The 72089-nt window shown below is 33.8% G+C and overlaps 1 protein-coding gene and 1 pseudogene across 4 annotated transcripts in view; both read right to left on the bottom strand.

Moving 5' to 3' along the window:
• Positions 1-11911: 11911 nt before the first annotated feature.
• Positions 11912-37870, bottom strand: LOC112417930 (probable disease resistance protein At4g27220; annotated as a pseudogene).
• Positions 37871-66500: 28630 nt separating this feature from the next.
• LOC25488322 (uncharacterized) overlaps positions 66501-72089 on the bottom strand; it is a 19697-nt gene continuing 14108 nt past the window's right edge. For 3 of the 4 annotated variants that reach the window (XM_039827693.1, XM_039827696.1, XM_039827695.1), the window contains 19 exons: positions 72009-72089; positions 71722-71885; positions 71521-71619; positions 71244-71402; positions 71004-71135; positions 70830-70910; positions 70594-70651; positions 70350-70505; positions 70094-70275; positions 69903-69998; positions 69332-69409; positions 69172-69244; positions 68942-69091; positions 68611-68774; positions 68375-68443; positions 68145-68246; positions 67980-68048; positions 67526-67628; positions 66501-67400 (listed from right to left, as the gene is read on the bottom strand). The exon at positions 72009-72089 is cut by the window's right edge and continues 148 nt beyond it. In XM_039827693.1, coding sequence (XP_039683627.1) covers positions 66910-67400; positions 67526-67628; positions 67980-68048; positions 68145-68246; positions 68375-68443; positions 68611-68774; positions 68942-69091; positions 69172-69244; positions 69332-69409; positions 69903-69998; positions 70094-70275; positions 70350-70505; positions 70594-70651; positions 70830-70910; positions 71004-71135; positions 71244-71402; positions 71521-71619; positions 71722-71885; positions 72009-72089 — 2507 coding nt within the window. In that variant the 3' untranslated portion in view covers positions 66501-66909. The remainder of the gene's footprint in view (positions 67401-67525; positions 67629-67979; positions 68049-68144; positions 68247-68374; positions 68444-68610; positions 68775-68941; positions 69092-69171; positions 69245-69331; positions 69410-69902; positions 69999-70093; positions 70276-70349; positions 70506-70593; positions 70652-70829; positions 70911-71003; positions 71136-71243; positions 71403-71520; positions 71620-71721; positions 71886-72008) is intronic. The other variant, XM_039827694.1, reaches the window with a different exon arrangement.

Genomic DNA, 72089 nt, shown 5'->3' with positions numbered 1-72089 from the left:
CAGAGGTACTTGCTATATTAATAATACTCCTTTAGTTGCTATTATTGATACTGGTGCTACGCATTGTTTTATTGCTTTCGATTGTGTTTCTGCTTTGGGTCTTGATTTGTCTGATATGAATGGAGAGATGGTTGTCGAAACTCCAGCTAAGGGTTCGGTGACTACTTCTCTCGTATGTTTGAAATGTCCTTTGTCTATGTTTGGTCGTGATTTCGAAATGGATTTAGTTTGTCTACCTTTGAGCGGTATGGATGTGATTTTGGGTATGAACTGGTTAGAGTACAACCACGTTCTTATTAATTGTTTTAGCAAGTCAGTGCATTTCTCTTCCGTCGAAGAGGAAAGTGGTGCAGAATTTTTATCTACTAAGCAGCTGAAGCAACTGGAACGCGACGGTATCTTGATGTTTTCGTTAATGGCTACCTTATCTATTGAGAATCAAGCAGTGATTGACAGGTTACCGGTGGTGTGTGAATTTCCTGAAGTTTTTCCAGATGAGATTCCTGATGTGCCTCCAGAGAGAGAAGTTGAGTTTTCTATTGATCTTGTTCCTGGAACGAAGCCGGTCTCGATGGCACCTTATCGTATGTCTGCTTCTGAGTTATCTGAGTTGAAGAAACAGTTGGAAGACTTGCTTGAGAAGAAGTTTGTTAGACCAAGTGTTTCACCTTGGGGAGCGCCGGTTTTGCTAGTAAAGAAGAAAGATGGTAGTATGCGGTTGTGTATTGATTATCGACAGTTGAACAAGGTAACTATCAAGAATAGGTATCCACTTCCGAGAATTGATGATTTGATGGATCAGCTAGTGGGTGCACGAGTTTTCAGCAAGATTGATTTGAGATCAGGTTATCACCAGATTAAAGTAAAGGATGAAGATATGCAGAAGACGGCTTTCAGAACGCGTTATGGTCACTATGAATATAAAGTTATGCCTTTTGGAGTTACCAATGCACCTGGAGTGTTTATGGAGTATATGAATCGCATCTTCCATGCATTTTTGGATCGGTTCGTAGTTGTGTTCATCGACGATATTTTGATTTACTCCAAGACTGAAGAAGAACATTCTGAGCATCTGAAGATTGTTTTGCAAGTGTTGAAAGAGAAGAAGCTTTATGCTAAATTGTCTAAGTGTGAATTCTGGTTGAAAGAAGTGAGTTTTCTAGGCCATGTTATTTCTGGTGATGGTATTGCAGTGGATCCGTCTAAAGTTGAAGCGGTATCACAGTGGGAGACTCCTAAGTCAGTTACTGAGATTAGAAGTTTCTTGGGTTTAGCTGGTTACTATAGAAGGTTTATTGAAGGATTTTCTAAGTTAGCTCTTCCGCTAACGCAGTTGACTTGTAAAGGTAAAACTTTTGTGTGGGACGTCCATTGTGAGAAAAGTTTCGGTGAATTGAAGAAGCGTTTGACAACTGCTCCAGTGTTAATTTTGCCGAAGTCGGATGAACCTTTTGTGGTATATTGTGATGCGTCCAAGTTGGGTTTAGGAGGTGTACTTATGCAAGAAGGTAAAGTGGTAGCTTATGCTTCAAGACAGTTGAGAGTTCATGAGAAGAATTATCCTACGCATGATCTCAAGTTGGCGGCTGTAGTCTTTGTATTGAAGATATGGAGACATTATTTGTATGGTTCGAGGTTTGAAGTGTTTAGTGATCACAAGAGTTTGAAGTATTTGTTCGATCAGAAGGAATTGAATATGAGGCAGCGAAGATGGCTCGAATTGTTGAAGGATTATGACTTTGGTTTGAATTATCATCCAGGTAAAGCTAATGTTGTTGCAGATGCCTTGAGTAGGAAGACATTGCATATGTCCGCCATGATGGTCAGAGAGTTCGAATTGCTAGAACAGTTTAGAGATATGAGTTTGGTTTGCGAATGGTCACCTCAGAGTGTGAAACTGGGTATGCTGAAGATTGATAGTGAATTTCTGAAAAGTATCAAGGAAGCACAGAAAGTTGATGTAAAGTTTGTGGACTTGTTGGTTGCTAGAGATCAGACTGAAGACAGTGATTTTAAAATCGATGATCAAGGTGGGTTGAGATTCCGAGGAAGAATTTGTATCCCAGACAATGAAGAGATTAAGAAGATGATTCTAGAAGAGAGTCATAGAAGTAGCTTGAGTATTCATCCGGGAGCTACGAAGATGTATCATGATCTAAAGAAGATTTTCTGGTGGTCTGGTTTGAAACGAGATGTGGCACAGTTTGTGTATTCCTGTTTAGTTTGTCAGAAGTCGAAGGTCGAGCATCAGAAACCCGCTGGGATGATGGTACCTTTGGATGTGCCGGAATGGAAATGGGATAGTATATCGATGGATTTTGTGACGAGTTTGCCGAATACTCCGAGAGGGAGCGACGCAATTTGGGTTATTGTTGATAGGTTGACGAAGTCAGCTCATTTCCTACCTATTAATATTAGTTTCCCTGTTGCCCAGTTGGCAGAGATTTACATCAAAGAGATTGTGAAGTTGCATGGTGTTCCTTCGAGCATTGTATCAGATAGAGATCCAAGATTTACTTCTAGATTTTGGAAAAGTTTGCAAGAGGCTTTGGGTTCGAAGTTGAGATTGAGTTCGGCGTATCATCCACAGACAGATGGTCAGTCGGAGAGAACAATTCAGTCGCTAGAGGATTTGTTGAGAATTTGTGTTCTTGAACAAGGAGGAACTTGGGATAGTCATCTTCCGTTGATCGAGTTCACTTATAATAATAGTTATCATTCTAGTATTGGAATGGCACCGTTCGAGGCTTTGTATGGTCGGAGATGCAGAACTCCGTTGTGTTGGTTTGAATCAGGAGAAAGAGTGGTCTTAGGACCAGAAATTGTTCAGCAAACTACTGAGAAAGTTCAGATGATCCAAGAGAAAATGAAGGCGTCGCAGAGTCGACAAAAGAGTTATCATGATAAGCGTAGAAAAGATCTTGAATTTCAGGAAGGAGACCACGTGTTTTTGAGAGTCACTCCTATGACTGGTGTAGGACGTGCTTTGAAGTCAAAGAAGTTGACCCCGAAGTTCATTGGTCCGTATCAGATATTGGAAAGAGTTGGAACGGTGGCTTACCGAGTGGGTTTACCGCCGCATCTTTCGAATTTGCACAACGTTTTCCATGTGTCGCAACTTCGAAAGTATGTTCCGGATCCATCTCATGTAATCCAAAGCGACGATGTGCAAGTTAGAGACAACCTTACGGTAGAAACTTTACCGTTGAGGATTGACGATCGTAAAGTGAAGACGTTGAGAGGCAAGGAGATACCTCTCGTGAGAGTCGTTTGGTCGGGAGCGACTGGTGAAAGCTTGACGTGGGAGCTTGAGAGTAAGATGCTGGAGTCTTATCCAGAGTTGTTTGCTTGAGGTAAATTTTCGAGGACGAAAATCTTTTAAGTGGGGGAGAGTTGTAACGCCCACTTTCGTTTAATCGTTATTTAATCGAGTTTAGGCAACTATATTATAATTATATAATATATACATGATTTTGATATATTTTGATGATTTGTGGTGATTTGGATGATTTGATCGATGACGTGTTAAGTTATGAGTTTTGGAGAATTTGACAAGATTAGAGAATTTATTTTATTGTTAAATAAAATAAAGATTTGAAAATAATATAAAATATTTAGTTGAGGGCTGTTTTGATATTTTAGATAGTTTTGGGGGAGAAATTGAGATAAGATAAGTAATTAGGAAGAGATATAAATAGAGAAGACCTAATTGTTAGAAAAACTGATTGTACGTGAAAACTTTTGGAAAAGGGAGAAAAAGCTTAGAGAGGAGCAAGAGACCAAGAGGGCTGCGATTTTCTTCATAACCAGGTAAGGGTGGGACTAATAACTCAGTAGCATTAACCTCTGTAATTCTGATGATTAGTTGACAAAGTTAGGATTGATTTAGAAAAGTTTTGGAATTAGGTTAAAACCCTAAAAATTGATGATCAAACGGTAAAACTTGTTTAGATTGATGAAAGAACCGTCCTTTAACCTTAGAATATGTTTAGGATGAATTCTGGAACCAAAACCAAGCTTTGAAACATGTTGTAGGATGGATTTTCGAGAAAAACCCCAGTCTGCCCGTGCTTCTGTTCATCGCTCGCCACAGCGAGTGATGATCCTCGCCACACGAGTGATGATCTTCATCGCTCGCCACGCGAGCCCCTTTCCTTCGCCTCGCGAGTTGTTTGGTCCAACTCGCCATGGCGAGCAACCCTTTCTCGCCTCGCGAGCTTAGGCAGAGTGCATGTCATATTTTGTATTTTTGACTTTTTAGTTGGACCTTGAGTGCCTTTAAGTGCCTAAACATACCTAGAGATGATTAGGAATGATTTTAGGACAGGACTGAACCCAGAACAACATTAGTTGGGAGTTTGAGTGGTACTCGCCATGGCGAGTAAGGACTCTCGCCTCGCGAGCAAGTCCAGAATGTAGTTTTTGTGTGTTTGTGCGATCTGTGTCGCACCTTTCGATCAAGAGTGAACCCCTAGTTGGTAATGAAACTTAAAGATAACGTTTAATGCAGTTTGTAAAGCTAATAAGATATATTGATGTTAATTGAGCATGATTAAAGTATTATGCAATATGTAAGATATAATGAAACGATTATGACTCTATTGAATTAATGTTGATATGATAATATCCCCTGCTGTTATGTGACTTGATTATGCTGCTGCTGTTATTTAACTGAGTATGCAATGTTTATTTTTGAATATAAAGAAATGATGACGTTTCGCTTCAAGTTATTGAATGCATATGATTACGATGAATACGATGTTTTGTTATTAAGAGTCCATGCATAGCATATCATTGAGCTTAGTCCTCACCACGAAATATTAGGAGCTTTGTCCTCCGCACGTTTTATAGGAGCTTTGTCCTCCGCACGATTAAAGTATATTAATACTTATGATGACGATTGGTACCACATGCATATATGGAGTCTAGGAGCATTGTCACATTGTCATGATTAAGATGCCTTGTTGATAATGATTGAATATGTGATTACGTGATACGTGCTTATTGATTATGTTATGTTACTCCTAATTAATGGATATACGATTACGTGTTAAAAGTTTAGCAATTATGCAAATTTAATTAATGAAATGACCATGTTGTTAACTTATGATTCTTAATTGCATTGTTTAATGTTAATCTGTTATGAAATCTCACCCCTTCTGTTTGAATGTTACCTCGACCGTGGGTAACGTGCAGGTGATCGTGCTTAGTGTGCAGTTGCCGTCGTGAGTGGCCTTGCCTTCACTGTGTCGTCTAGGTCGCTCTGATACGTAACGGGATGGGGTTTAATGCTATAACATGCTTCATTCTTTTACGTGAACTGCTTATGTTTTGATAAACTCTTTTGAGATACTTGTTGGGCCTGCGTGCCAAAACGTTTATGATTTATGTTTATGATTTTCCGCTGCTATGTTAAGGATATTTGTGAAGGTTAAATTATCATTTAACTGTTTTTGGATTACGTTTCTATGTGATATCCCGTTTATGGTTTTACTCTGATAATTGTTTATGAAATTTGTATATTGGGAAAACGGGGTGTTACACTGGTGGTGATGGAACCAGGATGCTTGAGACTTTCCTGAGGAATCATCCACCAACTTTCAAGGGTAGGTATGACCCTGACGGTGCTCAGAAGTGGCTGAAGGAGATTGAAAGGATATTCAGGGTCATGCAGTGTTCCGAGGTTCAGAAGGTGCGGTTTGGGACGCACATGCTAGCTGAAGAGGCTGATGATTGGTGGATTAGCTTGTTGCCTGTGTTGGAACAGGATGATGCTGTGGTTACCTGGGCCATGTTCAGGAAGGAGTTTCTGGGCAGGTATTTCCCAGAGGATGTCAGAGGTAAGAAAGAGATTGAATTTCTAGAATTGAAACAGGGTGACATGTCTGTCACAGAGTATGCTGCAAAGTTTGTGGAGCTTGCCACATTCTACCCTCATTACAGTGCGGAGACGGCTGAGTTCTCCAAGTGTATCAAATTTGAGAATGGGCTGAGGGCTGACATCAAGAGAGCCATTGGGTATCAACAGATCAGAGTTTTTTCTGAGTTGGTTAACAGGTGCAGAATTTATGAGGAAGACACCAAAGCTCATTATAAGATTATGAGTGAGAGGAGGGGTAAAGGACAACAGAATCGTCCTAAGCCTTACAGTGCTCCTGCTGACAAGGGAAAGCAGAAGATGGGTGATGACAGGAGGCCCAAGAGGAGAGATGCTCCAGCTGAGATTGTTTGCTACAAGTGTGGTGAGAAAGGCCACAAGAGTAATGTTTGTGGGAGAGATGATAGGAAGTGCTTCAGGTGTGGTCAGAAGGGTCACAGTTTAGCTGAATGCAAGCGTGGGGACATTGTCTGTTACAACTGCAATGGGGAAGGTCATATCAGTTCACAGTGTCCTGAGCCGAAGAAGACTAGAATTGGTGGAAAGGTGTTTGCCTTGACTGGTACGCAGACTCCTAATGACGACCGACTTATCAGAGGTACTTGTTTCTTTAATAGTACTCCTTTAATTGCTATTATTGATACTGGTGCTACTCATTGTTTTATTGCTATTGAATGTGCTTATAAGTTGGGTTTGGATATATCTGATATGAAAGGGGAAATGGTTGTTGAAACTCCAGCTAAGGGTTCAGTAACCACTTCTCTTGTTTGTTTGCGGTGTCCCATATCTACGTTTGGTAGAGATTTTGTGATTGATTTGGTTTGTCTGCCGTTGACGGGTATGGATGTTATCTTTGGTATGAATTGGTTAGAGTATAATCGAGTTCATATCAACTGCTTTAGTAAGACGGTACATTTCTCTTCTGCTGAAGAAGAAGGTGAGGTTGAGCTTCTGTCTACGAAACAGTTTGAACGTGATGGTATCCTGATGTATTCTCTAATGGCACAATTGTCGTTAGAAAATCAAGCTGTGATTGATGGTTTACCGGTAGTGAATGAATTCCCAGAAGTATTCCCTGATGAGATTCCTGATGTGCCACCAGAGAGGGAGGTTGAATTTTCAATTGATCTTGTTCCAGGAACTAAGCCGGTGTCGATGGCACCGTATCGTATGTCAGCTTCTGAGTTGGCTGAGTTGAAGAAACAGTTGGAGGACCTGTTAGATAAGAAGTTTGTAAGACCCAGTGTTTCACCTTGGGGAGCACCGGTGTTGTTGGTAAAGAAGAATGATGGTAGTATGAGACTTTGTATAGATTACCGCCAGTTGAACAAAGTTACGATCAAGAACAGGTATCCGCTTCCTAGAATTGACGACTTGATGGATCAGTTGGTTGGTGCCAAGATTTTTAGTAAGATTGATTTGAGGTCTGGTTATCATCAGATAAAAGTGAAGGATGAGGATATGCAGAAGACAGCCTTTAGGACACGTTATGGTCATTACGAGTACAAAGTGATGCCTTTCGGTGTTACTAATGCGCCTGGTGTTTTTATGGAGTACATGAACCGAATTTTCCATGCTTTTCTGGATAAGTTTGTTATGGTATTTATTGATGATATTCTAATTTATTCCAAGAATGAGGAGGAGCATGCAGAACATTTGAGAATAGTGTTGCAAGTGTTGAAGGAAAAGAGGTTGTATGCTAAGTTATCAAAATGTGAGTTCTGGTTAAATGAAGTAAGTTTTCTGGGTCACATTATTTCTGGTAGTGGTATTGCAGTGGATCCTTCAAAGGTTGATGCGGTATCACAATGGGAGACTCCGAAGTCGGTAACTGAGATCAGAAGTTTTCTGGCTTTGGCTGGTTATTACCGCAGGTTCATAGAAGGGTTTTCGAAGTTGGCTCTTCCGTTGACACAGTTGACCTGTAAGGGTAAATCTTTTGTGTGGGATGCTCAGTGTGAGAGTAATTTCAATGAGTTGAAGCGAAGATTGACAACTGCTCCTGTTTTGATTTTGCCTAAACCAGAAGAACTGTTTGTTGTGTACTGTGATGCATCTAAGCTGGGCTTAGGTGGTGTTTTGATGCAAGATGGTAAGGTGGTAGCGTATGCTTCGAGGCAGTTACGTGTTCATGAAAAGAATTATCCTACACATGACCTGGAGTTAGCTGCGGTGGTTTTTGTTTTGAAAATTTGGAGGCATTATTTGTACGGATCCAGATTTGAGGTGTTCAGTGATCATAAAAGTTTGAAGTATTTATTTGACAAGAAGGAACTGAACATGAGGCAGAGGAGGTGGTTAGAGTTACTGAAGGATTTTGATTTTGGTTTGAATTACCATCCTGGTAAAGCTAATGTGGTTGCTGATGCTTTGAGTAGGAAAACTTTGCACATGTCTGCTTTGATGGTGAAGGAGTTTGAGCTGCTAGAACAGTTCAGAGACATGAGTCTTGTCTGTGAATTGTCACCCCAGAGTATACAGTTGGGAATGTTGAAAATTGATAGTAACTTCTTGAACAGTATCCGAGAAGCTCAGAAAGAGGATTTGAAATTTGTTGATTTGATGACTTCTGGTAATGACACTGAGGATAGTGATTTCAAAGTTGATGATCTAGGTGTTTTGAGATTCAGACGTAGAGTTTGCATTCCTGACAATGAAGAGTTGAAGAAGTTAATTCTTGAGGAGAGTCACAAGAGTAGGTTGAGTATTCACCCAGGAGCTACAAAAATGTATCATGATTTGAAGAAACTGTTTTGGTGGTCCGGTTTGAAAAGAGATGTTGCTCAGTTTGTTTATGCCTGTTTGATTTGTCAGAAGTCCAAGGTTGAGCATCAGAAGCCTGCAGGGTTGTTGACACCGTTAGATGTACCGGAGTGGAAGTGGGACAGTATCTCCATGGATTTTGTAACGAGTTTACCGAACACTTCGAGAGGACATGACGCCATCTGGGTAGTTGTCGACCGGTTGACGAAGTCGGCACATTTCATTCCTATTAACATCAGTTATCCGGTAGCGCAGTTAGCAGAGATTTATATTCACAGTGTGGTGAAGCTTCATGGTGTTCCGTCTAGCATTGTGTCAGATAGAGATCCGAGGTTCACTTCTAGGTTCTGGAAGAGTTTACAGGACGCCTTGGGTTCGAAGTTGAAGTTGAGTTCGACTTATCATCCTCAAACAGATGGTCAGTCGGAGAGGACGATTCAATCATTGGAAGATTTGTTGAGAGTGTGTGTGCTTGAACAAGGTGGAGCTTGGGATAGTCACTTGCCTTTGATTGAGTTTACTTATAACAACAGCTATCACTCGAGTATTGGTATGGCACCGTTCGAAGCCTTGTATGGTCGGAGGTGTAGGACTCCTTTGTGTTGGTTTGAGTCGGGTGAAAGTGTTGTGTTGGGACCGGATTTGGTGCATGAGACTACTGAGAAAGTCAGGTTGATAAGAGAAAAGATGAAAGCTTCGCAGAGTCGACAGAAGAGTTACCATGACAAGCGAAGAAAGGATCTTGAGTTTCAGGAGGGTGATCATGTTTTTCTGAGGATCACTCCTTTGACGGGTGTTGGACGTGCCTTGAAGTCGAGGAAGTTGACTCCTAAGTTTATCGGTCCGTATCAGATTTCAGAGAGAGTTGGTACTGTGGCATATAGAGTTGGTTTGCCACCACATCTTTCGAACTTGCACGATGTGTTTCATGTTTCTCAGCTTCGGAAGTATGTTGCGGATCCTTCTCATGTGATTCCGAGGGATGATGATGTGCAGGTTAGGGACAACCTGACAGTTGAGACTATGCCATTGAGGATTGATGACAGGAAGGTGAAGTCCTTGAGAGGTAAAGAGATACCTCTTGTGAGAGTCGTTTGGGGTGGAGCGACTGGTGAAAGTTTGACTTGGGAGCTGGAGAGTAAGATGCGGGAGTCGTATCCGGAGTTGTTCGCTTGAGGTAAGATTTCGAGGACGAAATTCTGTAATTTGGGGAGAGTTGTAACGCCCTAGTTATTTATTTAATTAATTTTAAACTATGTGGAGTATATATATATTTATATATGATGGTTGGTGATTTATGTGGAGTATATGCATATGTTTATATTTATATGTGTGATTTTGGGTGATTATGTGGTGTATTATTTTATTATATGATTTATTTAATAATAATTAGAATAAGTATGAAATATTAGTTATTTTGGAGTTAGGGGAGTTATTTAATATTTATTATAATTAAAGGGGGTTAAATGAAAATAGAAGGGAGTTACATTAAGTGGGAAGTTATACAGAGAAGTTAGAAAACCAGTTTCACGTAGAACCAGTTTTGGGAGAAAGGAGGGAAGAGCAAGAGAGAACCAAGAGCTGATCATTGCTGTGCATTTCTTCTTCAATTTCTAAGGTAAGGGTGAGGTTTACTTCAATAGTGTAGATTTTAAAGTCTAATTTGAGTTTAACAGGTTTTTGGAGTGAAATTGAGGAATTGGGTTTTAATTGAATTTATGGTTTTTGGAGTAGATATTGCTGTTCTGATGTTAGAATTTGGTTTTGGTTGCATAGAAACATTCATTTCTCATCTGTAAACTGATTTGGGGAGTGATTGGAAGGAAAATGGGATTTTTGGGAAAAACAGTTTTCTGTACGTACAGAAGTTCATCGCTCGCCTCGCGAGTAGCTGTGCTCGCCATGGCGAGTGAGCAACTTCATCACTCGCCTCGCGAGCAGTCCAACTCGCCATGGCGAGTAAGCCCAGATAAAACTTGATTTTTGAAAAATTGTTATAAGATGTTTTGGGGATTGTTTAAGGTACCTAGACGATAATAAAGATGAATGGTGGAAGTTTTAGGTTAAAAAGATGAATAGGGAGCTTAGAATTGGAGTTTGAGTGAGAAAAATTGCATTTTTCCCGAGAGCACCTAATTTTCACTCGCCTCGAGTTCGCCTTGAACTCGCCATGGCGAGCTAGTGTTTTTGTGAACTCGCCATGGCGAGCAGATGTGCTCGCGAGGCGAGCTACTCAGTTCCTGAATGTTGAATTTCGTGCTTGAATGGTAGTACCTTAATGTTGTTGTGTTGAGCATAGTTTCATGTAATTATGCATTATTGTGGTTGTTTTGATTGCTGGATTGATGATTGCTGATGATGAATGAAATGTATGCAAAGTATTGAATCATACATGTTGTTTAAGTTGAGTCACATGGAGTTGCATTGCATGGTCAGTTGTATGTAGATATACACAAGTAGGTCCATTGCATATGCATAAAACAGCGGTGAGGGCTTCGGTCTTGGAGTACTAGTTGCTCAACAGCGGTGAGGGCTTCGGTCCTGATGAATGCTTTAACCATTCAAAAGCGGTGAGGGCCTCGGTCCTGATTGGTACCACATGCATTATTGCATTTCATTTAAGAAGTCTAAGATGGTGTCTTAGCAGTGGTCATGTCATTTGCATGAGTCTTAGTGGTTATACAGTTGTTATCTGATAAGATGATTTTGGGTGTTGAATATGTGATATATATATATACATTATACTCAATGTGATTATGGTGTGTTGTTGATGTTGTTGATACTTGTGGCTTATACCTATATATGTTCACAAGATAATGTGCTGTTGATTAGGGTGTTAGATTCAATTGATGATTTTAATATCTATATTTATTGTTGTGAATCTCACCCCTTCTGCTTGAAAATGTTGCCCTTCCTATGGGTAACTTGCAGATGATCCTGAGTAGTCGGTGGTGGCTCATCGTCGTGTCTAGGGCTCTGATACGTGGGATGGGATTATTGATTATCTTTGTTGTTGTTGCTTTTCCTTTCCATGTATCAAATTTTGGAACTTGTTGATGTGCCCTTTTCATTGGCTAACTTATTGTTGTTTAGGCTTAATGCCAAGTTGTTGTTGGAGATTAAAACATTGTTGTTATTGAAATGCAAACTTTCCGCTGCATGATTTTGAAATTATGACTGATGTTGAACTAAATAGCCTTATTTTCTATTTAGGAATTTTGTAATTGCAATGTAGCATACCTGTTTGGTGAAATACTCTGATGATTGTTGTTATTTATTTACTTTTGGGTAACGGGGTGTTACAAATTTCACAAACATTAATGGAATAAATGGAAAGATCAGGTGGGTACCTTAATGGAATAATTAGGAACGATGAAATCACCGATAGATGTAACATCAACCTTGGAGCATTCTACTAGTTCAACTTTCGTCAATGGTGGCAACGTTGTGCAATAGTGTTTGGTACACATGCCGATTAAACTTGGGAGATTATCAAGCCTGAGACGTTCCAAAGATAGAAGATGAAGGTGGGTCACCTCATTATTGTGGTTTTTGTGATGATCAGTAGCATCAATGTGCCCAAATATGTATTCCAATTTCTCACAATCATCAACTTTGAGCTTTTTTAATTTTGGGAAGACATTGTTTCCCCGATTGTTTCCACCACTGCCATCTTCAATGTCTACTATTATGTGCTCCAATTCATCACAATTTTCAATAGTCAAGGACTCCAATGACAGTTTTGATGCAATAGACATTACAAACACTGATTTTCTCTTTGCAAGATCAGCCAGTGTCATCTTTTTAATATTGCATAGCATATGTGATAGCCTCGAAGTTGAAAAACATTGAGCACGTTCCCATATGTAAGGATAATGTGAGCTCGATTCCTGCAATATAATCAGAACTTTAATCAAACGAAACGATCACTTATTGTGCATTTATAATTTATATATAAAGAAAATAAATCATTTCAACTCTTTTGGGATGATTTTCTCTTTTTATAAATACTCTCAATTTTCAATACAAATAACACATATAACAAATAGATATGAATAATTTAAATATTAAAAATATATAACAAACACAATATGAATATATATGCATGATGTATCTGATTTTTTTCTTTTATCTGATATTTATACTTACTTTTTTATTAGTTTGTTGCTGGTGTCATTAAAACAAAATTATGTTTTTTTGTTATATTGTTGATCTAATTAAAATAGATAATCATAATTAGTTTTGTTTGTTATAACTTGAAAGCAACAATCATTCATAACTTGAAATAGATAATCATGGTTTTCAAGCGTTAAAACAATAAAAAGAGCAGAAAGATGTGCACGTGAATGCTTGTCTTTTCGCTAGTAAAAATAAAGGGAATGCTAGCATTTAACTTTTATTATATACTACAATAGTAGCTTCAAAAGAGGCACGTTTTCATTATTCTTTTATCGTTAAAAATGATAGAAGTTTCAATTATATTAAAATAATTTTTTTTTTAGAGAATAAAATTAAAAAGATAAAATGTTACACAAGAGTTTGAGCTGGATTTTTCATTTTTTATTTAACTCTTCATTTAAATTATTTAACCCCCTCCATTATTTTTTAAGTGTCATTTGAAAATGGTAATACCAATTTAAGGATGTGGATTTTTGCACTTTTTTCCTCTTATACCCTCATTTAACCCATCAATAAATTTCTATTTTTTTAATAAAATTTCTCTCCAATGTGTTATTTTTCTTTCATATAACAAACAATTGTAAATTATTCTCTCTTTCTGCAACAAATAATTTTTTTAAAGAACAAATTTTTATTTTTTTTACACACTTTATCTCTCTCCCCCATAACAAACAATTATATTATAAAAAAATAATTATCAATAATCTAAATATTATACACATATTTTTTAATAATTGTAAAGCAAATTAGAAATTATTTTAACTTCACATTAATTAAAAATTAAGAAAATTTTAACTTTCTCTCAACTTCTTTAATCAAAATTAAGGCTTCAACTATGTTTTCAACCAAAAATATATTCACACTATGTAATATATATTTGAATATTGAAGATAACAAAAAAATAAACTTTGTTTTAAAAAAATAAACTTTGTTTAAAAAAATAAACTTTTGTTTTCAAAATACATTAACGTTTTAAAATTAAAAGCTTTGTTTTTTTACCAGAAAAACAAACTTTGTTTAAAAATATAAATTAGTTTTATTGAAAAAGTTAAGAGCAATTGAAATATATATAATTGGCAATCATACTCTTAAAATAGCAAAATAACAGTTAAATATGAACGCTAAATTCGTAGTCAAATGACATTTAAAAATGAACGGAGGGAGTATCATTTTGTAATATTATCTAGATTATTAATTAAAATAACTATATTCTGTGAACTTAGATTAGTTGACAAGGATATTGCATATTAATGCAGGGACGGGGGTTCGAACCCTGAACACTTCGCTTCTTCACATTTAAAATGTGTGACCTCTAACCACTAGGTTACTTGACAGAAAAAATTAAAATATGAACTACCCCACTACAATATGAACAAAACTCTTTAAAAAAAAAAAAAATAGGATGTATCAAAAATAAAAATAGGAACAAAATAGGATGGATCAAAAGTTTACTTTAATCTTTTTTAAGCAACTTTTATAATCTATTTGTCAAACATATTTTATCATATAACTCCCTCCGTTCCTTTTTAAATGTTGTTTCGGAACAGTAACGTCAAATTTAAGAACTGTGTCCTCGTGAGCATAGCTCAGTTGGTAAGGACAAGACATAATATATGCAAGGTTCGGGGTTCAAACCTCGGCCACTGCCAAAAAAAATTAAAGAAATGTATTTTTACACTTTTTTTTCTATTATACCCTCATTTAAATCAATCAGTAAATTAATTTTTTTTTTTTTTGGATAAACTTTCTCTTTTCAATAAACTAGTGTGGTGAATAATAGTTAATATGAATTATGAGACTCGTAACCATTTTTTATGTTAGATTTTCTAAAGTATAAAACCAACTATAAAAATAAAAAAAATATAATGTACAAAGATATATGTAGTGCCTGTTTGGATACGAGGTAGAGCACCAGAAACGCACGTTTGGGACGGTCAAAAGCGGTTTGACCGAAAATTTTCATGTTTGGCTTGCATTCACCTGAATTGCTTCCATCCCCAAAATTGCGGTGGATCGGAAGCTACAATTTGGAGCTTCTGCGTTAGGCAGAATCGATTCTGAGTTTCAATTTAGTTTTCCAAGACCAACTTCCCTTATTACCCTTCCTTTATAAAATGTTTGCCTGGGCTAAAAAATAATAATTGTTGTTCAAGATGAAGAAACCGAACAAGAGAACATGCTGAGATACAGTGAATTGAAAATTAATTGTTTTTTTGAGAAATCTTGGCTCTTCTAGGGAAGAAATTGATACATCTCTTCTGGTTTGTATATTTTGCAGCGGTAACTCAATTCAATTTCCACACAAGTGGGTGAGTCACTCACCGAGTTGGATTAGCTTCTATCTTTTTCTTACAGTATTTTAATAAATTTATCCTCTTTTTTTTAATGATATATTTTTTGATGAATTTTTTTTACAAAATATAAACCTATTCTATGATGTACTAAAAATAACTCTTATAAATTTGTATTACTTTTAAATGAATTTGTGAACCAATAATTATATTTGTCTAATTTTAACTTTAATTAAAAGGATAATTTGGTCATTACATATCCAAAATCAATTTTGATTCAAACTATCTAAACAACGTCAACTTGTAAAAACCACTTTTAAACAAGTGTGTCCAAACATAAATCAATTCACCTCAAACTCACTTTTAACCAAAATCAATTATGTCAAACTCAATTCTGTCAAAATCAATTTTCGCCACCGCCATACCAAACAGACACGTAATGTTTTTCTGTATAAAAAAATTAAACATCAAACTATGTTTTAGCCAAAATTTATTAGGTTATATAGTCCAATTAATGTTTATACTTAATTGTTTATTTAGTGTAGGTCAAATTTAAACATTATTTATCGCTGGAAGAGGATAATGATAAATAATGAAAATTTCTTCTCTCTATATCAAGTGAGAGAGAGGGAGGTATACATATACATATATGAAAGATGTATACGAGAATGAATAATTTATATGAGAATGGTGATAATGATCATCAACCATTAAATTAAAAATAAATGGTTGAGATTAAAAACACACATATGCACCTCACCTTATTATATCAATTCTCATAAACTCATTTCCTTTTTTATCTTCTTCTCTCCACAATTAGAATTTATAGTTTTCAGGCTTCGTATTCTGGTTCTTTCCATCTTTTTTTTTTTTTAGACTTTCTTCTTCATCGTTCTCTACCCATCAGATTTAAGGATTTTCATTTGAATTTTTTTTCGATTTCAATCTAATTTGTTCTGTAAATTGTCTTCTAATTTCAATCTTCCGATATAGGTATTTTGTGTTTAAATTTTTTAATTCACTCTCGGCAATTTTTTTCTCTCGATATATAAGTGAATTTGTGAGTTTTGCTGACCTATAGTCTTTCCAATCAGATTCATAACTCATAAGCAACCATTCACAAGTGGAAAGAGAAATTTTTGCTTTGTGTTTGCAGAATAACAAAGAAATACATCGTAATAAATCAGTTCAAGTAAATCACATACGCAAACTAATAAACCCGCGTACGGGCTCAAAATTCAGTTAAAAAAAAAGGATAAAAAGTGAACATTGCATAGAACATGCCAACAAAACCACTCAGTCTTTAACTACTCCCTCCGTCCCAAATTGTATGTCGCTTTAGGGAAAAAAATTTGTCCCAAATTATATGTCGCTTCACAATATCAATGCAACATTAATATTACTTTTCCTATTATAACCTTAACTATTTATTACTATCTCTTCTTTCAATTCTTTCATTTATATTTCCCATATTATTTATTAAGGACAATTTTGTAAAACAACTCATAATATCTTTTTTCGACACAATATTAATTGCATTTCTTAATATGTGTGAAATGTCCAAAATGTCATACAATTTAAGACGGAGGGAGTAGATGTCCGTTACATTATTCAGACTAAGTGGGTCACTGATCACTAAATTGTCCTAAATTAAGAGGGAAATTAAATGTATAAGGTGATACCACATATGAATTGTCCTAATAAGAATAACCTTACTTTAATATTTTTCTTTCATGAGAAACAATCGTTAGTTACTCTTTTTTCTTCAACAAATTCTTACTCCCTTCGTTTCAAAATGAATGTCGTTTTAGCAAAAAAATTGTTTCACAATGAATGTCACTTTCAGTTTCCACTGGAATAATAATTTTTTCTTTTCAATTGTACCCTTTAATTAATATTATATACACTAATTCCAAAGACTTGTTTTTTCTTTAATGAAAAACATATCAATAGTTGATTAAGATAATTTGGTAAAATAACATCTCTTTTTTATTAATAAATGTATTTCTTAACATATGTGTAAAAATCTTAAACGACATTCATTTTGAAATGGAGATAATACTTTTTTCACACACTGTATCTCTCTTCCTTGTTTTTTTTTTGAAGGATTCTTCACACTATAGCTCTCTTCCTTAACAAACAATTATCAATAATCTTTATATCCTAGACATATTTTTTAACAATTGTAAAATTTATTCATAAGTTAACTTAACATTAATCAAAAGTTAAGAAAAATTTAACTTTCGCCCAAACTCCTTTAATGAAAGCTAAAGCTTCAACTATAATTTCAGCCATCCTTAAAATAAAATAAAAACTATGGTTTCATTAAATACTAGATTCACATTATGTGACATAGATTTAAATTTTGAAGATATATATATAAAAAAAAAAACTTTGTGTCATAAAAAAAACTTTGTTTAAAAAAAACAAACTTTAGTTATCTAAATATATCGCATTATTGGTTTTAATGAAAAATATAGGAGTAATTGATAAAGGGTGTAGGTTAACAAATTGGATCCTTAAATTATCAAAATGACAGTTAAGTAAGAATATTAAATCCACAGTTAAACGTCATTTAAAAAGGAACGGAGGAAGTATATGTTAAAATTTGTATCTCTTTTTATTACAATTAAGTGTGTACAATAGAAGTGACAAATAGACATGTGCATGTACAAAGAAAGTACACGAATTTGAGCTGGTTTTTTTCCCTTCCAACGTTTTTTAAATAGAGTGCCCATCTGAACACTAGTGTGTATTTAAAATATTTTGATTCTTTTATTAAATAAACCAGTATTAAATTATGTAAAAAAAATATCAAATAGTTTATATAAATGGCAAAATAGAAAATAAAAAAGCAACATCACATTTTTGTATCCCCTTTATATATACTAGCATCAATCTTTCCGTTTTTCTATTACGTTTAACCTATTCTTATTTTATCGTATCTGGTTATTAATTTTTTTTTATAATATATCGCAATATACTAAAAAGATTTAACTTATATTGGGTGTATTGTAATAGAAATGTAGAATTGTTCTTATTACTCCCTCATATCCTTTTTAAGTATCTTTTTAAAAAATTAACACCAGAATAGCAATGTGTATTTTTGTACATTTTCTTCCTATTATGCTCTCATTTTAATCACCAATAAATTTTTATTTTTTGACACACACTATATCTTTTCAATAAATTTAATATGTTATCTTTCTCTCTTAACAAACAATTGTCACTTATTATCTTTTTCTCCAACAAATTCAATTTTTTTTGCGCGCTCTCTCTCATAACAAACAATTGTCAATTTTCTAAATATTGTGCACATCTTTTTAATTATTTTCACTCAATATAAAAATTATTCCAACTTCACATTATTCAAAAGTTAGGAAAAAATTAACTTTCTTCCAACTCCATTAATTAAAGTTAAGGCTTCAACTATTACTTCAACCAATGCTAGAATCACACTTTAAATTTTTAACAATTGCTACTCATCTTAAAAAAAAACAAACTTTAATTTTCCAACTAGATAGCATCAATTAGTTTCATTGAAAAAGATAAAAGTAATTGAGAAAAGGTATAATTGACAAATCGTACCTTTAAAATATCAAAAAGGAAGTTAAATAGGAACGAAAAATCACCCTAAAAAGACACTTAAAAAAGAATGGAGGGAGTATAATAAAATTTAACAGAATTTTTTAATTGAATAAAAAAATTAATTAAAGATTTAATTAATATTATACAAAAGTTAAAAGTGTAATTGGAACGGTTTAAAAGGTATAATTGGAAGATAAAAAGATAGCTCAAAATCATGTCTTTTTTTTTTTTTTTTTTGGTGGTCGGGGTTCAAGCGTCAGACCTTACATATATTATACACTGTCCTTATCAACTGAGCTAAGCTCACGAGGACATATCTCTCTTTAGGTAAAGATATATATAAATATTACATATGCTTACAATTTGCAGTAAACACGATCTCCATTCCATTTTATATGTTGACTTAAAATTATTGATACATATAAAGAAAATAATTGGGTGAATTTTAATGTTGTAATAGATTTTAAAATAAATTAAAAAAAATATTTGTATTTATTTTTCAAGATTTTAAAATATCTGTATTTCAATCTCATTTGTTATAAGTTAAAGGACAAATTGTGGCAATCACCGACTAAAGTATTGATTGTTAGAGATTTTAAATAATAAAATTTTTATGAAAATCCATTTGAAATGACTTCTTACTTTAGATATTTTTTGAAATTTTATCATAAAGAAAATTATCACGAAATGATGAAATACTTAGAATTATATCATTTTAAGAGAAACTGTAACGCCCTCTTTGAATTATTTATTTTATTTGATTATTGTTAATGAGTTTAGAATATATTTAAATGATTATGTGATTTATTAAGTGGCTTATTTTAGTATTTAATAGAATAAGATTTGAAATTAAAATAAATATTGCGATGTGGGGCTGTTTTGGAATTTAGAGGAGTTTAGTGGAAATAGAGGAAATAAGAAAAATAGAATGAGGAGAGATATAAGAAGAAAACTAGGTTTAGAAACCTTTTTACGTGAAACTGCTTTTTGGAGAAAAAAGGGAGAAAACAAGAGGAGAAGAAGAGAACCAAGAGAGAGAGAAGCCGCCGATCATTCATTCTAAGGTAAGGGTGAGACTAGCATTCAATTCTATTAATCTATATAATTCTGATGATTTTATTTAACAAGTGTAGGATTGGTTTTAGAGAATTTGAAAAAGGGTTGAACCTTGTAGTTGTTAATAGGTTTTGATGTTAAAGTGATTAGGGTTATATTGAATTTAATTGTTGAAAGTGTAGGTAAATCATTGAATTAACGTAAGTGGGGAGTTTTATTCACCGTAAGTGGGTAGTGAAGGGTTTTTAATTTTTGTGTTCCTTATTGTTTTGATTAATCTCGTTATATTGTGTTCTTTTGAGTTGTGATTATACGTTTAATTATCGTTTGTGAATTGTGATTTTTCATGTTCATTTCATAATTAAAATATAGTTATGTTATGCTTAATTGATGCCATGATGAGATGAATGTGTCCATATATGTTTGTCCATTATAGTTGTTGATCTTCGGTTCTGATTCAGTATTGGATAGTCGATGAATTTTAATTAATTTAGCATGATAAGTTTATGTTATTTGATTGTTCCATAATTAATTAACAAGTTTGTATCAAATTGTTAAAAAGTCGATATCTGAGAGAAAAGGAGAGGAAACCGAAAACTGTCTCTTAATTGATTATCGTTTTTTTTCTCTTTATAATTTTATGAGTTTAGTGGACTTCATATTTATAAATTATATATGGTATATTTACTCAGTCATAGTCAGTAACTAGCCAACAGTGTTTGTTGTGTTGTAATCCTTTCTGTTCTTATTTTGAATACATGGATAATTAGTTGTTGGATATATATTTTTATTTGAATACAAGGATAATCACACTTCTCTATATTCCGTGCTAGTTAATTAGTTGTTGGATTATAAAATTGTATTGAAATTCATGAGTAACTTTCGTAACAGTGATAGAAATTTTACTTTATAAAGATACTTGAAATAATTAGAAAACTAAAACTGATAGTCATTATAATTCCAAAGGGTTTAAATGGTTTTACTTGAATTTGATATCAATTTATTTTATTAGTTTTGGAATACAAATCTGATAAAATAAGGAATTATGTGAAGATGTGTAATTCATGTGTTATTTGACGAAACATAATTGATGATTATTATTGATGGTGATTTGATGCATATGTTTAAATGGTGTTGTCTTGCTGTTATGATGAATCAATACTATTAAGATGTCTAAGTTGTTAAGTTTTAAGATGAAGTTCCAAATTATTGGATTATATAAGAGGTTGCCGATTTAAGATGTTTAAGAGGTCGAGTCCATGCATTAGCATTCAGTGATTGGGGCTTGATGCTCCGGAAGTATAATAATACTCAAATAGCGATTGGGGCTTGATGCTCTGGAAGTATAATAATACTCAAATAGCGATAGGGCCTTGATGCTCCGTATTGGTACCACATGCATACAAGAGGTCTAAGTTGCATAATCGAGTTGTTTATGTTGATAAGCTGTGAAGTTGTAATTGTTTATACAAACTATGAATGAAGTGTTAAATGATATATTATTATCTATAATGAATGTTAAGATGATTTGATGTTGATTAAATATAATTGTTGAATTATATGTTTAATATTATTGTTTTGTGAAATCTCACCCCTTCTGCTTGGAAATGTTGCTCTTCGTATGAGTAACTTGCAGGTGATCGTTAGTAGGTTGCTGCTGTTGCTGTCGTGAGTGATTTATTCCTCACTGAGTCTTAGGATGCTCTGATACGTAACGGGATGAGATCTTTTGTGGCTATTTTCTATTCCTTTACGTATTGTTTATGCTTTTAGTAAGGCCTGCGTGCCAAAGACTAATCTCTGTTAATGAATTCAATCCGCTGCAAAGTTTGAATGAATATGTTGATGATTTTTGGAAAGATAGTTAGTTAATTATCTCATTTATTATTTTTAAGAAGTGTATCATTCCGTTATGTGCTGAATATTCTGATAATTATTATGAAATTTTTATGTTGGGAAAACGGGGTGTTACAGAAACTATTCAAAGAAAGTTTTATTTGATACTTTCTTCACAAAAAAAAAAAATTATAGAAAAAAAAATAAAAAAATAAAAAAATAATAGAAAGCAATGTGATTGAGCAGTCTGGCCAATATATATCTATTGAAATGAAAAATTAACATAGACTAACTAAAAACAGAAACTATAAATGAAAATATGAGATGGTGTTACCAGGGTGATTGAGCAGTCTTTCGGTTGATTGTTAGAAACCAATGGCATTTTAGTACTTGTCCTGCCTCTCGATTTGTATCCATAACAACATATTTGACTCCAAGAGAATGTTTTAGATTTGACTGGCTCCAATTCTGATTGTGGCTTGGAAATGGAATTAGATGACCCTTTAATGGACAAAGCCTCTGGAAATATGTCGATGAAATTTGGCACATCATTATGCTTCAATATTTTTAGTGAAACGAGTTTGACATCTTGGTGTTGGCCAAATATGTACTCCAGCTTATGACAATTTTCTATCTTGATATATTCTAGTAACAAAAAGTCTCCAGCAGAGTGACATGGAAGTATAAATTGTAATTTGTGACATTTTTCAATACAGAGAAATTTCAGATTTGGAAACATTGAGTTGCAACTATTTTATTATCATTATCACAATCAGTTGTAATTATGTTTTCCAATTTCTCGCAATCAATTATTTTCAATTTCTCCAATAGCAGCAGTCCTCTAGCAGTTGACAGATCAAAAACAGAAACCAACATAGAACATGAAATTAAAGTCACCTTCTTTAGATTGGAGAAGACACTTGGTACTTCAGAATTTATATGTTTAGTGTCTAAAAGGCACTGTACTTGATGACATGTTTCCAAAGAAAGTTCAATTAGATCATTCATACCATTATCTATAGGAATAATCCCAGGCATGAGATTTCTCCATCCCTTGTCGGTTCCTTCCAAATGAAGATGCTCTGCAGTTTTCATCACATACTTCAATGTGGCTTCTGAGAAATAATCCCATCTCAAAGACACACCTCTTGATATTGTATCATTCACCCTATAACGATAACCGGCGACATTGCTGAGATGATACCTTTGCAATGTTGGTAAGGTTATTTCCTTACAAAAATCATTGAAACTATTCAAGAAGTACAATTCTTCAAGTGATGGGCATCTTTGGATAACTTCAAATGGGTTATTATTTCTAATTTCACAATTTTTCAACTCCAACAATCTAAAATTCTCCAGTTTTTCAATTTCGGGAGGAAGTTCGTTAATTGCACAATAGTTCAACTCAAGAGTCTCAAGACTTTGCAGGCTTCCAAAAACAGAAATGTCACCCAAATCAACATTTCCAAATGATAGAGAACGAATATTCAACAATGGCTTCATTGATTGTGGTAATGATAGAGGATGATAAGAATTATGGCATGATAAATTCAAAACACGAAGCCTTGGAATATTTTCAAAGAATGAAATGGGGATGTGCAGAATGTCCTCCATATGCATGTCGCCAATTAGAATCTCAAGTTCAGAACCATCAAACTTAGATGCAAATAAATCCTTAAGATTTCCTTCGCATATCAAATATTTCATTTTCTTATCGCTTTCAACTAGTGACTTTTGACTTTTGTTGGAAAAATTTACTATCTTAATCTGATTCTTTGCTATCAATTGTGCTACTTCACGAACCAAGTCATGCATTTTCACATCTCCTTCCTCTGTCTCCAACAATAAACATGAATCTAGGAGTTTATTTTTTGATGCAACTGCTTGAATTCGAGGATCTTCGTAACTACCATAATCATCCCCAAAAAGGCCAACTCCTATGCCAAGCCTGGTTAGAACTTCGGTTGAAATTTCTGCATCTTCTGGGAATGTAGAACATAAGAGGAAAAGTCCCTCGGCTTTTTTATCCTTTAGAAAGTCATAGCTAAACTTCAAACATTTATAAATATCAACCAAATCATCACCAACACTGCCCACGGACACAGGCTTCTGTAAGGTCTTTAATGAAATGTCCCACTCTTCGCGGCGTTTTTGTCCCTTCAAACTGCTAGCAACAGTAGCAATTGCAACTGGTAGTCTTTTGCATTCAGTTGCAATTTTACGTCCCTTCTTGAGGATAATTTGGGAGGAATTATCAGTTAGATTGGCATGCAATTTGAACATACTCCATGCCTCTTCTTCATTCAAAAGATCTAGTTGAATTGTCTTTTCACATACCATTTGGTTGCAAACCTTCAGATTGCGTGTGGTTACAAGTACTTTGCATCCTTTGTGATTATCACTCTTTGGAATCCCTATGTCATCAAAATTGAGATTTCCCCACACATCATCCATTATCAGCAGAATTTTCTCACCATCGGTCAATCTGCTCCACAACTTTTTAGGTCGGTCTGATTCACTGATGCCCTCCAATTTCAATCCTAAGGGTCCAGCAATGTCATCTTGAATCTTTTTTATATCAGGATTAAATGACACTGTGGTATCGATAACATGATTGAATTGCTCTGATGTCTTAAGTTGTTTACCCACTTCTTTTGCCAATGTAGTTTTTCCTGTGCCCCCCATTCCTTGCAATCCAATAATATAATTGATTTCATCTCTTAGTGCATCCAAAAGCTCTTCGTATTTCAACTTTCTGCTTTCAAAAGAAATGTAATATTGAGAAGAATAACGCTCAACACCTGGAAGATGACGATCAAGTTCAACATTTTCAAATTTCTCTTCCATTAGTTTTCTTATTTCCTTTGTCTTTATTGCCAACTCTTCTCCCCTTTTATATCTCCAAATACAATCAGGGCAAAATCCAAAAAAACAACTCTTTTTTGTCTCGGTGTTCTCTTGAATATGCTTACCAGCATGTTCTTCCCAAAATCGAGCATCAGCTTTGATACCATTTCCTTTGTTGATAGCCACTTGAAACTGTTCCCTCAAAGTTGCCATTCCTGCTTCCAACTTATCCTTTTCTTCATTGAATTCTTTAACAATGCATGTGAAGCAAAATATATTGCGTGATTTTTCTATTGCCTTGTTTAGCACTTTCTCCGTAAGTGTCTTCCCCAACTCTGTCAGGAAACACTCCATCTAAATCAATGTCAACATAATAAAGTTAGCAATACAAAAACTATATTTGGCTTATAAGAAATACAAAATGTATAGTAATTTATAAATACACATTATAAAGTTTTTATTCGAATTAAGTTCAATGTAACAAATATATCCTAAATTTATAATTAAAGGCACGAAGACCAGACTAAATAAAGGTAAATACCTACCTAATTTTTTTTACATAAGAACAATTTTGGAGGTTTTTTTGTCACATTTTTAAGGTGTTTTTATCGCACAAAATACTTTTTTTAACCTTATTTAATTTGTGTTGTTTTAATATTAGTGGTGTCCTTAAGGCTTTACAATTTTCCATGAGGATAAATCTGTAGAAATATCCATAAAAGTTGAAACAATCAATGGTTGCATTGATTTTGATGTTTTTCTTGTTTTTTAAGAGAAATTAAACAATAAAACTTGTTTACGAAAAAATATCATTTTTCAAATATCAATATATCAAATTTAGTTTTAATATCAATTTGTAGTTTTATTTATCAGCTACTAGTATTTCCTTTCTCAACTTAGTATTATGTTTTTACTTTTTCTTTTTTTTAAACCCTTTAGATTCTAGGGGAAATGGGCACTAATAATTCAATATTTAATTGGAAGGTAAGTAAAGTCTGATCAAGAATTGTTTTCATCAGGAATCAAACTCGGGTTCTTTCGAACAATATATCAAAAAAAAAATTCAACCTCAAAATATAAACATTAATATAGTGTTTCTATTGAAAAAAAATCCTTTTTTATTCAGAAGTGAAGTCTTAGCTCAACTGGCAAAATGCCGAAATTGTTAGGCCGGATGCCATGACTGGGGTTCGAACCCTTGTACCTCCACTTGTGTGTGTGAGTTTATAATGACTTTGCCATTTCGTCTATCTATAAAAAAAAAAAAATAATTTTTATATGAAAATTAGTGAGTTTAAGAGATTAAATGAGATGAGAATAATATGTTTTCCATTTCGTCTATCTATAAAAAAAAAATCATTTTTATATGAAAATTAGTGAGATTAAATGAGATGAGAATAATTTGCTTTCCAATATTTATGGCATAAGAGGGGAGAATGAACTGTGTTCATATATTTATGTCATAATACGTTGTTTTTTCTTATTATATATTGGCGAATTGACTATGAAGACCACTAAATTAGTAAGATTAGTTTAACCGATAACATTCTAGACAATTTGATGGACATTAACTTTATTATATTAAGTGATAGATATTTTGAATTATGTGTAGATACCATTGTTTATGTAGCAGAGATGAGGAGGGAAGGTTTGGGAGTCGAGGGTCAAGGTTAGAGATGCAACTTTTATGGACAATTTGTAATTCTAGACAATTTGTAAACCAAGCCTTGAACAATGTAATACTCCTCCTAAATCTTGCTTGATGATAATAATGTATTGGAATGTTATTTGGACGATTGTTCAATGAATATCTTCTTATTCTCATGATAGGTTAGATGCTGGCCTTGTATGGTCTGCTACCTTCCATAGCAAGTATTGCACGAGTCTTGTTCGTGCAAACTATTTTAAAGTAGAGGTGTCAATTTCGACTATTACATTTTCTATCCTATAAGCTTCTTGCATGCCTTATTTTTTTCTCTTCAAAATTACCCTTTATTTCTTCCGATTATGAAATTCGAACATGGGTTTGGATTATAAATCGATTGAATGTTATATATAACGCAAAAATACTTCCCCATTTAGACATTTAGAAACAATTGCCCTAACTTCTTCTCTCTCCCATCCCAAAATCCGAAAACCACACATATGGTGAATCAAGGAGGCTATCTGCTAAAAATCATCACATTTCAAGCTTCATCAAACTCAAGATAAGGTCTCATTACCTTGATTTGTCACTGTTGGGTTAGAATTTTTGTTTTCTGAACCACTAAAATCGTTTAACTTATAAAATCGGAACAAGGTTGTTGATTGTTTCGGATTTTATTTTTTGGCCACTTTCAAGGATTTTTGTTAATTTTATGTATATGTGATTTTGCATATTTCATATATGGATCACATAAGAAATTAAAGACAATTCATGCATGCTTCTGTTAGGCAAAAGTGGATGGAGAGTAATGAAGTAGAGGGGAGAGTGCATAGGGGCAGGAGACGTCGTGCTGATGGCGAGGGAACACTCAAGTGAATGATCCTGACCCACAGTACGAGCCCCATCCAGAGCAACACCATATGAAGGAGGAGGAGGAGGAGGAGGAGGAGGAGGAGGAGGTGGTGGAGGAGGAGTTGTTGGATGAGGAGGTGGAGGTGGATCTAAAGCTGCTGGATGACTATCCTGATAGCCGACATGATTTTACTATTCTGATCATGTACCATGTTCATGTGGCCGGAAGAATGTCTGATGAAATGGAAAGATTCTAAAACTTTTATTTTGTGTGTTGTATTTTTAATGTCAATTGAATTCATATATTGTTTTTTTAATTAATGTAAATTGATGTTAATTTTTGCATGTTTTATTCTAATTTTTGTTAAACTGATGTTATTTTTTTTTTTTGTTTTTAATTTTTCCAGTGGTGTGGTAATTTAAAGTGCATAAAAAACGGGTAAAAGTTATTGGCTATACATGATGATGAAAATAAGGCACAGATGCATGCGTGATGGTTCAGAGATTCCCTAAGAGCTACCGATTTTCAATGGCTACACGATGTCAGTTATAGTATTCTTAACCACGGGCTGATTTCCTCTTTCGTTTGAGAGATTGCACAAGAAGACCTCTAGCTTCCATATTCCGATGGGGGAGATGTGAGTGACACTTGATGATGTGTCTTATCTGTTGCATCTCCCCATCGAGGGAACACTCCTGGACCACGATGGTTCACCTGCTAGGCCTGTTTATGACATTATATCATCTATATTTTGTCAATCATTTTTATGCATTTTTCAGTTGAATTCATTGTAATTATGGGGAGTTAGAGGCTAGAAAGTACATAAATCAAGGAAGCACAAGAAGTCTAAATCGGGCCACGATTTCAAGCCTAATATCACCAATTTGGTTCGACAATCTTCGGGCGCCGATTTTGCAGGAGCGAGCAATGAACATTTGATATATGATCATTTCGAGCCACAATTTTAACAGATCAGGGACCGATTTTTAATATGTCTATATAAGGCAAACACATTTTCTGAAGAGGGGTTCAAAATTTTGGAGAGAAAATGCATATTTTGGAGTTGAGAAACTGGACATCCGGTGGCAGACCATAAAAACTTATTGTCAGTCCTCCGATACATGTAATGAATCTTTATTTTTACTAGGTCAAGAAATTGAGTAGAACCATTTTGTGTGAATATATGCCTTGACAGGAATACTTTGGTTTTGATGATGGACAAAAGAAGTCCTAGACGAGCAACGATGCAAAAAGCGGAAAAGAAATTCAAGCTATCAAGTCTTGTGTCTTGAGTTTTTTGTTTATATTAGAACTTTATTGTAAGTGGTTAAAAAGCTCTCAAAAAAATAAATCACACACTCACAATGGTTTTCATTTAAATGTGATTTTGCATAAAAATATTTTTACATAAAAAGTCAGAATTTATTTTACAAATTGCATAATTGGTTTTGACATTAAAAATTTATTTGTGCATGATTTGAATTATTCAAATTACCATGGCTTTAACTTTTGCATATAATATTTTCATTACATGATTGATTACGTGGTTCTCAAACTGTCCTGGTATATCTTTGCAACGACTAGTAATCAATTATTTGTTTCAACGGCTAATTCTTGAAATGGCATATTGGATCATAATTATAGCAGCTCCATATGTCTACTGGTTTTACATAATGCATATAATTTGATCATGGCCAAATTTATTACAGTGTGATAACTGCATATTTGTTTTGATTCTTCACTTTAAAGGAGCAGCATTATGCAACGACTCTTTTTCTCTTAAATTGCAAGTTGACCACAATGAATATTTTTGTGCAACGGCTATTTTTTTTATTGCTCCTGATTGCCATTTGCACTATAAATATGAGCTTTGTGGTGGCTATTTTACACAACTAATATTTACACTAAACATTGTCAGAAATACTTTTTCATCACTCTCATAATTATTTTTACACTTGCTAATTTATTATCGTGAGAGCTATTTTATACTACATAGTTGAGTTGTAGTAATTGTACGTCAATTTGTTATATCTACACATTTGGTGTATTACTTTATTATTGTAACTCTATCTTGTATTGGGTGTGATCTCAAGGTTTCAAGAGATGTGATATCTCTTGGGTTTAGAAGCTCTTCTACAAAGGATTGTTTTGTTTGAAGAGTGCTTGTTTATTTGTAAAGGTTACTGGCTTATCCCGTTTAAAAGCTAGGTTAATGAAAATCTCAAGGGGCTTTTCCTTGGGGACTAGACGTAGGCCTTGGTGTTTTAGGCCGAACTAGGATAAACTTCTTGTGTCATTTTCTCTCATCCCTTTATCTCTTCTATTTTACTTGTTATTTATTTTAGCACAATTTTTCTAGTTTTTCATCTTTATTATAAACTTTTATATGCACTTTATTTCTTTTGGTTAAAATATTTTTTAAGTGCTTATTTTAAATCGTTTTCTAAAGAACACAATTCACCCCCCTCTTATGTGTTTGAAGTCACTTGTTCAACATTTTGTTAATCTGTTGTTAAACTAGGTCGACATTGATTGGAAAAGGGTACAAATTATCATATAGAGACATTAGAGGATTCGAACGTCTTAACCATTATTCTCATAAATTTCTAAATCCTATTTTAATCATCTTTTCAACAATTTATGTTGCAAAAAAGAACCCAACTGCTTAGGGTAATCCTGAATTTAATACATCATTTATCTTAATTAAATTGCTGAGTAGAAGTTAACAACGGTCCTCGTGGATACAAATTTTATTACTTCGATAGAATTGGTACACTTGCCAAAATCCTATCACCTGTTGCAGTTGATTTGATGGTGCAGTTATTGGAGGATGATGTGGTTGCAGTTGAGGACCAGATGAGAAAGACGAATGGTGCTCATGAACATTTTGGATGGTTGATAACTATTTTCAAGGAGCATCTTCAAGAAGCAGCTACGGCTAAGCAGCTAGTGACATACCTGAGATACAGAAGAAGCGTGACCAGGTTGTCCACATCTATTTGCCCGACTTGGTGGCTATCACGCTCTTCACTAACAAGAGCGCAAACTATGTAGACGTGACATACCTGAGGTACTTTAGAGACCAGAAGCCTATATCTGATTATGCATGGGGAGTAGTTGTAGTTACACACTTGTACATGGAGCTTAATAATGGATCCCATCATAAGACCAAACACCCGGTCGAATGCTTGAATTTTTTTTAGGTATAAATAATAATGGATTGCTTGTTTATTCACATGTATGTTGATTTTTCGTATACTCATACTTATATGTTGTTGACTTTGCATACTTAGGTATTTTATCACTTCAAGGGAACCGAGGTCACGGATTACTGGGGTGGATACATGGATAACTTACATCCATGTGTCATGATTTATGAACTTCTGAAGGGTGTGTCTAAACTAGATCCTACTTGAGCGCATCTAGATCAGCTGGATCTTAGGGGTGTTTACTTGAACTCATACCATGATCACCGTGAGATATGTTCGTTCGAGAGAATCAATATTTTTTCTTGATGGCTTATATATAAACCTCGTAGGGTGTGATATCTGCCAGAGCGAGTGTTGTGCCAGTTTAGTTATGTCCACAATGTCCCCAAGTATCCACATGATAATTTAAGTCCCCATACGACCTTAGAGGAGATTAATCGCCGCTACGTGTAGTATCTTGATCATATGTTGACATATCAGGACTTTGGGCTCCGTGTTGTGACTGGTATTGAGGCGGAACATGGTTACATAAGATGGTTTTATTCCATTTCACATCCACACATCATAGCTCCGTCAGAGGCTGTTCATATCTTGAGGCCACTTAAGCAGAAGACCCTTGATGAGATTGCTCCAGAGCAGGAGGGAGACCATTAACATCTAGACATGGTGGGACGATTGAGGTGTATCAGAGACCATATCTTATTTGTCATGGGCACTAATGCACTGGTTAGGGGGACTGTTGAATGGGAGAGTTTAGAAGCAATTATACAATGGTTTGTCTATCGCCCTAGGCGTGTTAGGGGTGGTAGAGTCCTAGGACTACTTTGTTATTTTGTGTTATTGTTGTAACTTTTGAACAAATGATGTTTTTAATCTTCTGTTTGAATATTTGAATATAACCTATGGATAATTTGTGTTTAATTTGTACAATCTATGTTAAATTTGTATTATTTCTTATTGTTTCCATTATAATATTTTCTTATAATTTTCATGAATGCATGTTTACATCGTTCCAATTTGTGAAAACATATCTATCAGACAAAAACCATTATTTCTATCTCTATGCTAATAAGTTTCAGATTATATAATTCAGATTGTTTATTAACAGTTCAGGTTATATAATATGAAATGTGTGTTTATGTACACTATACATCTAGTTAACCAAGCACTTTATGGTAGGTGGTTATGAATGATCATCCTTTGTGGTTGCATGTTGTGGAGAGAGATATAATATTGGTTCTAGGAACGGGGAAAACTTATGTTTGTCCTACCTCGGGGGTTGTCCAGAAAGGTTGAGGTTTTTATCTTCTTGGTGGAATAGTATCTTTCCACCTTTATGGATTCTTCTAGAGACTGGTTTTCTAAGGGAGTGATTAGGGTGTCTGAAAACGTTCTTTCCACCTCTATGGAATTACCCTTTGGTGGGGCCAATTCCTCTAAAGATTTTGTTAATGATGCTCTTTAAGGTTTCTCAGCAGTAGAGATTTCTGGTGGGGAATATGGGGTCTTCGGTGGGTGAGGGAGTTGAGATATGGTGGTGCAGAAGTTCACAGAGTTGGGGGCCTTCACACCCTCCATGGTGATTATATTTCGCGTGAAAATATGATGCGAGTGAGGTTTTAGATGGCAGTTGACGCGGACGAAGGTTGACCCTCGAGGAGTTTGTGAAGATGTGGATGAGTTGGACGCCATCTCCAAGATTGTTGTCTTCTCTTTGCAATTATTTCAGGGCAGGGTTCTAATCAAACAATAAACATTTTAAGTGTAAGATTATACTGCCTTGAGCGGTACCATGTGTGTGTTATATAACGATCAAGTGAAGTCTTCCAACCATCTTTTTTTTTCCGCATGATTTAGCCACCGAGTTTGGTATGGTCTAATTAAGTGGTTAGGATGAGAGTTGGTGTTTCCCCAAGACATTTGCTGTTTTAGGGAATCTAAGGGTTGGTCTAGGACGAGGATAGGTTTATCATTGGTCTGGCATTGCGTCATGCGGTCCATCTGGACTTCGCGTAATGATCTCATTTAACGAGTGGCTGGTGGAACTTATTCTATGTTGGACTTACGTGATATTTGTGTTAAGAGTCCCACATCAGATAAGAGATAGTCTGACAATGTGTTTATAAGTGGGGGCAATCCTCACCTCACAAGCCGATTTTGTGGGGTTGTGTTAGGCCCAACCACGATTTCTTAGAGTTTGTGTGGCATACATGGCTGGTTCTTTTTGCGGTTGTGTTAGGCCCAACCACGATTTCTAAGAGTTTGTGTGGCAGACATGGCTGGTTCTTTTTGGTGCGCAGTTTATGAGACAGGCTTCCTTGTGCTGCTACTCTTAGTAGTGGGGTATTCTTGGTTCTGTTTTTCTTGATTTTGGTTGTGTTTTGTTTTGTTGATTTGCTTACTAGTTACACTTGAGGATGAATCAAATTACACCCAAAGAATTACACCAATAGTTACACTTATTTTCATCCAATGATTGTAATCTAATCCAACAGTCACGACTTATTCACTTTAATGAGGTCACGATACATGCAAAAATTCTTTCTCCCTTTTCCATCTCCAAAATCTTGTTTTCGAAACCTGCTCATCAATTAGTCAACACTCAATAATTCTTTTCCACGCATCCAAATTAATTTATTTTAGGGAACCAAATTAATTTTCTTCAATTGATCAAAGCAAAGGAAAGAATGTCCTTGGATTGCAGATTTAATTGAAAGGGTTGAAATATAAAACAAGTGTGACTGTTGTAAAAAGTAAAAACTATATAGGTATAAATAATTAGAATGAAGAATTATTTGAGAACATGACTACATAAGGTTTCGTGAATATGTTATATGAACATCAATGTAGGATTACAAATATGGCGATAGAGAGATGGTGCAAGTAATAGGAGGAAATAAACACTTTGGAGAATGGATGACAATTTTAGTTTACGTGATTTACTTAAGATGCAAATTATAACCGTTAGATCTAACTAACTTTGACCGCTAAAAAACCCAATATTATTTGGTTTGATTTTATTTAGGATTAAATATGTTTTTGATCCTTGTAAATATACTAACATTTTGTTTTAGACCTTCTAAAATTTTCCTTAAACTTTTAAAGTAAACTCATACGTAGAATTCATATTTTTGAATAAAATTTTGCAGAAAAATTCATAATATTATAAGAATATCTTTAAAAAAAATTAGAATTTTTTAACAAAACATGAATTTAATATGAATTTTTATATTTTTTACAGTAAAAAATTCATATTTTAAATTTATGTTTTATTAAAAAATTCTAATTTTTTTGGTCAATTTTTTTACAATATTCTACACATTTCTACATAAATTCATTAAAAAATAAAAAGAAATTAACTTAAAAATAGGGACCAGAATTAGTAATTAAATTTTTTATTGGGACTAAAAGTTGAAGGAAAATTTTAAAGGGACCAAAACGAAAAGTTAGTATATTTATAGCATCAAAAACATATTTAACCCTTTTATTTATCACAGTTTAACCGATTTTGTACGAACCGGTTACGCTCCTAATGCTGCATCTAATTTTATGTTTTCCCTGGGCTCATTTTGTGATAATCTGCACCATATTAACCCTCCAACAGAATAAAGGAAGTTTGATTATTTTTTTTGGGTTAATGACAAAATATATATTTAATAGTATTCATAAAAAAGTAAATCTTATAAAAGTATGATTGCTTGATTATACCTCGGAGGTAGCTATATGATTGTTTGATAAACTTGTTCAGCTAGCGACCAGCAAAATTTGAATCATAATGTATATATGTGATACACCATGGAAAAGTGATATATAGGAATGAAATGCAATTGCAAACTATATAGAAAAAGCAACCCATTAAATTTCTGTCTACACTCCACAGACTTGGTTTGGTAGTAGTTGGTTTTATTTTTGGTGCATTTGTGTTTGGAGAGGTCATAGACTTGGTTGTGTTTATTAGAAAGGGTTTATACTTTTGAGGTGTGTTTTTTTATTTTAGCTTTTCTGTTGTACGTTTGTTGATCTTTGGATTTTGTGATTAAATCAATTTTTACTTGTTCGAAATAAATATTATTTAATTATCACAATAGCTGGCCATTCATTTTAAAAATCAATTCTTCAAAAAAAAAATATTAAAAATCAATTAGTACTGATCATGTCGTACCATCAATCAATTTAATAATGCAACTATGTCTGAAAAAATAAAATAGTACCACTAAGTCTTTGTTTATATATTGAGTCAAGAAAGTCTTCATTTATATACAGAACTCATTTCAATTCAACGCCTCAAAAAAGTCTTTGATTATATGAAAGTATTTTTTATACTACATCTGTCTTTATATCACGTTAGACAATTTCATAAGACTCTATTTACATTACAAAATACCTTAATTAATTTTCACAAATATGCTCACAAAAAGAATAAAATAATGAAGAGACTTAAATATTATCTTTCCAAAATTCTACAGAATTCAAACGTTTACATAAAAAATAAAAATAAAACAGAATTGCAAATAAAGCAACCTTAAATTCAATTTTCATCCTTTATTTTTCCCAAAATAAATTTCTTTTCATTTCTAAAACAGATTTTTTTATCCCCTATATTAAGCAACTTTTGGGATTTTTTTTTGTGGTTCCGCCAATGTTGATGACGCGGTACGGGATTTTTTTGTGGTTCCGCCATTGTTGATGACGCGGTATTATTTTTTTTTTGTTACAAAGCTGATCAAAACAACAAGAAGGAAAGACAAAAACAATGAACAATCTCATGGTGACTTAAGTATTTTCGACTACTCGTTAAGAATCATCTTCTATATCATATGGTTTTGTGAACTTCAGATCAAATGAATTCCTTATTTTATAGTCTTGGGGTTATGATCGTTGCAATTAAACTACTAGCCGTTTAAAGAATGTCTATATTTCCAAGTTGTATTGTACTACCAAAGGATAAAGAGAATTCCTTTTGTGTCCTGATGGTTCTTCTAAATTTAATATTCAAGCTTGTACCAGAAGAATTTATTTACTAATTAGGGATGTAGTTCAAGATAATTTAAGATATTGAATATTAGATGTTGTAGAAGTGACTCAAAATTAGAGTTTAGAGAGAAATATGGCTTGTTTTAATAGAGTGAGAGTGATAGAAAGTGGATTCCTCCTCATTTTGTTGAGAAATCACAAGTTTGTAATGAATCCTTCTCTTTCAATTCATTCTTGCAAGGCTTCCATGACAATGAGTAGCTAAATCTCCTTTGTTGTGATTAGAGGTACTTATGATCTTAGCTTAACATGTAATCTTTTGATCTATAAATATATGGTTCTAGCATTTGATTTGATATTGATGTCATTCTTGCACTTTAATGCTTATGTTTGATTTAATTGTGATTGAGAAATACTTTTGAATCTAGGTTTAGAATAATCATCTATCAAAACATAAGTTCTAGACATGGAATTCATGTTTTGATAATCATCTTGTGTATCCAAACTTAAAGCTTTCTTATCAATCAATAGATTGAGAAATCATCGATTGAACGGTAAGACCGACTCTTGAATCATTCAATAGTTTGAGACATCGACGATTGAATGATACAATTGATTTCACAATATTGTTTGGACACGAATGATGTTGTCGAGGGATACGTGATAATATCAAAGAAAAGCTAGAATCCATGTATGGTAATTAGGTTACGTGTGATGCTTGATCAAGGAACTCTAATCCTAACAAGTTTCACGCCTTATTAATCTCAACTTTTACTCTTGCAACTTAGTTACTAAAACAAACAACAAATCATCTTTAACTTAGAATGATATTTAGTGTCGAATGGTCCGTGATATCGCACTAATCTCTGAGGAGACGATATAACTACTTGCTATTGTTTGATGCAAAAATACTACATCAATATCTTCACCAAAGGCCTACCTCGAGTTCTTTTTGATGATATTTGGACCAGTATAAGCGTTCGTGAACCTCCCTCTTCGACTCCGGGGTGTGATAGAATAGAATATTCTTGTAATTATTCTCATTCATATTTGTCATTATTTCCATAGGTTTGACTAACACATTATATCATTGTATATATACCCTTTACTATGATGAATGAAATCAAGAAATTACATTCCTATATTTTTATATTTCTCGTAGCTCATTTTGTGATAATTTGCACCATAATTACCCTCCACAAGAATAAAGGAAATTTGATACCTAATGATTAGTATTCAAATTGTTAATAGTTTGTAGTTTTTCCTTCAATTTTTAGTTTTTATTTTTTCTGTATTAATCCTCTGGTTCTTAAGGGAAAGGGGTATTGATAATTGAGAATTTGGTCAAAAGTAGGCAAGTAAATAATCTAGAAAAAATTATTCCATGAAAATCCTTCAATTTTCTTAAACTGTTGGAACTCGCAATTACTCACTCGTATGACTATTTGATTTTGAAATTGTCGATGTATGTATTGTTACTAATATGTTGCAAGCAAGATTCAAACTCTCCATCTTCACTAAAAATTGTCAGGTTCCCTGTAGATGTTAATTATTGGTATAGAAAGAAAGAAAATGTGGCATTTAGGATGGAAAAGTATAAAACTTTTCCACCTTAGAAAAATAGGTTTTTACTATTAGATCGAGGAACATTATATTTTTTCCACTTTGTCTTCAACCTCTCAACCGTTAAAACAACCTAGAAAAACTTGCTTCAAGCAATCCATGAAATCAAAGAAAATCTTGCTTCGTTGAAACAACCTCTTAGCCATAAAATCAAGATTCAAAACCCATGAAGACAAACAAAAGTAAAAACTTATTAAAATTAAAAACAAAACGAAGTAAAAATATTATTTTTAAGCAAAAATCAATCTAAAGGTTCATTTACATTGTTGGATTTTAATACCACTAAACACAATCATCATTTCAAAAAGCTATTAATGTGTTTTTCTTCTTTTTCTTGTTGTTATGTTTGTGTTTGAAGAAAATGTTGTGTGAATAATGAACCAAAAACAAGTCATATATACGTGGTAATCTTCTGAACAACAATAAAAAAAATTCACAAGCCATTGTCCTTGCTCATTGAAATAAATTGAAGTTTAAACATTAAAATGAATTCTAATGTCTACTATTGTTTTTGCATAAACTAAAGAACTTTTGATTCTGAACATGTAAGATTTTAAGCATTTCCCAGGATTTAGGGTAATTAATGGGTGCAAAAATCTAGTTATTAATCGTTGAAAGAGAGTTGCTCGCGGTGGTGGGTGCGTGAGAGGGACATAGAGGAGAGAGAATAGTTGAGGTAAGATAGTATGAAGATTTTTTTTTTTTTTTTTAGTGTTGTGTATATATATAATAAGACTTTGTTTTACATTTGATCGAATGGTTAACATCAACTAACCATGGTGGGGAAGTTTTGCACTTTGGCATGCTAAATATCAAAGGAAAAAATAACTTTATAAAAGGATGATTGCTTGATTACCTTGGATTTGCATATGATTGATTGATCACCTCGTTTTTGGTACGTTCAGCCAGCGACCTGCTAAAGTTGAATCAGAATCTATACAATGGATAGAAATGTTTGAAAAAGTGATAGAAATGAAATGCAAACTATATCATAACTTTTAATTACCTCTCGTTTTCGTTCGTTACGTTCAGCCAAGCACACGCACAAAAACTATCCTAATATTTCTATGCCCAATCTAGGCTTTAGAAAGCAACCCATGAAATTTATGTGTACACTCCACTGAGGTTAAACATAAACGGTGGTAATTTTAAGTCAAACCTTTTAATTAATCCCATTATCAAATCTTCACATCTAGCTGGTAATTTTTTATTCATAATAGCTGGTCATTCATTTAAAAAATCAATCACTGATCTCTTGGTTATAACATATTCATCCCAATCTCCAAAGTCCCTGACTCCACGTGATAAACTTTACAACCGGACCATTAATCAATTTAATAGTGCAACTCTTCTTTGTTTTGTACAATTATAATGCAACTATGTCCCCTTAAAATAAAATGCAACTATGTCTGTCAAAATAATAAAATAGTGATCCTCTAAGTCTTTGTTTATACTTTATATGTTGAATCAAGAAAGTCTATTTTTTTTATATGAATAATAGTTCTAGACTTCTTTCAAAAAATAGTTCTAGACTTCTAGCACACTTGGTTATGTTGTGTCAAGAAAGTCTTTCTTCATATGAATCCGTGTAAAATACAGCAAAAGAAAAATTAAATCAAGTTTTTTTTAATAATACGTCTCTTTTATGAAGTTTATTAACCACTTAAGTTTAATTCCTTAGTTGATTCAAAAGAGTCTTTAACTAAATGAAAGTCTTGTTTATATTCTTTTTCAAAATCAAATGTTAGTAATTAATTATTAAATTAGTTTTTTTTTTCATTTGTTTAGGTTTGAACCCAGAACTTACGACTCCTAATCCTCTAACTCAAATCCTGCTCGTTTTTTTTTTGTTTTGATAAAGCTGAAAAATCAATCAAAAGCTAGGAAAAGGCCTGAACCTATTTACAAAAGAGTCAATTAATAATACATCAGTCTCTAGAAATGTAAAAACCAGAAGCATCTCTGTCAAGCAAAGAAACAATAAAGAGAGGGGGGAACTCCACCATTGTGAACTGTAAACAGCCAGCCTTTGCCCATTTTTGGCAAGAGCATCCGCAACCAAATTCCCTTCCCTAGGTATGTGCGTGCACCGGCATCCCATCTGAAGCGCTAAAGCTAGGTAGGATTTCCATCTATTCTTCAACAATCCCAAAATCTTGTTTATACTACACCTATCTTTATATGAAGTTAGACAATTTCAAAAAAAGATTACAATTAATTATTCAAATCGATCGTGTAATATATAGGAAGTTTGAAAAATGACTCTGTAAATATATAAAACACATTTTAATTTTGTGATCTGAGGTTCATATTTTTTACCTTGTAATATACGCAATGTCAAGAAAACTGATTTAGAGGTTGAATTTTTTCATGATTTTTTTCAGTATGTTTACGAAGTTAAAATATGGCTTTACACAAAGAAAAATAGAATTTTCTAACAAGCGACATATTAATTATGAATAAAAAATTCAAAAAAACAATACAACAAAAATATCTACATAAAAATCGAATTTTTAGGTGATTATTCGCAAAGACATATATAAAAATACATAGAAAGGATCTAAGAACTTCCATAGCATTTCAAGGACGCCTCGATTTATTTTGATTTTTCAACAAAAACGTGCAAAATTTGTTGAAACCAAAATCTTTTTTATGAATGTTTTATGAATGGTGATATACTGATGTTTGCACTTAAGTCTTTCCAAAGAAGTAGACAAGAAAGAAGTGATATATATACTCAGTAGAAGAATACCAAAATAATAGCATCGAAAGTTCAAAGAAGATATAGAAAGAATATTGTTTGAATCAAAAGAGTGTTGATTAAAGATTCAAAAGATGAATTTTATGATTAATTGATTCATCCTCATCACCACATGGTTTTCAACAAAGCCTTAAAGATTTAAGGAAGAAAAGGTTAATGGTTGAAAAGGTACCCAAGTTCACTTTTAAAGTCATGTCACAGAATACATAATCACTTTTAAAGTCTTGTGGGTAATGTCACCAGCCTATGACAATATTGGTTACAATATATAATACAGACCTTAGTTGCTAAAAAGTGCATTATTGGTAAAAAAAAGAAAAAAAAAAACATCCAATTATATTGGCATCACAATCCTACCACCTGTGTCATCTGGAGCACTCCAATCATATCATTAAAATTAAGGTTAAAAAGAATACAAACTTGTGTACTCTTTCCACTCAAAAGTTTATTCATAAGATCAGTTTTCGAATCAATTGGCGCTCACCGTAGGGCATAGGCGTTATTTGTAAAGTTGGTATCATGGGTTCAAAGTGGGACATCGAGAAGTTCACCGGAAGTAATGATTTTGGGTTGTGGAAGGTTAAGATGCAAGTGATTTTGACACAACAAAAGTGTGTAGAAGCATTGAAGGGTGAAGCGGTGATGCCGGAAAATTTGACACAAGCGGAGAAGCGTGAGATGATAGACAAGGCAAAGAGTTCCATTATTTTATGTCTCGGAGATAAGGTCTTAAGGGATGTCACGAGAGAAGCTACCACGGCATCGATGTGGGCTAAGTTGGAGTCATTGTACATGACGAAAACTTTCACTCATAGGCAACTCTTGAAACAACAACTCTATTTATTCAAGATGGTGAGGTCTAAATCAATCTCGGAGCAATTGGTGGAATTTAACAAAATTCTTGATGATTTGGGGCTAACATTGAAGTTAATATGGAAGATGAGGATAAGGCTTTGTTGTTAATTTGTTCATTACCAAATTCTTTTGAGCATTTCAAGGATACCATCTTTTATGGTAAGGAGGGCACTACTACTTTGGAGGAGGTCCAAGCGGCTTTGAGAACCAAGGAATTGACCAAGTTCAAGGACTTGAAGGTTGATGAAGGTAGTGAAGGCTTGAATGTTGCAAGAGGGAGGAGTGAGCATAGAGGAAAAGGCAAGGGGAAGTCGAGGTCCAAGTCTAGGTCCAAGAGCTTTGACAAATCAAAGTATAAATGCTTTCTTTGTCATAAGCAAGGTCATTTCAAGAAGGATTGCCCGGATAAAGGGGGCAATGGTAGTCCTTCCGTTCAATTTGCAGAGGCGTCAAATGAAGATGGTTATGAGAGTGCGGGTGCACTAGTGGTTACAAGTTGGAAATCGGAGAAGAGTTGGGTTTTGGACTCGGGATGCTCTTATCACATGTGTCCTAGGAAGAAATATTTTGAGACTTTGGCTTTAAAAGAAGGAGGAGTTGTTCGACTCGGAAATAACAAAGCTAGCGTGCAAAGTCCAAGGCATGGGCAACGTTTGTAACACCCCGTTTTCCCGACATAAAAATTTCATAAATTAATCAGAGTAAAACACCTTAAACGGAATGTTACACTTCATTTCTTACAAACCACAAATGGAATAATTAAATAATTATCCTTCAAATTCCAACAACGTAATAATTAAAACTTTGCAGCGGAAATAATTCAACGACAATAAACGCTTCAACGACATATTCCAAAATTGATACCTAAAGGAATGATAAACTTAGCAACAATTTCCCATCCCGTTACGTATCAGAGCCCTAAGACACTTGAGCCACCACACCTACTAAACTTTAATACCTGCAAGTTACCCATACGAAGGGCAATATTTTCAAGCAGAAGGGGTAAGATTCAGAATCAATAATAATAATATATAATTCGTCAAATGCATCTAACAACTTAACTCCATCGGTTAGTAATAACAATTCCTTTAACGACTCCTAAACCATATCATGTACTCATCATATCAACAGTCATAACTCGATATCATAAACAACATCATAACAACATCATTTAACATCAAAATCAACATCCTAATCATAATCATATAACATCATACTCATAATTCGTATACAACATAACAACATCATTAATTCGTATTAACATTCTCCACCAAGCACCTTATTCACAACTCATGTATAGAAGGCAACTTAACAACTATATGTAACATCATCAATTCATCATAATAATTATTCATCAAACATTCCATTAGCATTTCATGAATAATAGACAACTTATCAACTTAACATAACCATCATCAAGTACATTTAACAACTCATAGATAACATCACATAATCATCATCACAACATTCATAATCATCATCATGTAACATCCTAACAACCTCATATTCAACACCATAAACAGTCATCATAACATCGTAATCAATATCATAATAATATAAACAACAACATATATTCAACAATAATGTTCTTACTTCTTTAACTTTAGTAACACTTGCTAATTCAACCAACAACGACGACAACAACAAGATTCAACAACAACGACAACAACTTAATCAACAACAACAACAACTCTCTCAAGAACAACGGCAACTACAATTATCCAATATATGTATATATTTCATAATCAACAATATCATCAATAATAGATATCTAATTCATCAATTAAATCTAACACCCTGTCATAATAATAACTCATCAATATATAAATATATCATCATTAACAACATCAACACCAAATGGTAATTAAAACCAACAACAACGACTCATGCAACAACTCGACACCACCGCTAAGACTCATGCAAGACATGACAACTCCACTAAGACTCCTCAACAAATGCAACTATGCATGTGGTACCATATCAGAGCCGAAGCCCTCACCGTTATAGAATGGTTAAAGCATTCTTTTTATCAGGACATGTGTCCTCACCGTTAACACCGCTTTGAACAACATAGTGTTCCACCGCTTTGAACGACAAGGCGTTCCAGGACCGAGGTGTAACACCCCGTTTCCCAAAATCAATTAAAATAATAATAATACATCAATCATCAGATTAATCACAACGGGCATGCCACATTTCTTCATTTAAAAATCTTCTAAATAGAGTGTATATAAAAAAAATCTATTTAATCAAACGTCATTCATAAAATTGTCATTAAACTTGCAGTGGAATATTTGTAACATCAATAAGTCTACAATAATTATTCTTGGCATGAAAGCCATTTCAACATAAAATTCAATCACAAAGGGCTACATCAGCAATATTTCAAAAATGATACATAGGAAAGAATTCAAGCAATAAAATTCCATCCCACGTATCAGAGCCCTAGACACTGTGAGCCACCACCTACTACTCAGGATCACCTGCAAGTTACCCATAGGAAGGGCAACATTTTCAAGCAGAAGGGGTGAGATTCTCAAACAATAATAATAATATATAATAACATAAATGAATCCAACACCCTATCATCATAATCATTCAGCAACTATAGTATAGCATCATTAGCAACTTCATCATCCAACAGTAATAGAAATAGTAAACAATGACTCATGCGACAACCCGACTTCACCTCTAAGACTCATGCAGGACATGACAACTCTACTAAGACTCCTCAACAATTGCAACTATGCATGTGGTACCATAACAGAGCCGAAGCCCTCATCTTTATAGAATGGTTAAAGCATTCTTTTATCAGGACATGAGTCCTCATCATAACATCGTTTTGAAGAACATAGTGTTCCATCGTTTTTGAACGACAAAGCGTTCCAGGACTGAAATCCTCATCATAACATCATTTTTATGCTTATACAACTGACTCCACTTGTGTATATCTGCATACAACTCAACGACAAATGCATATGTACTCATATGACTCACCACCCCTTAATGCAACATGTTTCATTCACTTGATTCAAGTATTCCAACATCTTCAAAATTCATAAAAGTTAACCAACTAAATATCATCATAAATTAAGTAAGATTTTATGTCTATACAAAGGTTATACAAGCTAGAAGGAACACCTAGAAGTACTCAAAAGGATCCCTTAGTGCACGAAGCAAGGTTCAGAAAAAGGCTGACTAACACTCAGTTCGCTTAAGCGACGGCTAGCTCGCTTAAGCGACCATCTTACAGTAGGTCTGGGTTCAGTTCGCTTACGGGTCGCTCACGGCTCGCTTAAGCGAATTCTTGGCAGAATCAAACTTAATTTTCGCTTACCAGCTCGCTCACTGTTCGCTTAAGCGAACGGGTAAAATCTAATTCCTGGGCAGCTACATGAATGTTCGCTTAAGCGACGGGTGCTTCGCTTAAGCGACCACTCATCTGGGCAGGGTAAAAGTTACGATTTTCAGACTTCTCCTCACTCCAAAAACCCAATTTTAATCCCCTGATCACCGAAAACGTTTTCGAGAAATGTTTACAAGTCCTATATACAATCAGACATCAAAAGGAACAACAACTAAACATCAATAACATCAATTCAGCCCAATCAAGCATTCATACAGAACTTCCAAAATTCATCCATCACATTCTATTTTCATTTCAATTACGATCAATATCAACAACATGGATTAAGAAATCATACTAATCGTTCAAATAAAACATTATAAACCTGATTCTTACACCTTTTCTTTCAAAATCATCATTAACCCTTATTTTCCCAATTTTACCTTAAGAACAGTTTAATTGATTAATTTTCAGAAATTACATATTATGACTATTGAAAGATAATCCCACCCTTACCTTAGAATTGCAAAGGCAACTAGCACAGCAAAAATCAGTTCCTAAGTTCTTCTCTCTTGGTCTTCTCTCCTTGCCTTAGCTTTTCTCTTCTCCACTTGTTTTCACATTAAACTGTTTTTCTGACTTTTCTTTCCTTAACTCCCTAAAACTATAACTTCTCATTTTTCATTAAAACCTCCCTTATTACTATTAATTTCTAATTATTCGCCAAACTCTTAATTAATTCCATTATTCATATTATTCTATTTATATTAAATAATTTATATAAATAAATACTACACACCACATATATCACATATATTAATTAAAAACACACAAAAGACTCTAACTAATTCTAAAAATAATAAAATAACGACTAGGGCGTTACAACTCTCCCCAACTTAGAGAATTTCGTCCTCGAAATCTTACCTCAAACAAACAACTCAGGATATGATTCTTGCATCTTACTTTCCAGTTCCCAAGTCAAACTTTCACCAGTTGCTCCACCCCAAACAACTCTTACAAGAGGTATCTCTTTACCCCTCAAAGACTTCACCTTTCGATCATCAATCCTCAAAGGTAAGGTCTCCACCGTCAGGTTATCTCTAACTTGCACATCATCTCTCGGAATAACATGCGAAGGGTCTGGTACATACTTCCGCAATTGTGATACATGAAATACGTCATGCAAATTCGAATGATGAGGTGGTAATCCAACTCTATACGCCACTGTTCCAACTCTTTCTGAAATCTGATAAGGATCGATGAACTTTGGAGTCAACTTCCTCGACTTCAATGCACGTCCTACGCCCGTCATAGGAGTAACCCTCAGAAAAACATGGTCACCTTCCTGAAATTCAAGGTCTTTCCTACGCTTGTCATGATAGCTCTTTTGTCGACTCTGCGACGCTTTCATCTTCTCTCTAATCATCTTAACTTTCTCCGTAGTCTCATGAACCAAATCCGGTCCCAATACAACACTGTCTCCCGACTCGAACCAGCATAAAGGAGTCCTGCACCTCCGACCATACAAAGCTTCGAACGGTGCCATACCAATACTCGAATGGTAACTGTTGTTGTATGTGAATTCTATCAATGGTAGGTGACTGTCCCAAGTTCCACCCTGCTCAAGCACACATACTCTTAGCAAATCCTCTAAAGATTGGATCGTCCTTTCCGACTGACCATCTGTCTGCGGATGATAAGCTGAACTCAATTTCAATTTCGAACCCAACGCATCTTGTAAACTTCTCCAAAATCTCGAAGTAAACCTTGGGTCTCTATCTGACACTATACTCGACGGAACCCCATGCAATTTCACAATATTCTGAATGTAGATCTCCGCCAACTGACCTACTGGATAACTGATATTAATCGGAATGAAGTGCGCCGACTTCGTCAACCTGTTTACCACAACCCATATCGAATCATGCCCTCTCGGGGTATTAGGTGAACTTGTCACAAAATCCATAGAAATGCTATCCCATTTCCACTCCGGTACATCCAACGGTGTCAACAAACCTGTAGGCCTCTGATGTTCAACCTTAGACTTCTGACGAGTCAAACATGCATACACAAACCGAGCGACATCCTTCTTCAAACCTGACCACCAAAACAACTTCTTCAAGTCATGATACATTTTTGTAGCTCTCGGATGAATACTTAAGTTGCTCTTATGACTTTCTTCTAAAATCAACTTCTTCAATTCTTCATTGTCAGGAATACAAATTCTGCCTCTAAATCTCAACACACCTTGCTCATCAACCTTGAAATCACTATTCTCCGCTTGATTACTAGTAACCATCAAATCCACAAACTTGACATCAACTTGTTGTGCTTCTCTGATACTATTCAAGAATTCACTATTGATTTTCAGCATACCCAACTGCACACTTTGAGATGACAATTCACACACGAGACTCAAGTCCCTAAACTGTTCGAGCAATTCAAACTCCCTTACCATCAAGGCCGACATGTGCAATGTCTTCCTACTCAACGCATCTGCAACTACATTAGCTTTACCCGGATGGTAGTTCAAGCCAAAATCATAATCCTTTAATAACTCAAGCCATCTCCTCTGCCTCATGTTCAATTCTTTTTGGTCAAACAGATATTTCAAGCTTTTGTGGTCACTAAACACTTCAAATCTTGAACCATACAAATAGTGTCTCCAAATCTTCAAAACAAATACCACCGCAGCCAACTCCAAATCATGCGTAGGATAATTCTTTTCATGAACTCTCAGCTGCCTAGAAGCATAAGCTACCACCTTACCATCTTGCATCAACACACCTCCCAAACCAAACTTGGAAGCATCACAATAAACTACAAAAGGTTCTTCTAGCTTTGGCAAAATCAAAATAGGAGCAGTTGTCTATCTTTGCTTCAACTCATTGAAACTACTCTCACACTGTGCATCCCATACGAAAGGTTTCCCTTTACAAGTCAACTAAGTCAATGGAAGTGCCAACTTTGAAAATCCTTCTATGAACCTACGGTAATAACCGGCCAAACCTAAGAAACTTCTGATTTCGGTCACCGACTTCGGAGTTTCCCACTGAGATACTGCATCAACTTTCGAAGGATCAACCGCGATACCATTACCAGAAATAACGTGGCCTAGGAAACTCACTTCACTTAACCAGAACTCGCACTTCGACAACTTGGCATACAACTTTCTCTCCTTCAAAATCTGCAACACAATCTTCAGGTGTTCGGCGTGTTCCTCTTCAGTTTTAGAATAAATCAAAATATCATCTATAAACACCACTACAAATTTATCCAGAAAAGCATGGACAATTCGGTTCATATACTCCATGACCATAACGTGTCCTAAAAGCCGTCTTCTGCATATCTTCATCCTTCACTTTAATTTGATGGTAACCCGACCTCAAGTCAATCTTACTAAAAACTTTAGCACCCACCAACTGGTCCATCAAGTCATCAATCCGCAGAAGTGGATATCTATTCTTTATTGTAACTTTGTTCAACTGACGATAGTCAATGCACAACCTCATACTACCATCCTTCTTCTTCACCAATAATACAGGTGCTCCCCACGGCGAAACACTGGGTCTTACAAACTTCTTATCAAGCAAGTCCTCCAACTGTTTCTTCAACTCGGCTAATTCAGAAGCTGACATGCGATACGGTGCCATCGACACTGGTTTCGTTCCCGGGACGAGATCAATCGAGAACTCAACTTCTCTTTCTGGTGGCACATCAAGAATCTCATCTGGAAAAACTTCAGGGAATTCATTCACTACTGGTAGCCTGTCAATTACCACTTGATTCTCTAACGAGAAAGATGCCATCAACGAAAACATAAGAATTCCATCTCGTTCCAAATGCTTCAACTGTTTAGTAGTTAGAAACTCTGCTCCACTCTCCTCTTCCGCAGAAGAAAAGTGCACCGTCTTGTTAAAACAATTAATACAGACTCGGTTATATTCTAACCAATTCATCCCGAAAATAACATCCATTCCCAACAACGGCAGACACACTAAGTCGACCTCAAAATCTCTACCAAACATAGACAACAGACACCTTAAACACACAAGAGAAGTAGTTACTGAACCCTTGGCTGGAGTTTCAACAACCATTTCCCCTTTCATATCAGATACAATTAGGCCCAACTTATATGCACATTCTAAAGCAATGAAACAATGCGTAGCACCAGTGTCTATAATAGCAATTAAAGGAGTACTATTAAAGAAACAAGTACCTCTGATAAGTCGATCCTCATTGGTAGTCTGAGTACCAGTCAAAGCGAATACCTTTCCTCCAGTTCTGACCTTCTTAGGTTACGTGCACTGCGCACCAATGTGGCCCTCCTCGCCACAACTAAAACAAACGATGTCTCCACGCTTGCATTCAGCCAACACATGACCTTTCTGACCACATCTGAAACATTTCTTCTCATCTTGAGTGCAAGCATTACTCTTGTGGCCCTTCACACCACATTTGTAACAAACAACATCAACAGGAGCATTTCTCCCCTTAGGTGGCCTCTCATCATTCAATCTTTGTTTGCCTTTGTTAGCAGGAGCCCTGTAGGGCTTCGGGCTGCTACTCTGACCCTTATTCCTTTTCTCGCTCATCATCTTATAATGACCCTTTGTATCCTCCTCATAAATTCTACAGCTACTCACCAATTTCGAGAAAATTCTGATATTCTGATACCCAATGGCTCTCTTGATGTCAGCCCTCAAACCATTTTCGAACTTGATACATTTGCAGAACTCAGCTGTCTCCGCAGTGTAGTGAGGATAAAACTTTGCAAGTTCCGTGAACTTAGCTGCATACTCCGTGATAGACATGTCACCCTGCTTCAACTCGAGAAATTCTATTTCTTTCTTCCCTCGGACATCTTCCGGAAAGTATCTATTCAGGAATTCCCTCCTGAATACAGTCCATGTCACCACAGCTCCGTCTTGTTCCAACACAGGTAAAAGGTCTACCCACCAATCATCTGCTTCTTCAGCCAGCATGTGCGTCCCGAACCGCACCTTTTACACCTCTGAGCACTGCATGACCCTGAAGATCCTCTCTACTTCCTTCAGCCATGTCTAGGCTCCATCGGGGTCATACCTTCCCTTGAATGCTGGTGGATGGTTCCTCAGGAAAGTCTCCAGCATTCTCACTTCACCATTAGCAGCAGCTGGTTGCTGTCCTACAGCTTGAGCAACAGCCTCAAGTGCAGCAGCGATAGCAGCATCGTTACGACCAGCCATTACAAGATTCTACATAAGAAATAGCAATCAGAAAACAACAAAGACAACATTTAGAGTTAACACTCTATCCTAGGTGGCTCAACACGACTCTTCTACACGGTCGAACGGACCAACCTGCTCTGATACCAATTGTAACACCCCGTTTCCCAAAATCAATTAAAATAATAATAATACATCAATCATCAGAGTAATCACAACGGGCATGCCACATTTCTTCATTTAAAAATCTTCTAAATAGAGTGTATATAAAAAAAATCTATTTAATCAAACGTCATTCATAAAATTGTCATTAAACTTGCAGCAGAATATTTGTAACATCAATAAGTCTACAATAATTATTCTTGGCATGAAAGCCATTTCAACATAAAATTCAATCACAAAGGGCTACATCAGCAATATTTCAAAAATGATACATAGGAAAGAATTCAAGCAATAAAATCCCATCCCACGTATCAGAGCCCTAGACACTGTGAGCCACCACCTACTACTCAGGATCACCTGCAAGTTACCCATAGGAAGGGCAACATTTTCAAGCAGAAGGGGTGAGATTCTCAAACAATAATAATAATATATAATAACATAAATGAATCTAACACCCTATCATCATAATCATTCAGCAATTATAGTATAGCATCATTAGAAACTTCATCATCCAACAGTAATAGAAATACTAAACAATGACTCATGCGACAACCCGACTTCACCTCTAAGACTCATGCAAGACATGACAACTCTACTAAGACTCCTCAACAATTGCAACTATGCATGTGGTACCATAACAGAGCTGAAGCCCTCATCTTTATAGAATGGTTAAAGCATTCTTTTATCAGGACATGAGTCCTCATCATAACATCGTTTTGAACAACATAGTGTTCCATCGTTTTTGAACGACAAAGCGTTCCAGGACCGAAGTCCTCATCATAACATCATTTTTATGCTTATGCAACTGACTCCACTTGTGTATATCTGCATACAACTCAACGACAAATGCATATGTACTCATATGACTCACCACCCCTTAATGCAACATGTTTCATTCACTTGATTCAAGTATTCCAACATCTTCAAAATTCATAAAAGTTAACCAACTAAATATCATCATAAATTAAGTAGGATTTTATGTCTATACAAAGGTTATACAAGCTAGAAGGAATACCTAGAAGTACTCAAAAGGATCCCTTAGTGCACGAAGCAAGGTTCAGAAAAAGGCTGACTAACACTCAGTTCGCTTAAGCGACGGCTAGCTCGCTTAAGCGACCATCTTACAGTAGGTCTGGGTTCAGTTCGCTTACGGGTCGCTCACGGCTCGCTTAAGCGAATTCTTGGCAGAATCAAACTTAATTTTCGCTTACCAGCTCGCTCACTGTTCGCTTAAGCGAACGGGTAAAATCTAATTCCTGGGCAGCTACATGAATGTTCGCTTAAGCGACCACTCATCTGGACAGGGTAAAAGTTACGATTTTCAGACTTCTCCTCACTCCAAAAACCCAGTTTTAATCCCCTGATCACCCAAAACGTTTTCCAGAAATGTTTACAAGTCCTATATACAATCAGACATCAAAAGGAACAGCAACTAAACATCAACAACATCAATTCAGCCCAATCAAGCATTCATACAGAACTTCCAAAATTCACCCATCACATTCTATTTTCATTTCAATTACGATCAATATCAACAACATGGATTAAGAAATCATACTAATCGTTCAAATACAACATTATAAACCTGATTCTTACACCTTTTCTTTCAAAATCATCATTAACCCTTAATTTCCCAATTTTACCTTAAGAACAGTTTAATTGATTAATTTTCAGAAATTACATATTATGACTATTGAAAGATAATCCCACCCTTACCTTAGAATTGCAAAGACAACTAGCACAGCAAAAATCAGGTCCTAAGTTCTTCTCTCTTGGTCTTCTCTGCTTGCCTTAGCTTTTCTCTTCTCCACTTGTTTTCACGTTAAACTGTTTTTCTGACTTTTCTTTCCTTAACTCCCTAAAACTATAACTTCTCCTTTTTCATTAAAACCTCCCTTATTACTATTAATTTTTAATTATTCCCCAAACTCTTAATTAATTCCATTATTCATATTATTCTATTTATATTAAATAAATTATATAAATAAATACTACACACCACATATATCACATATATTAATTAAAAACACACAAAAGACTCTAACTAATTCTAAAAATAATAAAATAACGACTAGGGCGTTACACGAGGCCCTCACCGCTTTTATGCTTATGCAACTGACTCCACTTGTGTATATCTACATACAACTCGACAATGCATATGTGTATATATGACTTATGACTCCACTTGTGTATATCTACGTACAACTCAACAACAGCAACGACAACAACAAATGTACATAATTAATTATGACATACTCCACCTCTTAGTCAACTATGACACAACGACTCTTAATAGCAAGATCCATCAACACATTCACAACAACATATATATTCACCCACCATATCATAATACATCAATTCAGTAAGCAATCATGTTCTTGATAAACAATGCACTCAAACATTCTTAAGATATAACAACATCAAATGGTAATCAACATCAACTTAAACATCTTATATAATCCACATAACGAATATATTTCACATTAACCAACATTACCCAACATTAACCAACAATAACCAACATTACCCAACATTAGGTTAAATACTCTTAAACACCTTAATTGAACTCATAATACTTCTAGTTTCGAGGTTTGGAATTATTCCCTAAGTTTTGGATTAACTTAGAAACGGTTATGCTGAATTTTCATAAGATTTCACTAAGACCTACTAGGAGTATTTTCATCATAACTCCTAAACCAAAAATCATTTTAAAGTCAAACCAAGGCCATTGGAAAGCTAACAAAATTATCTACAACTTTCATGTTTACACCAAAGGCCAATTCAAAACAGAAACGTGTTAAAAAGACACAAGAACGCGAAATAAGAAATGCTGTCAAAAGGCACTTCGCGTAAGCGAACGAAGCTTCGCTTAAGCGAACTACTTACAGTAGCTGTTCGCTTACATCTCGCTTCCGGTTCGCTTAAGCGAACAGTCATCGTTTCTGCATAATTTTTCACGGGTTTAAACCATTTTTCACCCCAAAACTCTCAATTTTGATCTCCCAATGCCCAAACATGTTTCCAAAGATTGTTTATAGGTTCATTATACAATTAGGCATCTAAAGGAACATAAAACATGCATCAACAACAACAATTACAGATCATTCCACCATCATACACAAATTCATCAATTCATCCAATCACTCGTAATTTTCAATCAATTTATGATCACAACAGCAACAAAGATTAAGTTTTCATTCTGAACATTATATTACAACATAATTAACATGATCAATACCCATTCCCCTCATAATCATCATCAAACCCTAACCCTTAATTTATCTTCCAACAATTATGCAATTAGGTCAATTTTCAGAAATTATAGATTATGATTATTGAAAGATAGTCTCACCCTTACCTGAATTGAATTGCACAAACAAAGCTACAGCAAAATCGATCCCCTCTTGCTCTTGTTCTCCCCTTGGCTTGGTTTTCTCTCCCAAAACTTGTTTCACGTAAAACTGCTTCTGACCTTTTCTTTTCCTCACTCCTAAAACTATAATTCCCCCTTTATTTCATTAAACTCCCTTAATTTTTATTAAATCCTAATTAACTCCCACACTCCAAAATAATTCTATTTCTCCACTTATTCTATTAAATAATGAAAATAACCATTTAATAAAATACACCACACCACAAAATCAACATAAATCATTTAAAATCATATAAAAGACTTTAAATCAACTAAAAATAATTAAATAACAATTAGGGCGTTACAACGTTCGTCTAAATATGTTTGATGGCCGTGAATTCCTTTTAAAGGATGTGAGGTTTGTTCCCGAACTTAAGCGAAATTTAATTTCCCTAAGCATGTTTGATAGTCTAGGTTATTGCACTAGAATTGAGCATGGAGTTTGTAAAATTTTGCATGGTGCATTGATTACGGTTAAAGGGTCTAAAATGAATGGTTTATACATTTTAGATGGTTCAATATTAATTGGTAATGCATCGGTAGCTAGTGTTGTACCTCATAATAATTCGGAATTGTGGCATTTGAGATTGGGGAATGTTAGTGAAAGAGGTTTAGTTGAACTAGCTAAACAAGGTTTGCTAGGAAAAGATAAATTGGACAAGCTAGAATTTTGTGAGCATTGCATACTAGGCAAGCAACATAGAGTAAAGTTTGGTAGTGGTATCCATAATTCTAGTAGGCCTTTTGAGTATGTACATTCGGACCTTTGGGGTCCTTCCAAGACACTTACTCATGGGGAAGGTTCCTATTTTCTTTCCATCATTGATGATTATTCTTGGAGAATGTGGGTCTTTGTTTTGAAAAACAAAAGTGACACAGTTGAGAAGTTTAAGGAATGACACACTCTCACAGAAAATCAAATGGGAACCAAACTAAAAGGATTAAGAACTGACAATGGCCTGAAGTTTGTTTCAGAGAAATTTAATGAGTTTTGTAGGTTGAAAGGAATCAAGAGGCATAGGACCGTACCGAGAACACCGCAGCAAAATGGTCTTGCTGAACGCATGAATAGGACCCTTTTGGAGCATGTGAGGTGTATGCTTCTAAAAGCTGGGCTACCTAAGAGTTTCTGGTGTGAAGCAGTGACAACTGCTGCTTATTTGATCAATAAATTTCCACCAACGGGGATAGACTTCAAGACACCTATAAAAGTATGGAGCGGGAAACCGGCAGATTACTCTTCTTTGAAGCTTTTCGGAGCTTTGACATATGCGCATATCAAGCAAGACAAGCTTGAGCCTAGAGCTTTGAAATATGTCTTCATTGGTGATGAGTGTCATAGAGCCGTCAGAAGCAAATTAAGAATAATGTTGATGGAAATGATGCAAAGACTAAAAAAAGAAGAAATGGAATGGATAGACAGGGACGCCAAACTTTCTAGTCCAAGAAAGTGATAAGTCTATGGATGCGAGGATCGCCACAAGAAATATGATTTCTTGATAAGATCAAGGTTGGTTCAATCCAGAACCACAAGAGACAAGGCTCTCAATACACATATGTGTAAAATTCTATAAAATTCAACTCCCTTTATTTCATAATGAAACTTACTATTTATATAGCTCTTGCTCTAATGAACTCAAAGGACACTAATAAATTAAAATACACCTAATATTATTCTAAAGAAAAGAAATAAATGACATAATAGCCTTACAATTATTCTAAAAATAAAACACTAAAATTATTCTTTGGAAATTAGCGTGAGTTGCATATTATCTTCATTTCCAATTGATGAAAGCTGCTCAAAATGCTGGAACCGTTACAGGCTTCCTGCTTTAAATCAAATGACTATCAAGCTGCATCCTTTAAAATCTAAAACCGTTGCTGCTCATAGAACTATTCTGAATGGAATGAAATTGGCATTTAGTAGTGAGTGGCACTTAAATGACCAATGATTAATATGTAACGCATGTGCTGCCCTAAAGGTATTAAGTGCTCAAATGATTCTTCCAATCTCTTCAGTTACGCATGTTAGCTGTTCACCTTGTTTCAAACCGATGTGCAACACTTCATAGTAAAAATAAGCCATTTCACTAACAGCCAAATTATTATATTAGCAAAATAACATACTGACTTGAAATTAAAATGACTAAAATATTCATTTTTCATGCATTTTTTTTATAGGTTTCCTTCCACATGCTTAATGAACTTTTGATCTCATCATTCTCCCTCTCTTCAAAAGGATTTGACCTCAAATCCAAACCTGCATAAAATTGAAGTGAGTTATGTAGAATTTTTTTTCCCTGTGAATTAGGGAAATGAGCATATTTCCAAAGAACATGATTGTTTTCTACTTGTCGAGAAAAAACTTCTTCATTTGCTTGGTTTCCTTCATGAGTTATAGAAGAAAGGTTAGGAGATTGCAAAATATTAAAAGAATCCCAACATTTAACTACACATACCAACTTTGATGAAGGTACTAGTGTAATAGTAGGCCAAAATTTTTCAACATTTTTCTCTTTATTATCCTTCTCATTCACCTTTTTCTCTTCTTTTGTCTCTTCTCTTTCCTTCTTCAAGTATTTCTCATGACTTTCTTTTACAATGAGATCCTCTATTTTTTCAACATCTCTTACACGCTTTTTATATTCATTTTGAAGTTGAAGGAGCTCTTCCTCAAATGTTTTAAAAATAGCAGCAATCCCTATTTCAATCCTTAGAGCACTTTCTTCTCTTCTCACTCTTCTTTTCAAAATTTGATATAGACCGACCTTATCATGTGCAATAATGATTTGATAATTTTTAAATGAAAATGTGTATGTGTTGGTGTCCTCGTCATGCTTTGCTCGACGTTGTTGCTGCCATGGAAGCCCAAGTAAAAAATCTCTTGTTTTGCAAGGCACCACATCACATAATACCTCATCTTCATATTCTCCAATTTTGAATGACACTCTCACTTGTTTGGTCACCAAAACATCAGCCATGTCTTTAAATTCTGGATCCTCAAGACTATAAAGAATATATGGATATGGATGCTCAAAAACCGGAAGTCTCCATTTCTCCACCATTGATGTGCTTGCCATGTTGATCCAATATTTTCTATCAATGAACAACTCACAAACTTTATCATTCACGTGACATCTTGAAAAGAAAAGATTCATTTGTTTGGCTTCCATGAAGGACCACTAAGAAAACAAAATGTTGAAGCTTTTGATTTTTTTTTTCTTGGAATTTTTTTTCCACTTTTTTTTTTCACGTTCTTTTGTGTTGAAATGCTATCTCTCGTTTTTTTTTTCAATTTTTTTTTGTTACAATTTTTTTTGCACACAGAATATAAAATAAATATAAAAAGATAGATAACACCTGATTTGAACCAAAGCTCTCATATCAAATGATGAGCGTCACAGAGCCTTCGGAAGCAAATTAAAAATAATGTTGATGGAAATGATGAAAAGACTAAAAAATGAAGAAATGGAATGGATAGACAGGGACGCCACACTTTCTAATCCAAGAAAGTGATAAGTCTATGGATGCGAGGATCGCCACAAGAAATATGATTTCTTGATAAGATCAAGGTTGGTTCAATCCAGAACCACAAGAGACAAGGCTCTCAATACACATATGTGTAAAATTCTATAAAATTCACTCCCTTTATTTCATAATAAAACTTAAAATTTATAGAGCTCTTGCTCTAATGAACTCAAAGGACACTAATAAATTAAAATACACCTAATATTATTCTAAAGAAAAGAAATAAATGACATACTAGCCTTACATGTATTCTAAAAATAAAACACTAAAATTATTCTTTGGAAATTAGCGTGAGTTGCTTATTATCTTCATTTTCAATTGATGAAAGCTGCTCAAAATGCTGGAACCGTTACAGGCTTCCTGCTTTAAATCAAATGACTATCAAGCTGCATCCTTTAAAATCTAAAACCGTTGCTGCTCATAGAATTATTCTGAATGGAATGAAATTGGCATTTAGTAGTGAGTGGCACTTAAATGACCAATGATTAATATGTAACACATGTGCTGCCCTTGTAACGCCCTCTCTAATTATTTGATTATTTTAAATGAGTTTAGAATATACTTATATGATTTGTGTGATTTATATGATTTATTTTGATGAGTGATATTTTGCTATGTTATATGTTGATATTTATTAGTATAATATAAATGTTATTTGATTTAGAAATATGTATATGTTTTAGAAAAATATATGTTAATTGGTTTAGAAAATATATGTTATTTGTTGTAGAAATAAATATGGTTTGTTAAAGGAATATATATGCATTGTTGTAGAAAATATATGTTATTATATTATAGAAATATATATGCTATTTGATTTAGAAATATAATATATGTTATTTGATTTAGAAATGTATATATGTTATTTGGTTCAGAAATATATATGATTCGTTATAGAAATATATACATGATTTGTTATAGAAATAAATGTTATTTATCATAGAAATATGTATGATTTGTTGTAGAAATATATGTCATTTGTTATAAAAATATATACATGATTTGTTGTAGAAATATATGTCATTTGCTATGGAAATATAAATGATTTGTTATGGAAATATATATATATGTTATAGAGATATATTTGTTATTTATTATTGTTATAGAAATATTTTATATATATGTATATATTAGAATAGAATATTAATATTTGGATTTAAGAGAAAAATAAGTAGGTTAAAGATTTATATAAATAGGAGAGACCTAGTTTAGAAAAACATAACGTACGTACGACTGCTTTTGGAGAAAAGGGAGAAAAAGTCAAGAGAAGAGGGAGAGACCTAGAGGGGCTGCGATTTCTGCAAATTAAGGTAAGGGTGAGACGAACTTTGCAATTCTATTAAGTATGTGAATCAATGGTTAAGTTTAACATGAATTAGGATGAGTTTAAGAAGAATCGAAAATTAGGTCAAATTGATAGAATTGATGATTAAACGGTGGAAACTTGTTAAAAAGATGTAGAAATTGTCCTTAGACCTTAGATAATGATTTAGATGAATTCTGGAATTGAAATTAGGCTTTGAACCATGTTGTTTGATGGATTTTCGAGAAAACCCTAGTCTGCCCGTGCTTCTGTTCATCGCTCGCCACGGCGAGGGATGATCCTCGCCTCGCGAGTGATGACCTTCATCGCTCGCCACGCGAGCCCTTTCCCTTCGCCTCGCGAGTTGTTTGGTGCAACTCGCCATGGCGAGCAACCCTTCCTCGCCTCGCGAGCTTAGGCAGAGTGCATGTCATATTTTGTGTTTCGACCTTTTTAGTTGGACCTTGGATGCCTTAGAGTGCCTGAACATACCTAGTATTGATTATGATTAAATGTAGGATCAGATTGAACCCAGAACAACACTAGTTTGGGAGATGAGTGGTACTCGCCATGGCGAGTAAGAACTCTCGCCTCGCGAGCACATCTAGAATTGAGTGCTTTTGAGGAATTTGAGACCTGAGTCGTTTGATTGGATTAGGAATGGAACTTTAGGTACTAATGAGACCTATCTAAGATGTTAACTGTTATTTGTGAAGCTGTATTGAAATGCTAAGTGTTTATAATGTGATTTATTGATTGATTGCATTACTTGAATTATTATTGAATGATTAGGAAGTTGTTGAAAATGAATTGATATTAAGCTGTTGATATGATCTGATTATGCTGTTATTGTTATTTAACTAAGTTGCATGAGTTGTTGTTGATTATCATTTGATATTGTTATATCCTGAGATGTTTATGTGTCGCCTATGTTGTTGTTGTTGGTTATGTGAAATATTTATATGCCTTATGTGGAAGATGTTTGATGTTTAAGTTGTTGATGCTTCACATTAATATTGTTATGTTGTGAATTGCAATTGATATATTGATATCTCTCTATTGTTGTGTGATTTGACTGTGCTACTGCTGTTATTTAACTAAGTGCATGATGTCTATATATATATATTGAAATGATGACGTTAGCTCCAAATTATTGGATGCATGATGATATGTTGATTACGATGATTACGGTGTTTTGTTGTTAAGAGTCCATGCATAGCATTTCATTGAGCTTTGTCCTCACCACGATTAGGAGCTTTGTCCTCCGCACGTTTTAGGAGCTTTGTCCTCCGCACGATAAAAGTATATTAATACTTATGATGACGATTGGTACCACATGCATATAAGTGTCTAAGTTGCATTGTCGCATATGTCGAGTCAAGGTCGTTGTTGATGAATTATCATCCATGAGTTGTTAAGTTGTCGATGAATTATCATCCATGAGTTTGTCGAGTTGTGTTCTACCCATGTGTTGTTAAAGAAGTACCTACGAAGATTATACGATGTTTATGATGTGAATTATATGATATTGTTATGTTGCTATGTTGTTTAACAGATTGATTATGATATTGTTATATTGCTATGTTGTTTAACAGATTGATTATGATATTGTTATATTGCTATGTTGTTTAACAGATTGATTATGATATTGTTATGTTGCTACGTTGTTTAAGATATTGATTATGATATTGTTATGTTGCTATGTTGTTTAACATGTTGATTATGATACTGTTATGTTGCTATGTTGTTTAAGATAATGATTATGATATTGTTAAGTTGTTATGATGTTGTGTATAATTGTTACTATTAAGTGATGAATATGTTGTTCTATATATGATTAATATTATTAAGTGAATATTATGTTATGTTATTGATGATGATCGAATGTTGTGATTACTTGGTAATTGTTTATCAAAGATGCTATGATGTTTAAGATGATATTGTTTAAGATGTTTATGTTGAAGATTTATGATGTTGATTTTGGTGTTAGTATGTGTTGATTATATTTTCATAAGATGATGAATACGTTGTTGTTATATTAATACAAGAAGATGAATATGTTGTTGTTATATTATTATATTATGAAGAGATGATGTATATATAATTATTATTATTATTAAGTGAATATCATGCTATGTTGTTGTTATATTATTATATTATGACGAGATGATGTATATATAATAATTATTATTATTATTAAGTGAATATCATGTTACGTTGTTGTTATATTATTATAAGAAGATGTTTATGTTATGATGTAGATAATTATTACTATTAATAAGAGATGATTATATTGTGTTGTTTTAAAGTTATTAGTGATGATGATTACATGATGATATCTATGAGTTGTTAAGTGTACTTGATGATGTTTATGTTAAATTGATAAGTTGTCTTTTATTAATGAATTGATAATGAGATGTTTGATGAATAATTATTATTATGAATTAATGATGTTGTTATGTTGTATATGAATTAGGATTAAGATGTTGTTATGCTATATATGAACTATGACTATGATGTGATGATCTATGTTTGTTACGATTTGGTTAATATGTGTTAAATGATAATTAGAAGTTGGTTGAGTTATTAAGAATTATTACATGAAGAATTATTATTACTAATAGATGAAGTTATTTGTGTTGTTAAATATAATTATTGAATTATATGCTTGATATTATTGTTTTGTGAAATCTCACCCCTTCTGCTTGAAAATGTTGCTCTTCGTATGAGTAACTTGCAGGTATTAATGATTAGTAGGAGTGTTGGCGGAAGTGTCTTTAGGTGCTCTGATACGTAACGGGATGGGAATTTGTTATTGCTTTCTATTCCTTACGTATTGTTTTAAGAAGAATTATGACTTTGGTTTTAGATTGGATTATATGAGAAATTTATGAAGAGGCCTTCGTGCCAAAGACTGTTTAGTTATTGAATAAATTCCGCTACGAAGTATTAAAGATTTTGTTATTGAATTTTAAAGGATAAATAGTTATTTATTCAGTTTATGATTTTAAGAAAAGTAGTGTGACATTCCGTTTTTGTGAATTACTCTGATTAAATGAATGAAATTTTCACGTTGGGAAAACGGGGTGTTACAATTGGTATCAGAGCTGGTCGGTCCGTCCGGCCAATTAGAAGAGTCATGTCGAGTTTTAGTAATAGTTATATTACTATCTTTATGCTATTTGTTTAGTTGTTGTTGTGTTTCTGATTAATAGTTATGTTTATTATATGATCATGTTTGATTGACTAACTTTGATGTGGTTTGCATGTTTTATTGAAGTTTCTATTTAACTATATATGGTTTAGTATGGTTATACAATAATTGAGTTTATTTATTGTGTGCTTGAATTTCGAGGACGAAATTCTTTTAAGGGGGGGAGAGTTGTAACGCCCTCTCTAATTATTTGATTATTTTAAATGAGTTTAGAATATACTTATATGATTTGTGTGATTTATATGATTTATTTTGATGAGTGATATTTTGCTATGTTATATGTTGATATTTATTAGTATAATATAAATGTTATTTGATTTAGAAATATGTATATGTTTTAGAAAAATATATGTTAATTGGTTTAGAAAATATATGTTATTTGTTGTAGAAATAAATATGGTTTGTTAAAGGAATATATATGCATTGTTGTAGAAAATATATGTTATTATATTATAGAAATATATATGCTATTTGATTTAGAAATATAATATATGTTATTTGATTTAGAAATGTATATATGTTATTTGGTTCAGAAATATATATGATTCGTTATAGAAATATATACATGATTTGTTATAGAAATAAATGTTATTTATCATAGAAATATGTATGATTTGTTGTAGAAATATATGTCATTTGTTATAAAAATATATACATGATTTGTTGTAGAAATATATGTCATTTGCTATGGAAATATAAATGATTTGTTATGGAAATATATATATATGTTATAGAGATATATTTGTTATTTATTATTGTTATAGAAATATTTTATATATATGTATATATTAGAATAGAATATTAATATTTGGATTTAAGAGAAAAATAAGTAGGTTAAAGATTTATATAAATAGGAGAGACCTAGTTTAGAAAAACATAACGTACGTACGACTGCTTTTGGAGAAAAGGGAGAAAAAGTCAAGAGAAGAGGGAGAGACCTAGAGGGGCTGCGATTTCTGCAAATTAAGGTAAGGGTGAGACGAACTTTGCAATTCTATTAAGTATGTGAATCAATGGTTAAGTTTAACATGAATTAGGATGAGTTTAAGAAGAATCGGAAATTAGGTCAAATTGATAGAATTGATAATTAAACGGTGGAAACTTGTTAAAAAGATGTAGAAATTGTCCTTAGACCTTAGATAATGATTTAGATGAATTCTGGAATTGAAATTAGGCTTTGAACCATGTTGTTTGATGGATTTTCGAGAAAACCCTAGTCTGCCCGTGCTTCTGTTCATCGCTCGCCACGGCGAGTGATGATCCTCGCCTCGCGAGTGATGACCTTCATCGCTCGCCACGCGAGCCCTTTCCCTTCGCCTCGCGAGTTGTTTGGTGCAACTCGCCATGGCGAGCAACCCTTCCTCGCCTCGCGAGCTTAGGCAGAGTGCATGTCATATTTTGTGTTTCGACCTTTTTAGTTGGACCTTGGATGCCTTAGAGTGCCTGAACATACCTAGTATTGATTATGATTAAATGTAGGATCAGATTGAACCCAGAACAACACTAGTTTGGGAGATGAGTGGTACTCGCCATGGCGAGTAAGAACTCTCGCCTCGCGAGCACATCTAGAATTGAGTGCTTTTGAGGAATTTGAGACCTGAGTCGTTTGATTGGATTAGGAATGGAACTTTAGGTACTAATGAGACCTATCTAAGATGTTAACTGTTATTTGTGAAGCTGTATTGAAATGCTAAGTGTTTATAATGTGATTTATTGATTGATTGCATTACTTGAATTATTATTGAATGATTAGGAAGTTGTTGAAAATGAATTGATATTAAGCTGTTGATATGATCTGATTATGCTGTTATTGTTATTTAACTAAGTTGCATGAGTTGTTGTTGATTATCATTTGATATTGTTATATCCTGAGATGTTTATGTGTCGCCTATGTTGTTGTTGTTGGTTATGTGAAATATTTATATGCCTTATGTGGAAGATGTTTGATGTTTAAGTTGTTGATGCTTCACATTAATATTGTTATGTTGTGAATTGCAATTGATATATTGATATCTCTCTATTGTTGTGTGATTTGACTGTGCTACTGCTGTTATTTAACTAAGTGCATGATGTCTATATATATATATTGAAATGATGACGTTAGCTCCAAATTATTGGATGCATGATGATATGTTGATTACGATGATTACGGTGTTTTGTTGTTAAGAGTCCATGCATAGCATTTCATTGAGCTTTGTCCTCACCACGATTAGGAGCTTTGTCCTCCGCACGTTTTAGGAGCTTTGTCCTCCGCACGATAAAAGTATATTAATACTTATGATGACGATTGGTACCACATGCATATAAGTGTCTAAGTTGCATTGTCGCATATGTCGAGTCAAGGTCGTTGTTGATGAATTATCATCCATGAGTTGTTAAGTTGTCGATGAATTATCATCCATGAGTTTGTCGAGTTGTGTTCTACCCATGTGTTGTTAAAGAAGTACCTACGAAGATTATACGATGTTTATGATGTGAATTATATGATATTGTTATGTTGCTATGTTGTTTAACATGTTGATTATGATACTGTAATGTTGCTATGTTGTTTAAGATAATGATTATGATATTGTTAAGTTGTTATGATGTTGTGTATAATTGTTACTATTAAGTGATGAATATGTTGTTCTATATATGATTAATATTATTAAGTGAATATTATGTTATGTTATTGATGATGATCGAATGTTGTGATTACTTGGTAATTGTTTATCAAAGATGCTATGATGTTTAAGATGATATTGTTTAAGATGTTTATGTTGAAGATTTATGATGTTGATTTTGGTGTTAGTATGTGTTGATTATATTTTCATAAGATGATGAATACGTTGTTGTTATATTAATACAAGAAGATGAATATGTTGTTGTTATATTATTATATTATGAAGAGATGGTGTATATATAATTATTATTATTATTAAGTGAATATCATGCTATGTTGTTGTTATATTATTATATTATGACGAGATGATGTATATATAATTATTATTATTATTATTAAGTGAATATCATGTTACGTTGTTGTTATATTATTATAAGAAGATGTTTATGTTATGATGTAGATAATTATTACTATTAATAAGAGATGATTATATTGTGTTGTTTTAAAGTTATTAGTGATGATGATTACATGATGATATCTATGAGTTGTTAAGTGTACTTGATGATGTTTATGTTAAATTGATAAGTTGTCTTTTATTAATGAATTGATAATGAGATGTTTGATGAATAACTATTATTATGAATTAATGATGTTGTTATGTTGTATATGAATTAGGATTAAGATGTTGTTATGCTATATATGAACTATGACTATGATGTGATGATCTATGTTTGTTACGATTTGGTTAATATGTGTTAAATGATAATTAGAAGTTGGTTGAGTTATTAAGAATTATTACATGAAGAATTATTATTACTAATAGATGAAGTTATTTGTGTTGTTAAATATAATTATTGAATTATATGCTTGATATTATTGTTTTGTGAAATCTCACCCCTTCTGCTTGAAAATGTTGCTCTTCGTATGAGTAACTTGCAGGTATTAATGATTAGTAGGAGTGGTGGCGCAAGTGTCTTTAGGTGCTCTGATACGTAACGGGATGGGAATTTGTTATTGCTTTCTATTCCTTACGTATTGTTTTAAGAAGAATTATGACTTTGGTTTTAGATTGGATTATATGAGAAATTTATGAAGAGGCCTTCGTGCCAAAGACTGTTTAGTTATTGAATAAATTCCGCTACGAAGTATTAAAGATTTTGTTATTGAATTTTAAAGGATAAATAGTTATTTATTCAGTTTATGATTTTAAGAAAAGTAGTGTGACATTCCGTTTTTGTGAATTACTCTGATTAAATGAATGAAATTTTCACGTTGGGAAAACGGGGTGTTACAGCCCTAAAGGTATTAAGTGCTCAGATGATTCTTCCAATCCCTTCAGTTACGCATGTTAGCTGTTCACGTTGTTTCAAACGGATGTGCAACACTTCATTGTAAAAATAAGCCATTTCACTAACAGCCAAATTATTATATTAGCAAAATAACATATTGACTTGAAATTAAAATGACTAAAATATTCATTTTTCATGCTTTTTTTTTATTGGTTTCCTTCCACATGCTTAATGAACTTTTGATCTCATCAATTGGTTATCCGGAAGGTGTGAAGGGTTACAAGTTGTGGAAATTGGAATCTAGTGGAGGATCAAAAGTCTTAATTAGTAGGGATGTTACCTTTGATGAGACCCGTATGGGGATGAAGTGTAAAGACCTAGACACTTTACTACCAGAAAAAATGGTGGAGGAAACTCAGTTTGAGGTGGAGCTTCCAAATGAAGAAGAAGATGATGTAGAAGATACAAGTGGAACTCAACCGGTAGTGGATCCTGATTATCTCTTGGCTAGAGATAGAGAAAGGAGGACCATTACGGCTCCTAGTAGATATGGTTGGTCATACCTTGGGTCGTACGCACCAATCGTGCCACGATTTGGAAAACGTGACACGATTTTGACAGCTGAAGACTGCTTTATAAGTGTTCTTGTGCAGATTTTGAAGGAGAGCTTGAAGTGAGAGAAACTTGGATTACAAAGGAGGCAACTTTAAGGTTGAGTGTCTTTGCAGTGAGGATCTCTTGGGTTGGGAAACATTGTAAACACCTTGGGTAGTGAGATTTCACCATTGGAAGGATCAAAAGCTTCCTTTTGTTTCTTCTCTTTAGGGTTCATTATTGAGAGAGTGGGTAACACAAATGGGTAGAAATTAGGTCTTGTTCTTGTGTAAGCTTGCAAGCTATTTTCTTATAACTCTTTGTAATACTTTCATCATAGTGGATTGGAGAGCTACTCTATCCCCCAGATTAGGTCATATTGTACCGAACTCGGTCAACAATCTTTTGGTGTGTTTGTTCCTTTCTTTCATTGATTATCTTTGTGCTTTGTTTATGCTTGTGGTGTTGCTCTACACTAAGTCTAGGTCTGTTTTTGTTGTTGTTGCTTGGAGACACTTTACACATTGATTACCACTTCCTTTGCTCCACACATCTTTGTTTTTTCATTGGTGTGATTTTTACCAGAATTCACAACAAAAAGCTTGAAAATTAAAAATTAATAAAATATATTAAGCCCCAAATATATTGGACCAACCCTTGCTCCATACTATAAGTTGGTGATGAACTTACTAAATGAGTTGATGATGTTATTGTTTTGTGACAAGTTGATTTAGTTCCTACTAACTTTCAATATGTAAGGGTGTTGAAATACTATCAAATAATAGTAAATATGTGTCTCTTCTGTTACTTCTCCACGGAACAATACAAGAGAATTCAATATTCAAATTTTAATTTGGATTGATTATCCATTTGTGGAAAGCAATAAAGCTGTTAGAGAAGGGGAAGTGAAGGAAGAATATTCAGAGGGAGCAGTAGAAGAAACAAGATTAAAGTTAAAAGGATGATTAAGATGTTTGGGAAAGTTTCAGAGGGAATTTGACACAAAATTCATGTGTGCCTAAAAGAAAATTAGGTGTATAATGTTAATTGTACCCTTAAATATGGCAGACTCTTTTTAAGGATGTTCGATACATAACCATGTTTACATATTTCTTTCATTTTTTTTCTTCCATATTTAAATGGTAGCCATGTTTATATTTTCTTGCACCTCTTTAAAGGGGAATTCTAGCAATTCTATGAAAGGTTTTTTAATGCACTAATTAGTTACTAAATGTTACTTATGAGTTTTAAGATTTTTTTTTGTGATAGATTTTTGTGATAAATTAGTTACCAAATGTTACTAAATATTTACCTCTATATTATAGAAAAACTATATTTGAATTAATTTTGCCTAATTGTTTTTTAAAAAAAATTTCGCAGGTATATATCATCCTCTTTTAACAAAAAATAGTGTAAAAGCATCAGATAGTAAAAAAGACATCCATCGATGTTGGCACCCAAATCCTACCACCTGTCATCGAGAGATTAGAAACAGCTTGAGGGGACTAGTCCAATCAATACCCAAGTGAATAATAGTGTGATACAAGTACAACTGCCTCATTAAAAACCTTACCTGTAAAATTCAATGGAATGAAACCAGGTGAAGGAAAAAAGAGTGCAGCACTAAACAAAATACATTAACAAAAACAATAATTAAGCCAACCTAGTCTATTTTTGTGTGGGGGCATATATCTGGTTTCTTCCTAAAATGTAGGATATGAAGACTTTAAATTTGCAAAGCCTTCTGTTGCCAGATTCCTCACACGTTCAGCTTCTCTTACGTCGACCTCCGATGATGCAAGTGCAGAAAGTAATTCTTTGCTTTGTTGAGCCCACTCAGTACATTCAGCCTTCAACTTGCTCTTCTGAACATTGCAATTGTTCAGTACTGACTTCAAATCTTCTCTTTGATTCTCAATATCTTCCAACTTTTTTGTATGCTCATCAATTTGTAAAGAGAGTCATCTATCCGAGCATTGGCAGTTGAAATTTCATGGTCAATGCGGGTTTGTGTACTATATGCACTCCAAAGTTTGTTCACTAGATCGGTTTTTGAATCAAGAAGTTGGTTGTGCTTCTTGAGTACTTGTTGGAAAGTGGTGTATTTGATAATATAGTCATTCAAGGTCTGCACTTTCTCAATAAACTCCTTCACATGAGAAGGTAAGAGTCCTTGGTGCTGATACAGCTGATTAAAAAGAGAAATCAATTTTGATTTCGACTCTTGGTTTGATATAAGATGGTCAAGGTCAAATGATGATTCCATCAAACTCTTCAATTCTTGAAGTAAAATTCGAATGGAGGAAATTGAGACTTGTCCAATAAGAAGCTTTTCAAATGCAAAAAGTGGGTCTTCTTCGATCAGCTTGTTAATGTCTTCCATGGCTACAAGAGTTCATTTATTTTCACTTATACTGACCTTAATCTCATGATAGCATTATCATTTTAAGAAACTAAACACAAGGTTGGAGGAGAAACCTTAAAATTTGAAGAAGAAAGAAAAAACTGACCGATAGTTTTCCAAGAGTCTCCAATATCAATGTCTTTGGTGGGAGGAGGCTCTGTATTGACAATTGAAATAGAGGGTGTGCATATTTTACCATCATTGACTTCCTAAAAATTTAAATTAATAAACAAATGATGTCAGTGTCTCCAATATAGGTAAGACAACAATTGTGCTATAAGTTAGTCAATATAGGCTCTCTGTGTAATGATGTAATTTGGTGAGATTCATTGCCAAATTGTATTATGGATAAATTTTTTCGAAATAGATTTGGTCACCTTAACATTATATTTTGTTGCTGTTGCCCACCGTCATTTTATTTCTTAACATTAATGGGGTGTCAACATAGTTGAAATGTCATCAATTTCAATATTTCTTAATAAAAATCTTAAATGTGTACCAGGCCTCAATATGTATTGAACCAACCCTCGGTACACACTATAAGTTGGTGACGAACTTACTAAATGAGTTGATGTTATTTTTTTGTCACAAGTTGATGTAGTTCCTTCTTCAACACTCATCTCGTTACCCTGCTAAACAATAAAAGAATGTTTAAGATTGTAGTATATTTCAATTCCTGCATTGAAAAGGCGTCAAAAAGAATACTAGAAATATAAGGGAAATGCCTTTTTTTCCGGAGAAACTAATTGTATAGGTGGCTCATTGATTGTTCCTGAAATGGTGGACAAAGTTGCACCTGCTAATTTTTCTGATGCTGAGCCCTCCAACTAATTGCATACCATAAAAATGTAAATTAGTTGCAGCATATTTTTAAGTAGTAGTTAAAGTAAAATTTATTTTCTGCATTGTTTGGCATAGCTTTATATGCACAATGAGGTAGTACTGGCTATATTACATTAGTTTCCAGACAAGGTTTGATGGTAGCATCAAGTTCTCCAAGTGACTTTTGTTCATTCATCAGCTCCTGTAATAATTAAGAACAGACACATTAGTGATATTAATTTGACATGGCCTGAGTTTGTTGGTAATAATATTGCTACCTCTGTTGTTTGTTTCATTTTTATGTGCACAAAAAAATAATAATGTTAGTATTCAGGTGTGGTTTGCTTGAATAATTAGAATCGTATGAACCTGCGAAGAAGTCAACTCATGCCTTGATGCTGCTTCTGCTTCAATCCAGGCTGCAAATTCTTTTGCGGTTTGTGCAATTAGATTTCCATTACTGTTACAATGACCCTTGGAAACTTCTTGAAATCTTCGAAATAAACTCTCCTTATGAATATACATATCAAAATCTATGGAAAAACAATGTATAAATTAGCATCATTATTTGTAAATGTTGAAATTGGGTTTTTATTGAAGTAGTTGATAATTGAAGGGTTTAAATCTTCTATTCTTTCAGAAGGGTCCCCTATTTGAGAAAAACAATGTTCATTGAAAATAAAATGAAGCTATGAAATACCTTTAGATGGAACCGAAGGAAACTGAGATTCAATAGGAGATGTGATGCTAGGAGAGGTTTTAGATTGGGAAATTATTATTTCATCATCCTTAGGAAACTGTTCCTCAATATTTAAGCTTACTTTCATGACAACATCGTCATTTAGAGGAACTGAACAACATGTGTAAATTCAGAATCAAATAGATGTTGAGGTGGCAAAATAAGAGAAAATTAATCCAAAAAGTCTTCACCTTGATTATTATTAATCTGAGTTCGTTCATGAGAGTCGCCAAGATCAACATCTTCAAAACTTGACTTGATCATCTGCATAAAATGGAAATGATATTTAAGTGGGTAGCATAATTCAATTGCTATGTTGAAAAAGAGTCAGAATAATAAAAAGGGCAATGCCTTTTGTTTAAGATCAACTAATTGAATATCTTGGTCATTCTTTGTTCCTGACGTAGAACCCTCATGAATGCTTTGATCCTGAAAATGTAAATAAGTGGCAGCATATATCTATAATGATGATCCATTTATGGAAAGCATTAAAGCTGTAATAGAAGCAGAACAAGGGAAGTGAAGGTACTGTGAAGAGAATATTCAGAGGGAGAGGTAGAAGAAGCCAGAGAAGTAAGAGATACAATTTATTCATCATAATTTTCGTGTTTCTAACTTAATTGATCTTTTCTCTTTATAACAATCACTTAACTTATTTTCAGATTTATATTCTACATTTTCTTTCCTTATTTATGACTTTTATCTAGAATTGTAATAATATGAATAGCTAGGTGATATTACATTGTTTGCCAGAAAAGGTTTGACGATAGTAATAATTTGGTACTGAAGGTTTATCTAAACCAGGAACGTTTGGATTAAATTCTTGCGTTCCTTTTGATGTTTGTTTCTTTTTTTCTCTACAACGTCTGACTCTGACCGACACAATGCTATGGTAATTTCAAGTTACATAAAATAAACTCACCTGGGAAGATGAACTGAGTGATTTTGAATAAGTCGAGGATTTTAATGTCTTGGTATTAGTTAATGCAGTTACTTCTTCAACAGTTATCTTGATACCCTGCTTAAAATTAAAAGGACGTTTCAGTTTGTAGTATATAGAATTCAATTCCTGCATTGGAAAAGTGTCAGAATACGAGCAAATAGAGGAAATGCCTTTTGTTTATGATCAATGACTTGTATAGGTGGCTCATTTTCTGTTGCTGAAATGGTGCACAACGACAAGTTCTCGTTATCCAAATAATTCTCGGAGACCAGTTGCTCAAGCTCCCATTTGACAATACAAGGAGAACTTGAATTTTCCACTATTTCAGAAGGGTTTAATACATTAACCTCACCTGTGAATAAAAGCATAGTTGAGCCTCTCGAGAACCAAAACAAAATCATTAAATTAAATTAATGGAGAAAATACCTTCAAAAGGCATAGGAAGTGTTTGAGATGTAAGAGGCAGAGGAATGCTGTTGGTAGGAGATGGCTTAGATTTTGAATCTCTAAAATCATCATCCTCAGGAAATTGTTCCTCAATAATTGAGCTTAATTGAATGAAAGCATTGTCATTTAGAGAAACTGAAATAGTGGAGAGAGAAGAGAGTTTAACTTCAAAATCAAAAGGGTTATGAGGTAACATAAGAAAATACATCCTAAGAGTCTTTACATTGGTCATTATTAGTCTTGGTAATTTTCTGAAGGCCTCTGACATCAACATCTTGTTCCTACATATATAGATATAAACAAATGAATATTACTGGAAATCTTAATATTGAAAATATATATAAGTTTGGAAAAACCCGGATTCATTTATAGGAAGATTAAAAATAGAAAACAAAGGAATCAATGTTAGAAAGCAAAAAAAAACATGTTTGAAAGCTTGCTTACAGACTATAAACTCACCTGTGACGAACTGACCAATTCTAAATGAGGTGAGGGTGATGCTGCATCAGCATTAGTTAATGTATTTCCTTCTTCAACACGCTGCATACAATTAAAAGTAAGTTTAATTTGGAAGTTTACTTCGATTCTTACATCAATAAAGTTTAAAAAGATATAAGAAAAATAGAGAAATGCCTTTGGTTTAGGAGCAACTAATTGTATAGGTGGCTCATTCCTTGTTCCTAAAAAGGTGGAAAAAGTTGTTGCTGCTGTTTTTTCTGAAGTTGCACAGCATTGAATACTTTGGTTCTCTGATTCTTTCACAAACTGTGTCACATGGAAATTATAATAAGTTGTAGTATACTTTTTAGAAGCACTTGAAATAAAATGTATTTCTTTTTAGCTTTAGATGAAAATAAGGCGGTAGTATATTACATTATTTCCATGGGAAGGTTTGACGGTAGTATCTGTTTCTTCAAGTGAATGCGGTTGATTCATCAAATATTGATGATCCATTGATTGTTCATTTATGAAATCCTCTAACAAGAAAGAAGAAATATGATGTTGATCCATTGATTGTTCATTTATCAACTCCTGTAAATAGAAAGAACAGATGCATTAGTAATCTTGAGATATTAATTACATCCATTATTGAATAAGTATATATTTGGAGAGGAATATCGAAGTGAATTTGACACGGCCTTCATATTACTTCTGAATTTGTTGGTAATAACACTAATGATGGTATCTCTAAATCAAGAACATTTTCAACAAACTCGTGCTCTTCCTCAAGTGTTTCTTTCATTTTTATCTGCAAATAAAAAAAAAAATAGCATGTTTGATTAAAATACATTGTTTTTTCTGATGGAAGCATTCAGGTGTGGTTAGCTTGAATAAATAGTTTGATATTCACCTGTGAAGAAGTCAAATTTTGTCCTAATGCTGCTTGAACTTCAATCCAAGATGCAAATTCTTTAGTGGTTTCTGCTTTTAGATTTTCATTACCATTATCCTGACCTTTATATTCTTCTTGAAATTGTGGAAATGCACTCTCCATATGCAAATACAAATCAAAATCTATTGCAAAATTATATATACATTAGCATCAATGTATGTAAATATTGAAATTGAGTTGTTATTAATAAAATAATTGAGAATAATAATAATTCCTATTTGAGCACAACAATGTCAATAAAATACCTTTGGAAGCAAACTGAGATGCAACAGGAAACTTTTCCTGAATCATTGAGCTTACTTTCTTGAAAGCATCCTCATTTAGAA

This window comes from Medicago truncatula, chromosome 7 (assembly GCF_003473485.1).
Source record: "Medicago truncatula cultivar Jemalong A17 chromosome 7, MtrunA17r5.0-ANR, whole genome shotgun sequence".
NCBI classification, from domain to species: domain Eukaryota; kingdom Viridiplantae; phylum Streptophyta; class Magnoliopsida; order Fabales; family Fabaceae; genus Medicago; species Medicago truncatula.
This window is presented reverse-complemented; position numbering and strand designations above follow the sequence as displayed.